Source organism: Hyaloscypha bicolor, assembly GCF_002865645.1.
Source record: "Hyaloscypha bicolor E unplaced genomic scaffold K444scaffold_117, whole genome shotgun sequence".
Taxonomy (NCBI): Eukaryota; Fungi; Ascomycota; class Leotiomycetes; order Helotiales; family Hyaloscyphaceae; genus Hyaloscypha; species Hyaloscypha bicolor.
The window spans coordinates 816,146-888,234 of NW_020194619.1; the positions used below are offsets into that span (position 1 = coordinate 816,146).

A 72,089-nucleotide genomic window follows, 5' to 3' on the forward strand; every position below is an offset into this window, starting at 1 on the left:
CTAACCGATTAATAGAAACCATTCCTATAGTTCCTATAGTTTCCAAAGCTCAATTACGATTATATTAGAAGCTATAGTAAAGATTGTCGTCCTAAAGGACCGCAGTTCCTGGGCAGACTGGTTTAATGCTCTCTATAGAGCAGCCGGTAATAAGGGCATCTGGGATAAGATTAACCTATTTAATAATAAAGCGATTAAAATAAATATGGCAGCTTTTCCCAGGCCTCCTCCTATAATTAACGAGCTTATACTAAAGGAAATAGAGGATTACTATATCAGATACCAAGTTAATATAGAAAATTGGGATAAAGATACTCGACCCATAGTTAAGAAAGGATTAAAACCAGTATCTCTATAGCCTATAACGTTCGGGGACATTAGAGATTACTATTCGGCGCTCTTACGGGACTATAAGATCAAGAAACTAGACTGGACGAACAAGCTAGTATGCTACTATATAATTAGGTAGTGGCTCTATTAAATAGTTAATATAGAAATCCTTACGAACTCTATTCTGGGACTTGAAAAAAGTAAGCAAAGCTCTATTCGTAAGGTTCTCAAGGTATTATTAATAAAATACGGTTCTATAAATATAGTACAAATTACTACTACTCGGAGAGCATATAGCTCGGTCCTACTATAAGCAAGTAAAGGAGGAGTAAGCCCAAAGCGCTAGTTTACTAATTAGGAGAAGGCGCTTAATAAAGCTAGAGCTCTCAAAATCGCCGAAATCAAAGGTACTCTAGTAGTAATTGAGTTCTTAATAGCCCTCTAGCAGAAACTCGTACTAACCTGAATAATAGAATAGCTCAGTAATCTATATAGCAAAGATAAACTGGAGCTTCTGATCCTTATACTCGAATAATACGGCCAGGTATTTAATCGGATTATTTTAGAAAATCAGAATACCAAGTACTTAGGAGCTCCTGTAATCTTTGCTATACTCGGGAATCGAACTAGTAAAGGATCGGACGGCAAACCCGATTCGGACAAGAACAAGTACTATAAGTGCCCGTATAAGGGTTCCAAAATCTATAAGTACAAGTGGGACCTACTTAGCTATACTACTATAGAAATTACGATTACTGGATTAAGTAAAACTTAAATAAAATTCAAGCCTAATAAGGAACAGATCGGAAAAATCCGGGAAAGGATCTTAACCGAGTATTAGAAGGATCTGAAACCTTAGCTAGAAGAGAAATACGGTATGAAAATTACTAGTAAACAAGCTATAGAGAAGCTAATACCCGGTACTAGTTCTAAAAAGGAGCCTAAAATATTAGGAATCCAATTTCCTAGGAACTTTAATACCGCTCTAGTAAATCCTATACTTATAATCCAGAGCCCAGATTAGGGGATCTATATAATATTTGATTTCTCAAGATATTTGCTTTTTCGGAGTACCTTATTAGATAACTGCGGTATTATATACCTGGTTAATAGTAAGAATCTAATTAATTCTAGTACTTTTATTAAGGCAAAAATTAATAATTATATAGAAGCAGAAATAACTAGTCTTCTAATTATTAGATATAGTACCCGTATAATTAAAAATATAGTTAATAGACCTGCGGGACCATATACTAAAGATCTAATTCTTTATAATATTATAGTTATTAAAGGATTCTATATAAATATTATTTCCGAAGCTTGCCTGGCAGAAAAGAAAGCTTAGTATTATGGATATAATCTTATAATTAGATTAGGAGATTATAAAGAAAATATAATATTAATATAATTAGACTATAGGTTTAATTTAGTTTTCCTTAAATATAAGCCGCTCTTTACTTATTCTAATATTCCGTTCGAAATTCCTACTAGTACTAGTAATATACTCATATTTCTAATACTCGAATATTTAATTAGAGCTTGGTATAAGAGATTAAGGAAGTATCTCAAGCCGAGAAGTAATTCAGAAGAAAAATAATATACGAGAGCAGGGCATTTAGCCTATAAAGCTCTATAAAAGCTTATTAATTACATATGTAATATGAAAATTAATAGACTAATAAGAATTATATACGAGTTTTATACTCAGATATATACTAGGCAAGTAATCTCATATAGGCTAACTAAAAGGAAATCTATTCGATTATTTTAGAGGATCTTATAAGACTTATTTAATTACCCAAATAGCTATAATAGTTTGAGCTAGATTCTAATAATTAAGGACGAATTTAGTAGAAAGCTCTTTGGATACCTTCTATAAAATAAAGGAAGTTTAGTAGTATTTAATATAATTAGGGATTTTAAATAGTAGGTATATAAGTAATATAACCTTTTAATTACTTATATTAAGTATAATCAGGAGAAAGTAGTTATTCTAATCTAAGAAATATTAGCCTATTAGATCTGGGTAAAGAAAGAAAGTATTAAAATCAAGCTTTCTCTTTCGTATATATATGAGCCAAATAGTAGTACTAAGTAAGTAGGGCAGGAGATTATAAATAAGGCTATTATAATATACTTAATAGCTAATTTGCCTAAAAAGCTATAGCCGGAAAGCTCTATAGCTATAATCTATTTATATAATCGGAGCTCCTTATATATAAACTATTAGAGAATACTAAATAAAATACTTAATTTATAGTTCTATAATTATTTCTATTAGTATAACCCAGAGCTCATAACTCGAATAATAGTTAATCTCAGGCCTAATTGGAATAGGATTTATATATATAATTCTAGGGCATATCTAATAATTAAGGACTATAAAGCAGAACGGAATAAGAAAGTATTTAAGATTATATTATACGGGTATATTAGATATTTAGTTAGATATATTATATCTAATATTTATAAAATCTGGGTTCCCATACTTAATAAAGTAATTATTATACGTAATATTATATTTAATAAGAATATTCTTTATAAAAAGGATTATAAATATACTAAAGGCCATAGTATAGAAATTATAAAGAATATAGTAGAATTACTTCTAGAGAATGAGATTTAGGATATTAAATTAATTTTTAAGAATAAGGAATTATAGTATAATAGCTTATTAGAGCAAATAGAAAATAAGCCTGAACTAGGGAATAATAAGCAAATAAACTAATAATTAGAAGAGCTTACAAGTATACTAATTAGTTATAACTCGGGAATAGGGAGCTCTATAGCCTTACTAGGAATAGAACTTATAATTCTATAAAGTACTTCAGAGCCAGAAAGTATACTAGAGCCTAGAAATAGTAGAAATAAAGGTACTAAGCTCTTAAGAAGGCTTAGTATTATAGAAAGAGATATAATAGAGTATACCGGAACTATTAGAGAAGTATACCAAACTAATAAAAGCGGAGAAGAATCTTCTTAGGACTAGTAATAAGGTTTACTAATAGCTTCTATAAGTAAAGCGGGAAGCTTACTTATAGAATAAGCGAATAGCTTAATAGAAATAAGAGAATCCTCTATAGAAAGAGTAAATAGCTTAGCTAAAATAGAAAATCAAATAGTAAAACTAAAGAAAAAATAGATAAAGAAGCCAATTATTAGAACTAGAGATAGGCTAATTCAAATACACTTATATAAGGGAAATAATTAGGACAGAGATCCAGGTAAAGCTAGTAGTAGTATAATTACTATAGTAAGTATACTACTATAAATAATAAGTAAATTAAATTAGATTAATTATTTAGAGTCTCTTTTAGGGTTTCTCTGGCCTAATTAGCTAGAGAATTATAAGAAGGAATTTAATTATAAGACTATATATACTATAATTACGGTAGTAGTTTAATTAAAAGTATATCTAGAGCAAAGTACTCCGGGTAGTATAATAATGAGAAAAATTCATATTAATAATTTTCTAAAGGCTTTAAAAATATAAAATAATCTAGAAAAGTATCTAGCTAGGGAATACTTTAAATTAGATACCAAACTAGAGATTAATAACTTTAAAGCTCGAAATTACTAGAGAATTATTTCTAGTAATAAAGTAAGTATATCTCTAATTCTTTTAAAATAGGTATTTATATATAAAATCGATTCTAATAGATATATTACTTAGTATTACTTAAGGCTAGTATTTTATAAAGATCTCTAAAAAGAGGTATTACTTCTGTTTATATATACCGCTATACTTATAATAAAGTCTTTTTAAGTAACTAGTATAATTATAACTTATTTCAATCTGGAAATAAAGTAATTTAATATTATAAATACGTTTATTAATATAGAAAGAGATTCTAATAGGCCTATAGTAATATATAAGCTACTAGATGGTTTTAAGGTACTAGGCTATATAATAGAGGTAGATTAAGCTCTATATAGGCTACGAGATTCTCCTACTCTATAGTATAAGTACTAGATAAATATTCTTAAAAGAATTAGACTCTCTGGACTTAATAAAAAGTCCTATATTTATATAGATATAGATTATAAGGTCTTTATTATTTTCTATATAAATGACTTTTAAGTACTTTACTATAAGAATAATAAAGTATATACTTAATTAATTATTACTCAGATTAAGATAGTTTATAAGCTTTATAATATACGGGATATAGAATAGTTCCTAGGAATTCGTATAATTAGAGATTAGAAGGCTAAAAAGCTCTGGCTAGCTTATAATACCTATATTAAGAAAATCGCCAAGAAGTTTAAGGTAGTAGATAGGAAGTGCCCTAGTACTTTATTACCTGGAATTGATTTTCGGAAGTATAGTAATTAAGCTTATTTATATTAAATTAAGGCATATTAGGAAAAGGTTAGATTACTACTTTATACTATAATTATAATTAGGCCAGATATAGCTTTTACTACTTTAGTACTTTTCTAGTTCTTAATAAACCCTGCTCTAGAGTACTTTATAGCTATAGATTAGGCTTTCCAATATCTGTTTAGAACCCGGTTTTTAGTAATTTAGTATAATAGAGAATATAGAGAAATATAGCTATAGATTATATCTAATACTTTATATATAAATAACCTAGATATATAATAATTAAGCTATAGGTATATAATCTCCTTATTTAGAGATTTAATATTATAGAAAGCCGCTTAATAGAGCTCTATAATTACCTCTTTAACTAAATTAGAAATATATAGAGTTATTTATATAGTAAAGGAGACTATAGCTCTCTAGAGGCTATTTAGAGATTTATATTTAGATCTTAGAGAGCTCTGGACTATATTCTATAATAATAAATAAACTATTTAACTAATTATTAGAGAGAATAAAAGAATTATTATAAAGCTCTATTATATTAATATCTAGAATATATGGCTATATTAAGAGTATAATAAAGGCGTATTTCAAGTTATATACCTTTAAATAAGTAATATACCTATAAATAAACTTATAAAAAATCTATCCCGATTTAAATTTGAGAACTTTAAAGCTTTATTAAATCTTTAGGATATTAGAATAAAGATCGAAATAATTAAATAATATAAAAGGAGGCTTTTATTTATGTCTTTTATTTATAAAATCTATTAAAATAATAAAGCTTAAGAGCTAATAGCAGGAGATCTAAAGGCATTCTATTATAGTATTAATAAGCTTATATAAAAGGCTCTTTATCTAATTAGATTACTTTTTATTCCTATTAATAGCCTCTTAAATCTTGGCAGAAGAGCTCTTATTACTATTCTCTTTATTAGATTTAGTAATCTCAAGTATAGTATGAATAAAGTACCTAAGAGCAGATAGATACTTTAAAATAGTCAGAATCTATAAAGGAGAATTAAGAAAAGAAAGCTTATAATATCTTTGGCAGTCGGAAGTTCTATAAGAAAGAGCTATATAATAGGGATATAAGAGATTGGAATAGCTAAATAAGAATAACCAGAAGTATACTTCTAGTAATAAGAACCTCGGCTAATAGTATTATAGTAAGAACTATTACTCTTGCCCTTTAAAGCGGATAAGACTATATTAAGTCAAAACGAGCTTTGGAATAATATAGAGAACTTATAATAACCTATATAAGGGATCTCTCTGAGACTAGTATAAGCAGGACAAGGAATATAAGGCTTTGGTATAGACTTTTTTATCTTTAGTAAAGAAGTACTAGGAGTATTAGAAGATAATATAGGGATCTGAACCTTAATACTCTATTAAAAGTAAGCTTTATATTAATAGTTAAGAGCTATACTTATAGCAGACTTGCGAGCTACTTAATACTATCTAAAGTTAGTAAAAAATGAAGCAAGAACGTATTTTAGGTTAAAAATACCTTGGATTTGCAAGCCGGAATTAACTTAATAGTAGTATAAGAAGAGGTAGAAGCCATATATATAATAATTAGAAGCTTGGAAGGGATCTCTAGAAGAGTATTAAAGAAAAGCGGTTTGATTTGAGGCTCTGGAGTTAGTAAAAAGGGGTCCTTTATATAGGGCTCCCCTGGAATTCGGTAATCTAGGAAAATAATATATACTAAGCCTATTCGGATCGGAATATTAATACGGCTCTACAAAACCTATATATTAAACGAATTTCGCTATTTCAAAGCTCTCTAATTAGGTAGAATAAGTAGAATACGGTATCGTGCCTTCCTGGAGAGTGTATTATAGTAAGAATTACTGAATTAGGGCTAGTATAATTACTCTGCTTAGTTAGGATCTATATACTTACTTCCTAAAGCTTTATACTTTACTCAAGCTCTTTTCTAGCTAGTTTAATAAACTCTTTTACTATCTAATACAACTTCCTACTCTATAATCTTTATATATATTAATATCTAATTCTCTATATATAGATATATATAGCTACTAAAAAAGCTATAGTACTAGCTTCTTTATCTAAATCTTTTCTGGATATTATTTAGGTAACTTAGAGAAATAATTCTTAATATTAGAATATTATAAAATAGAGACTTAGTAAGAAAGATATTAAGGGAAAAGAAATCTAGAAAAATAATTCGGGCCTATTTAGGTATTATTTAAGAATTATTATATCTAATAATCCCGCTTTATATTAAGAAATTATAAAGCTTTATTATAATAACCTAATAGCCAGATATTATAAAATAAAGAAAACTCTTAAGCTCTTTAGAAAATCCTAGTATTAGAAGAATATAGAAAGAGATATTTATAATTATTATTAAGAATATAATATTTACTAGAGAATTAAGATAAAGAGGCATTTGCTATATAGTTTACTTAGTAATTTATTATAGTCTAAGAAACCCTGGAATAAGATCTCTATAGATTTTATTATAAGTCTATTATTATATAAGAACCTAATAGGAAATCCCGATTTTAATATAATTCTTATAATTATTAACTAGTACTTTAAAATAGCAAAATATATTATATATTATAAAACTATTAACTTTCCGGAGTTTATTAAGATTATATAGAAATATATTTTCTTAATCTTTAGCTTCTCTAATAGAATTATTTCTAATTAAGAAATAGTATTTACTAGTTAGTTCTAGTTTACTTTCTACTTTTATTTAATATATAAATAGTATTTAAGTATAGTTTACTTTTCTTAGATAAATAATTAGATAAAAAAGTAAAATTAGGCCCTAAAATACTACCTAAAATATTATTATAATACCTAAAAAAATAACTAGTTTAAGAAGTTATTTTTTACGGAATTTGTATATAATAACTCAAAATATTAGGTTTTATAAAATATATCTTTCTATATATATTATAGATATTACTCTTAATTTCTATAAAATCCTAAGAATAGAATTATAAAAGAGATACTAGCTATATATAAAAGGCTAGAAATCCTTAAAATAAAGTAAAGAAAGCTTAAGAATTTATAATATTATATATAAAATAACCGGGAAACCTATTATAATAAGTACTAGTTAGCTAAATATTATTTTAAAAAAGTCTAAGTAATATTATTAATAAGAAATATTAAATTTAAGGCAAGAAAGCTTAAGCCAAAATTTATAGATCTATTTAGGATTCTTAAATATATTAGTAATTTAGTATATAAATTAGAATTACTAAGTATATATAATTATTTATATTTAACTTTTTATATTTTCTTTCTTAAAAAATATATAATAAAAAAGAATTAGAAGCTATATTTATATTTTTCCGGAAAACTTCCGGAATTAGTAAATAATAATAAAGAATAAGAATAGGAAATAGAAGCTATTATTAATTACTAATAAGATAATAGAAATAAGAAGTAATAATATTTAATTAAATAGAAAGCCTAGCCTAAAAATTATAATACCTAGTTATTTACTTTCTCTAATCTTAAAAATTTCAAGGAACTTCTAAAATCATATAACTAAAACCATAGTTTAGAATCCGAAATTACTTTTTAATAATTTCTTAAGATTAAAAAAAATTCTGGATTACTAAAGAAAAGGCTACTTAAAAGAAAAAGAGGACCTAGATAGCTAAAAAAAAGGCCCAGAATAATAATAGAAATACTTTTTCCCTGGATTTTTTATTTATAAAGGTTTTCTAGGGTTTTATTAAGGCTTATAAGAATTATATTTAAATTATTAGAAAAAGATTTAGGATTAAGAAAGATTTATTATAGGTAAACTAGCTATAAGTATCTTAAATAAATAAATTCTAATTCCTATAAATTCCTAATTCCTAAAGTAAGAATACTAAATACTAGTTCTATTTAGGACTTAATAAAGAATTAGCTAATACTTTCCGGAATTCGCTTATTTCTTAATAAGATATAGTTATATTATAATAATATTAGTATTAAGAATATTAAAAGAAGTAAGTAAGGAACTTATAATAGCTATATATACCTTATAAAAGGCCCGAATTTCTAAAGTCAGGTCCTAAATAGCTATAAGTATTATATTATTAGTATTTAAAGTACTAGTAATAAATTACTTAGTAATCTTAGTAATAAGCTTAGTAATAAAGTTAATGCCTTAAAAGTAAATATTATAGTATTTCTTTAAGAAATTAGTAAGTATCTAAATATATTAGAAGAAACTTATCTTTAGAATACTAACCTAAATAATATTATTATCTGCTTTATTAAGATAAGAAAAAGAATTCCAAAGCTTATTAGTATTTTTCTAGTCTTTAAAAACCTAATTAATAATATTATTCTTATTAATATAATATTATTTAGGATATATTTTAAGAAATTTCTTAAAGGCTATAATAATATCTTCCTAGAACTAGTAAGCCTCTAATAAGTAGTAAGAAATCTGAAATCATATTAGCTTTAATAGATATTAAAGCTAAAGAACTTACTAATATATAAGATTTAGAACCCTTATTATAATAGTTATAATTTTTCTTACTAGGTATTATAGTATATAAGATAAAGAAATTAATAAGCAAATACTTAAAATATTTCAAGTATTTACTAGTAATAGAAAAGAAGACTATAAGGTTATTTTTATATTTATTATTATATAGGCAAATAATAAAGCCAGAAAAAGATATTATAGAATTAATTAAAAATAATTAAAGAAGGCTTAAAAAAAAGTAAAAGAAAAGGCTAGAAAATAATAATAGAAAAAGTTATTATATATATAGTTATTAGAAAGAAAAAGAATATATAGTAATATAAAGAGGTTCTTTTATAAAAATAAAGAACTATCTAAATTAACTACTAGTTTTCGCGCTAGTCCTAATTAGAAACTAGTATAACTAATTAATATATGCTTCTAGGAGCCTATAAATAATTTCTAGGATCTCAGAAATATTTATATAGGTTTCTTATATAAATATTTGTTAAATTCTTTCTATATAGCTATTTAGATTATTCTAATACGAGATCTAATAAGTAGTATTAATTTCGTGAGGTAATGCCTTAGTACTTTAGATTAAGCTAATTAGAATACTTAGATTCTAAACAAAATTATAATTACTAGCTAGCCCCTATATCTGGGATATAATTACTCTTTCTTCTTACTTACTTAGCCCTAATTTAATTAGATGATTTTTATATCTATTATCTAGATTATATTAGTAAAACTATCTCTTAAGATACTAGAAGTTTATCTTAATTAAATAATTAATTAATTAAATATTTACTAGAATAAATTAATAGATCTTGGGAATAAGATCCTAGAAAAGAGATATAGTTATAATATATATAGGATTATATATAATTTAAGGGCATATAATAAACCTCGGATATTATAAGTATTAATTAGGGAAATTAGAGGCTCTCTAATTTCATAACTAACTATTATTTATATTATAAATATTAGACTTATAAATTACTAATTATATATATATTATTAGGGCCTCCTATTTAAAGAGGGCTTCTCTAGATCTTATAGAAGAGATAAAGATTAGTTCTATACTAAATTTAATACTATAGTTTTATAACTTACTAATTTATTCTATTATCTTATTACTTACTAATAAATACCTTATATTATATCTCTAACTAATCTATCCCGGGCTTTTTCCCAGAACTTAAGGAACTAGTTAGAGTAATATAACGGACTAAAAGACAAGTATCCTAAAAGCAAATAGTAAGATTAGAAAACTAATATTATAAGCTTAAATAAAGCCTAAAAAAAGCTATTAGGGTATTTAAATATAGCTAGTAATACGAGTAATTAGCTAATATGGCAGGTAACCTAGATAAGCTATAGAGATTTATTAAAATTATTAAAAAGAAAGAAATACGGGTCTTTTCTTATATCTCTAATTTTAATTTTACTAATAAAATAATTATAATAATACTAGAATAAAAGGCTAAAACCCTTAATACGAAATTTCACTTACTTCTAGTAAAAGCAAATATATTAGATATTAATATCTTTATAATAGGGCGGAAAACATATCTCTAGCCTATTTACTATTTATATATTACTAAATAAGAGATTATTTATATTATTAATAAGTTTAGGAATTATAAAATATTAGAACTAGACTTGGTTTCGAATAAAATTATCTATATTATACTTTCTATAATAGTAGATACTATACTATAAATCTTTAATATAAGCCTTAATACGAGATATTACCTAAAGTACTTCTATAAATTAATTATAATTACTCTTAAAAAACCGGGCAAAAAGCTAGTAAAATACTTGGAAATAAGAGAATATAAATCTATTATATTTCTTAATACTATTAGAAAAGTTATAGAATTAGTTATAGCTATAAGAATAAGTATTATACTAGAGACCTACTTTTTTTTACTAAATAATTATATTAGCAAATATAAGAAACTCTTATATAAAATAGTATTATATAATATAATTATAAATATTTATAAAGCCTAGTAAAGAAAGGAAGTTATAATACTTCTATTTCTTAATATATCCGAAGTATATAATATAGTATTATATACTTAACTTATTTATAATCTTAGTAAATATTATCTAAGAAATAAATAGGCTAAATAAATTAGTAGCTTTTTTAATAACTAAAGTATAATTCTTAAGCTCCCGGAATTTAGTACTAGTAAAATAAGTATATGTATTAGTATTTCCTAAGGTTTCTTTCTTAGTCCTATTCTTTATTCTTTCTATAATACTAACTTTCTCGAGATTATAGGGAATATTAGAATTAAATTAATAGAATAGATTAATAATATTAACTTTATAGCCCGAGGGCTTAATATAATAGTAATTATAGCTTTACTTAAGGTAGTATATAATAATTATTAAACCTGGGCTAGTACTTATAAATCCAAATTTGCCCCGAATAAGTTCTATATAGTTTATTTTTATTACTTATATACTAGGGTAATTATATAATAAGAAAATAAGTACTTTTTCTAACTCGGAGAAGTTATAGTAATACTAAAAGAAAATACTAAGATACTAGATATAATTCTTAATAATAAGCTAAATTTCTATACCTATATTACTATTATTATAGTAAAGGCAAGAAAGAACCTTATAATTATCTTTATTCTCGGGAAGTTAATATAGGATACAAGATTATAAAATACTTGTAATATTTATTAAGCTATAGTTCTCCTAATTATTATATATTATAGCTTAGTATAATATATTTCAGGAAAGAAGAAAGCTAAATAAACTCTTGCCTTAATTCAAACCCAAGTTATAAAGTATATTTCGGTAGTATATAAATAAGCAGGTATAGATATACTAAATATCGAGCTCTTACTTACCCTAATTTCTCTCAAACTAAGAAAATAAAACTATAAAGCTCTATTAAGAATTAATACTAGTAAATAAGAATATTAACTTATATAGGCCATCCCATATATAATATAAGGTATTAATATTACTAGTTATAGCCCGCTTGCCTAGTATAAGGTATTATTTAAGGCTATTTTTAAAACTAAGCTTATATTTATAGAAATAAAAAAAGGGTTCATAATCCTACTATAGGCCCAGATACTTAATATAATTACAGGCATTCTATTAATAGCTAAAGAAGCTACTAGGATTTATAATAAACTTATCTAGACCCCCGGATATATATATATCTATATAAATAAATTAGGTATTAATAATAGGATTAGTATTATTACTTATTATACTTAAATAAGAGAAATTAAGCAGGCCTTTATAGGAATAAACTATATATTAATAGTTTATATAAGAGAAGTATATAGTCTAGTTATAGTACTCTAGATAATAGTAGTCTTAGATAAACTATATCTCATATATATTTTTAGTAATAACTAGATAGTTATTAAGAATATCTTAAACCTATTAGCTAAAAAGGCCTAATATTTCCTAAGAGAAATATATAAGCTCTTCTAGTAAACTTTTTGCCTTATATAGATCTACTAGATACTAGCTTATATTAGTATTACAGGTAATAAAACCATTAATATTATAGTAAAAAAGGCTATGAGATAGCGGTCTAATAGTAATAGGAAACCGACTATACTATAATATAATAATTTAGTAATACTAATTATATCTATTCTAAATTAAATTAACTAATATATAATAAAGAAGTAAATAGAATAATAATATAAAGGCTAATATAGCTAGTAAGTTTATTATATTTATAAATAATTCCATAAAAAGAATATATAACTATATTATAACTAACCCTAATAGTAAAGCTTAATTATTATCTAGATAAGAACTAGAAAGATTAAACTTTACTAATTCCTATTTAAAATAGGTATTTTAGGAATTAACTTCTAGTACTATAACTAATATAACTATAGAAACCGGAACCAGAATATCTAAAATACCTTTTATATTTTATTTATTTATCTTGCCTTTATAAATCTTAGAAAATAGTTCAGGAATAGAATTAAGGACTTTACTATAGATCTCAAGAAAGTTCTAGGTAATAAGAAGCTAGCTACTTATACTACTAACTTTATAGTAAGTATAGAACTACTAAAGCCCTTTAGTTATATATAGGTAAAGCCCGAGAATAAAGAAGACTCTAAATAAGGGGCCTCCCTGAACTTAGGTTACTCTTATAGCTATACCCGAATACGGGTAATTATTGGGCCGAGATATATAGTATATAAGAATAAGTACTTTAACCTACTAAAAAAGTAGATAAGACAAACTATTATTTTAACTAGTATAATATATTACTTGGGATTACTATAGACGGGACTTTGGGGCAATTTCAGTTTCTATTCTCCTTATCTTTAGCTTATTTCTAGTATATATAGTAGCAGGTCCCAGGGGCCTTTCCTATATAGATAGTAGCGGAATACCTATATGCCCAGATATGGCATATACCGGGAGGGGACTTGGGGACGTGATATTTGCCCGCTCCCTGGCACCCCGCAAGGGGGCCACCAGGGTGTGGATAATCTCAGGAGGCCCTGGAGGACTTTGATACGGGGCTCCAGGGCCTGCTATGCGGGGATTTGGGGCATTTCTTCCACTTTACACACCTAGTTTGGGGACCTCGGGGCGCAATTATCAGGGTTTGGGACGCAGAACGGCTAATTCGAGGGCTTCAAGAGACTTTAGGGGGCTTCAGGGACTTCAGGGGGCTCCAGGAAGTGATCTCAGGCAACAAGGCACGAATTCAGGCAGCAGCAGGAACTGCAGCGTAGATTAGACCACTCCCGCATGGGCCTCAGGCCTGGAACGGTATATGACTAAATCAATCAATCAATCACTCCTCTGGCGGGCTGATCGTTTGGAGACTTGCTTCCAAGATGTCCCCGCAACAGCAGCGGCCTCATGCAAACTGGCAAGAAGCCAGAGCTGGGTTTCCAGTACAGGGGAAAGCGCCTCGCCGTTCAGATCAGATTGGGTCCGATAAAAGCCTGATGCTCAGGGTTGGCTCATTCTCATGGAGGTAGGTACTGTACTGGTATATCAAGTTCTATCATGTCTGTCTCAGCTGCAACGCTCCCTGTACCGGATGACTGCCCCTCGGGCTGTGAAGCCTAGTAGTTAACGCTCACACTGGGAGTTGTAATATTAGTCGCAAATTGAATTACTGCCTGCAATGCTCTTCACCCCAGCATACCTCCGGAGCCGAGCAGACGGCTCCCACCTGGGTCCCTCATAAGCAACGGCAATGGTGGATGGGTCACGGCAATGGATGGGCAAGGCAATGGATGGGCCATGTCTGGTAGTTCTACAATGAGGTCAGAGCATCTGACCTGCATCATGTGAGTTGCCGGTTTCGTCTGGACGGACTGGCCACGACGCGTAATTACAAACGCGATTCAGTGCAGTCAACGACAGCTCGAATCAGGGCCGATGTTGGGAGGCGCCAGCTCGAATACCGGTGCCCATTGCGGATGCGGATGCGGATGATTGTTGTTATCTCTCCCCTTGCCAGCTCGTACAGTATGGTTGTCGTCACAATGTGCAGAGTAGGGAGGTACGAAGGTACAGTATGGTACGGGAGTCGTTCGTCTCGGAGCTGCGGGCTGCAGGGGGAGCTCCCAGCCCCTCTCTCAGATAGTTGGGGGATGGGGGAGAGGATATTGTATTGAGAGAGCAGGTGTGCGCGGAACAATATATGTACAGCTTGCTCTCGGAAAGGAAGGCACATCCACGCTCTCTGCCCTGCGCTGCTCTGCTCGCTGCTGCTCTGACCGCTCGGCGCTGTGCTGCTCCGCTCCGTTCCGCCCCGCCCCGCCCCGCTGGTCAAAGGCCGTCCGAGGCCGTCCGAGGCTTCGCTACGCCAACCAGAGGCGCGGCGCCAACACCAATCAGCCCAACTGGCCTTCCCCTTCCGCCTGCCACCTTTATTCCCTCGCCAATCAAGCAAGCTCCCTCACCCATTTCAATTAATTGACGAACTGGATCGTCCCCCGTCGCCATCGCCATCGCCATCGCCGTCGCCATTCTGGCCCTCAACTGATCCCCTCCCATCCATCCTCCCATTCTCATCTTTTGTCCGTCTCTTAATCTTCGCCCTCCCCCACCCCCATCGAGCCAAGCAGCAGTACATCATCTCGACGTCAGACGCTCGCGTTTTGCGCTGCCAATCGCTATTTCAACGGCTTTGTGGCGCCCTGAAACCTACTCCCCGATATCGAATCTGATCGAATCCGAATCCTACCTTTTGGGGATATCTCCCGCCACGAGATCTGCAACAGTTCTTCAGCTGTAGCAATTGCCCGTCCGTTGTTCGACGACACCGAATCGCACTTCATACATTGTCGCAGCGTTTCGAGCTTCCTACCAACAATCAAACATGGGCACCTTCGTGTTCAAGTGGGAGCATGACGCATCAGAGGTCTACGTGACTGGCACATTTGACGACTGGACGAAGAGCGAGAAGCTGATTCAGACTGGCAATGTCTTCGAGAAGAATGTGACGCTACCGAGCGCGGCCGAGAAGATATACTACAAGGTGCGTAAGGACAAATTGAGTGCAACAATCGCGCAGAAGGGTCGAAATTTTTGCTCCAAACATCTCGACGTGTTGAGCTCCGCCGCCAAGTGGATAGGGAGGGTCTCAAAATACATTCCTGCGGGGGTGCGTCCCTCAGGAATGCGACAGAACTTTATCTGGAGACAGGATGCTGGACCCCTGGCATCGTATCTGCATTTGACCTATGACGCGGTTTGGCCAGCCTCGCCATGCTTTTGTTTCGGGCGGTGAAGCTTTTCAAGTTGGAAATCCGCCGCTTCCAGGTTACCTAGCAGGCAGTGGTCTTGATTGGGATGCCTGTGCTTGGACCACACCGCCCCTGTGTCGCCTATTCCCAACCCCGCCACCAGCTGTGAACAGCTGAGTTCTCTTAAACAAGATCCCCTCCCCTTTCAACGTTCACATCGTTCCATAAGACAATTGCCTCGGCGACCTTTTTACTGATAATTCCTTCCCTTTGCAGTTTGTTGTCGATGGTGAATGGGTTACCGATCCCACTGCCCCTCAAGAGAAAGACGCTTCAGGCAACCTAAACAACGTCCTCACCACAGACCGAATCGTCAAGCACACGCCCGAGTCAGCTGGTATCATGTCTGGAGTTGCTCCTACATCCACGACAGCTGAACTGGCGAAGAATGTTCCACTCGAAAAGACTGGCTCATCAGACCTGCCAGGCACTTTCCCCGAGACCCCAGCTGCTGTTGAAAAAGGCGACTTCTCCGTGGCCCCTCTCCCAGCTTTCGATGGGGCTATCAATCCCATAAAGCTTGCCCCTGGCGAGAAAGTCCCGGATCCAAGCTCGTTCACGAACAATACTGTCACCTCTGGAGTTCGCGATGACCCCGAGCTTGTTGCCGCTGCTGCCAAGGAGGAACAGCAGCCAGAACCAACCTTCAGCGTCGCACCACTTCCAGCCTTTCCGGGTGGCGTCAACCCGGTCAAGGTTGCACCTGGGGAAAAGATTCCCGAATCGAGCACGTTGACGGGCAATACTATTCATTCGGCGGTCACGACCGACAAAGAGTCCTACGAAAAGAGTGGTGGGTTGGGAAATGCTCCTGTTCTTCCTCCGGTCGTCACCCCTCAAAGTGAGCGGGATCAAAAAGGCACCGGCATTCTTGATCTTCCACCCATTTCGAAGAAGTTGATTCCGGAGTCAAGCTTACCAATTGGAGGTACAGGTGCAGAGACCTTCGATGCTGGTCCAACGATCCAATCTTCCGGCCCAGCAAGCACTACCGCCCAACTTGCCGCAGCTGTGCCTCTCGAATCATCTAAAGTACCAGAAGTTGTGAAGGAAAGCCAAGCAGAGGCAGGAGTAGGGCCAGAAGCCAGTGCCGTTCCGGAAGAGGTTAAGGAGAAGAGCGCCGTGGAGAAGGAGCTCTTGGGCCATGTTCCCGTCGCCCCAGCTACCTCCGAGGGAATTGCAGAACATCCCAACTCTGTCAGCGCCCCAGCAAAGGATACACCGGAAGTAGTAAAGGAATCAATCGCCGAATCAGGCCAGAGCCCTGAAGCTGCTGCGAACGAGGAAGCCGTGTTGGAGAAAAAAGCTGTGGAAAAGGAACTTCTCTCCGAGATCAAGCCCGAAACCTCTACTGGTGAACCTGCACCAAAGGGAACTTCTGCTGGGACCTCGGGAGGCTTGAATCCACCCGCATCCCCTGCAAAGCCTATCGAGTCACGTGAAGTGTCGCCTGGGACCGTACCAGGCGAAAGAACTCCGGCGGCAATGACCACCACGGATAAGACCACTCCAGCGAAAGATACAACAACCAGCCCTTCCACACCCTCCAAGGCTACACCTGGGAGCAGCAAGGCGGCAGATAGTCCTGCAAGTGTCTCGACAGCAGATAAGACGGACAAGAAGAAGAAGCGACTCAGCTTTTTCGGAAAACTCAAGGCCAAACTAAGCGACAAGAAGAATTAAGATTTTGTATGGCGCTGGCAGATCACGCCACGACCTTCTAGTGTTAGGGCAGCCGCACTCCCGAGTGTACGATATTGGCAAAGCGCTTTCCCCATCCTGGGTATAATGTGGACGACGAGGAGACGAGAGGGAAGATCCATGGGGGCCCGTCTTGATACCGAATCTTGCTACTTGCGTTTTCCGAGTCTCCCTGTTTCTTTTCAATACCATTTCTTCTCGCGTGCATTGTCATCATTGGGGGTTCCGTGGCTCGTCAGAAGAGTGAGAGTTGGTCGATAGTTTGGAAAAGTGTAGATAATATTTGGGAGCTAGTTTAGGCTAGTTTGCCAATGCATTTCAATAATTACTCTAGTAGATATGCACATACGCTTGCCAAGTGGTGTGGTCTTTCCATGCATGCGTGTATTCAACCGTTCTTTTATTTTGTAGTCGCTGAGGGACATGAGAAACTATTTACCATTTCTACAGAATCGCCTTTTCTCCTTCTAAGTTCTACCATGCAAGGGTATCATGATCATGCTATGCCCGCTGAATTGAACGAATGAATGCCCAACACTCCATCTTAATATCACACCTGACTATGCACAGAAAATACAGGTTGAAATGGGAGGCTTTGGTTGACAACAAGGGGAGCCAGTGAAACGAGCAATGCAAGAAACATTGAGCAAAAAACATGTATAATAGGAATCAAGAAACCCAACATTAAGGAAATTCATCCACCTCATGACTCATGAACACATCACTAGCTCCAAGCCCGGGAAGAAACGAACAGACGTGCCGACTGCATGCTAATACAAAAGCAAATTGCAAAATAAGGTACCGAACCAAGGCTCATGAACGAAAAGAAAGCAAGCAAAGAAAGGGAAATTTAGAACCACTTCGTTCGTCCACCGTCTTTTGTTCTTCCACCTTCTTTGATTTTAGTCAGAACCGTGACTGCATCAACGAGCAGGCCGCTCTTATTGCCCACACTTTCAAATTCAAGGCGCTGTCGAACTGCATCGATAACACCAGTAGTATCGCACTTGACAGCTGCTTTGCTGGTCAAAAGCTCTTCCGCGCTGAGGTTCAAAATATCATTGGCATATTTGACGGCTTTAAGATGGGAAGTGCCAGAACTCGTGGCTTCATCGATGTCCATTGCCCCGATTGCCGTGGAAGAATTGCTACGGGAAAGTGTGCCGTTGTTCGCGCCGCTGGAATTCTGGTATCGATGTCCAAAGGCCCAACAAATCAGCGCGGAAACGTACAAACTCCAGTAGTCTGATATGCAGTGCGGGGTGTTTGGGCGGTCATCAGGAGATGATGTCCAGGGCTGGGTCAACGATTCAGAGAGGATTCGGCAGGCGTGGCGTGTGGCCTGCGCAGCGGCAAGAGAAGTGGACCATATCTTGAGGCGAGATTGAGCAGCGTGGAAGGCCGATGGTGGCGTGATCTTCCAGGCAAAAACCCAAGTATCCCCTGCTATCGCTAGCAAGTCATGTAGAGGGGTGTGATATAAAGCAAGGTATGTGTGTGCCTGTGGAGAATTCGGGAAAAGTGTCATAAAATTGTCGATCGTAGGGTGCATCTGTGGAAGGAGGTCGTTTGGATAGGTCGGATCCTCGCGAGGGGGGAGACTCGAGGTGAACCAACAGATCAGGAGCGATTGGGTAAATGAGGACGTGCTGAAGATATCTTGAGTGGACAGGTCTTGCTCCACCAAGCGCAGCGGCTGAGTTTGGTGGTTTGGTCGCTGGACTAGCCACTCTGAGGCACTCCCGGCATTCCAAACGTGGTCCTGGGCAGGCAGGCAAACTAGAAATCTCGATTCGTCGGTGGGGGTTTTGAATCGGGATTGCTGGTGGTACATGGCTTGGTGTACATCGAACATGAAGCACGCACTTAGCAAGCGTCGCCTCGCCTCCTTCTCGAGCCATTGTGACCAATTGCTATTTTCATCAAGGTTCGGTTGGCCTTCTGCTTGCGCTTGTGCACCGAACCGATCGATTAATGCATTGGCTGAAGTTGCCTCGCTAGGGGTCTGAATCGTTTGGGTAGTGCCGTGGTCAAAATCATTCAAAAGCTGCCTCCTGTTAGCTTACACACTGATTCGGACAAGGTTGTCAGCGGCAACTGACTCTGGAATAAAGCTCTTCAAAATGTCTAGATAATCGAACAACAACTTTTCGTCCTCTGAAACGGGTGTAAAATTCGGTCAGAAGTATTGCTTGCATGGTATGAGTGCTCCAGTTGAGACACTATCGGAAGGTCAGTCAGCCAGCTTCTCCCGCGTGATAAATCTGATAGAGGTGCTCGTTCCACCGCTGTTTGGCACAGGGATGAAGGGAAGACCTAGTTTCTCGGAAACAAATATGAAGCTGTGATGGGGCCACTTTACCCATCTCCATGCCCGAAAAGGTCACATCGGACAGGCAGTGCAACGAGCGTGCATGAGGAGCACACTTACTAGTTCTATGCCTTTCCTGCAGGCTTCGTTGAATTCGGAACCCTGCGTTCGGGCTTCGAGGGAATCATGATATTGCGTGCCAATAGCTGCCATGGCTATTGTAAGTAGGTTATCTTGTGTGCGGTCGAATGTGGGGCGATGAATGATTGGAAAAAGTGGATGAAAATATTGCCAGTAGCTAGAAAGATAGAGATCGAATTGCGGTTGTGCTCCGTACAAAGCCATCGTTGTAGTGTCAATGTTAAAGAACTCTAACAGTATTTCTTTCGGTCTTCTGGCCGCGCTTGCCAACCCCGAATCGGATATTCTTGAGGCAGATGCTGGAAAATGTTGAGCCAATGGCTTGATATACGTCGAGAGGGCTGGAGTACCCACTGATTCCATATAAATGCCGCCAAACGGGCCGCCGGGTACATCCAGGAGCTGGCGCCCTCTGGATGGAGGTGTCATTCGGGGCGACATGTAGGGCGTGTCATATTGGTCCAGCATGGAGTCGAAAGGTGTCGCTCGTAGGTCCTGAGGCGTGACGCTGGCAGGAGTAGCCGACCAGAGCGCTGCTGTTACTGGCCAGTCTGAGATTGAAGCTGACCGACCCCGTTGAGTCCATTGAGGAAGATTTCTCGGTCCGTCCGATTGAGTCGAGTAAGTGCTGTCAGACGCCGATGAACACCAGGGGGAGTTGTCTTGCGTGTAACTGAGACCTGGCGTATAGGTCTCTTCGGGGATTCTCAAAAGTGGCAACTGAGGCGTGGTAGGATAGCCTGTAAACTGAGCATTTCCTCCTTCATCATACACCTCGTTAAATTGGGACTGGGCCGCACGAGTATAGTTGTTTTGATTAGCCATTTGGTCATAGTTTCCAGATGGCCTGGACCCTGAGCCTGGTGACGTTGGCTGATAGGCATTTGTTTCGGGTAATTGAGCTTGGCTTGCAGATCTTTTGTTTGAGGATCCCGGTCCTGGAGAGAAGTTTACTGCCTGGAAACTTGTTGTGATGGTGCTGAACGATGAGGCAGTCATTGAACTCTCACCACTCCCACTCGTTCTGGGAGTCAAGGAGTCGGTTGGTGAGGTCTGGTTCGCAGCTCTACCCGCCTGGGACGGTGTTTCTACCTTGAGAGAGGGAGTCCGGCTCTCGGATGCGCTTGATGATGCTCTGCTGCGGGGATCCCCTGATTTGTAGGCTTTCTCGCCTTGGGTCTCACTACATTTGATCAGCGTTCGGGCCAAGTTTTTCGAGTGGAGCTGAAGATAAAGACAGCGCCAGGCTAGATCATGGTTTGCTGTGCAGATTCAGGTCTTTTGAAGACTAGAAATTGTAGCACTTTAGAATATCAAGTGAAATTGGGCACGGTACGCACGAATTACTGGGGACACGCTAGAGAGACTTACTGGCGATGCAAGTGTCGAGCTAAGAGATCTGGCCGGTGGAAAGCTCTCTCGCAATCCTCGAATGTACATGGGTAGGCAGGTTTCTGGTGACTGAGTTGGTGACGCCTGATCTTATGTCAGCACAATATAACTGTAAACTCGCAGGGACCATTTACCTTAAATGCTCTGCTCTCGTGAAGGTCTGTAACTTGATTAGCACATACAGGTCGAACAGAGATGGGAGCGCACCTTGACTGGGCGGCATAGCTCGCACGTGTGAACGGGTACACCCTTCTTTGCTCTGCTAATGCGCCCTGTCACAGGCGTGTACTTCACAGGCATATCTGCTGCTGGCTCAGATCCTCTTGATGATTGTGGAGGACTCCCCGACATGCTGGCTTGATTGGAGCCTCCTGGCTGATACCCTGAGAAGTCCATACCTTCCCCGGTGGTGCTACTACGCCGGCGAGAGATGTTTTGGCGTGCGGCTGTGGGCTGAGCAGCGGGCTTCGAGACTCGGTTTGATCTGCGCCGCCTGAGAGGGGTCTTGCCCTTGAAGCTGTTGTTCTTGTCGTCGTCGTCGTCGTCGTCGATGGGCGGCGATGACGTCTCAGATGATGGTACGATGGCAGCACGGGAGGCTTGTTGCTGGGCGGCTTCCTTCGACCTTCTATAGGCCTGGGACTCGAACGGCTCCACGTCGACATCCATGATATCTTTGAGGCTCGACATGATTGATGATGCTTGAATTGGAAACGAGATCTGAGAAATCCTTACAGCCTTGCACAGCCTGGCTGGAATAGAATAGATCTGCCAGGGGCCAAAATCTCAGCGCAGGAACGGCTCTTTTGTTGACAAGGCCGAGGCTTAGAAAGGGTGTCTGCGTCTGGAATAGACGCGACGGCTCAAGGCTAGGGCGTAGCTTTTTTTACTGCTGATGAGAGAGAGAGGGAGCTTCACCTCTCGCAGTCTCGAAGCGTTGGGTATGGGTACACAACCAAGACAGAGCCTACCGCGGGGGGGCATTGCTGAGCATGGCGATTATGTTTAGAATGGAGAAGGAGAATTGAATGGATGAAGTGAGGAAGACGGGTGGAGGTGGAGGTGTGAAAGGCTCGGTCCGGCGACTGCACCGCACTGCACTGCACAGCTCCCCTCTTCCCTTGTCGCGCGATCCTTGGGGGGGGGGGGGGGGGGCAGCCCCTGGCAGCCACCAAACATGGGACGCTCTGGCGTCCCGGGCGGCCATCATCCACCCATCCAGACATCCAAGCCAGTCCGGAAGAGGGTCGAGGACATCAACGGAGGCCAGAAATAGCCAATTGGTGGGCGCGTCGTCGAGTTAAGCGCCCGTTAGTGCGGCAGCAAACGCAGCCGGCGGATGGACGACGTTCGAGGCTGGGGAGGAGGAGAGCGGCGGCAGGGAGGAGGCGAGAGGCTTCCCGGCCTCCTTGAGGTTTCTTCCAGATTAAGCATCGTGGAGGGGGTTGGCGATGGGAGCTACTGCACGAGCAGGGACGGGGGGGCAGCGTTCTGTTGTGGCATCAGAGCTTCACGTCGCGACAGGGGCAAGCAAGCGCAGATGATCGATGCCAAGCGGAGTTGAGCGGCCAGCTGGATGGAGGAGCACTACTCCCCAAGAATACTTCGCACTCCTGGATCGAGCTGCCTCGAGGTATGGATGCACAATAATAGCCGTCGGGAGAGATCAGCCATAGACCAGAGCACCGGACTCGGCGCAAAGTGCAGCAGCCCAGCAGCAGCCCAGCAGCAGCCCAGCAGCGCGGTTGGCAGCTCCCAGGACCAGGAGCAATCTGCTGGGTCGCCTGGGTTAATCATACAGCTGCATGTCCAGTCCAGGCGCCAAGGGGCACACAGCATCTGTCAGACGCAGCGCCTCGCCTGTCCAGCTCTATATTTAAACTACTTGCAGACGCTTGCAGACGCGTGCGCCTCTATCCATGCCTGGACGACGCGCTTTTCCACGACACTACCGCCCCGCCGTCGCTCACGGACAGTGCGGGCAGGTGAACATTTGCGCCGGCGCCAGATCTATGTGTGGTAAACAGTAGAGCATTGACGTGGCGTGGTTAGAGTGTGGAAAACAGGGAGGAAGTTGGCGAGAGTACGGAATAGAAGCAGTTCAGGAGATGACGACTCGCTCTTCAATGCAGACTACTGCATGCTCCGTCAAGTTGGAAATTCCACGGATCTTGTGCAGAGTTTCTGAATCTGGAGGGTTGCGGAGATCCTCAAATAGGCACAGGGAGCGGTTCTTTTCCCCAGCCCCCATTCCCCAGACCCAAACAGAAAGCCCCTGCATTTCCAGCACTTGACGTTGCAACGCCGTTGGCGCGATACAACCCGAGATCTCTCTGCTCTCTCTCTCCCTCTGCCGGGCCCATATCTTCATCTCCTCTCAAGAGACCTCAGTGGTAGGCACCCCAGCAGAATCATATCTTTTGTTCAAGCCAAGATCGGTCAATGATCTGCGCAGAAGATTGCGCAGGGGAACCGTCGTTTGCGTTTCTGATTGGCGAATGGTACGATGGCAAGTACACGGACTACACAGAGGAAGTGCTTGTCCCTATCTTGTGCATGCCGCCTGTCTGCCTGTCTGTCTGGATGTCTGTCTGTCTCTAAGGAAATAACAACCGTCCGATTTCTTTGCCCAATTTCAAAGGCGTGCTGGCTTCAAGCATTACTGGTCCATGTCACCGTTCCTTACGTTCGCAGGGAGCCAAGAGCCAGCCGATTTTGGCTTCCTTTCGTTGTCGAAAGTGCCAAAATTTGACCTTCGATCTGTCCGTTCCGTAACTCCGTTCATCAGCCTCTGATATTGTTGTTATCCTCTCCTACTCCTCTACTGTTTGCTTCGAAACAGAGTTCGAAAGGCTGAGCTCTGATGCGACGCTGACTGGAAAAGCATTCCAATCTGCGGGGCATCCAAAAGTTTTCTTGCCTGCACGGAAACCCCGTTGTTTTGCATACCCCCATGGAAACGTCTTTCCCGTCCAAACATCTGCGACTGTTTCTCACGCTGCCCTCCCTACCCTCCCTGCCCGCTTTGATCTCGTCAACTAACTTCCACTCGAGCACAGCTGCGGCCCAGCATTGGATTCTGAGACGGGGAGAGAACCCGTCTGCAGGGACCTGTATTGTTCCTGATCGCAGCGTCGTGAAGCACAGAGAGGGGAGGGTTGGGTTGGGTTGTTGGATGTGGCGTTCGTGGCTGGTGCCCACCCGCTGCGCCCGTGTCTCAAAATAGAGCCCGCTTGCGCTCCTGCGTGTATGCAACTTGCCTCCAATCCAGTCACTGTCGGAATGAATGCAGATACTTCCGTGATTGACTCGAAATAGAAGATAAAAAGCTTCTAGAAACCTTTTTGGGGGTCTCCCATCGTGTGCAGCACTGCAGGGCAGGTTTTGGGATTCAACAGCCCTGGTGGAGTATTTTGAGGTTCGAGTTGCACTATTGTTTATGCACTGGCGATCTCTCGGGTTTACTGCACGTCAGAATTCATCCCCATTTGTGCAGGCTGTCGTCGTTGTGCAGGTGTATCAAGCAAGAATAGAAATCTTTCTGATCTCACATCCAGGAATTGTCACTTGCTGACGTGGGCCTCCAAATGACTGCTTTCTTCAAGTTTCTCTCGTGCTTCTCAACCGAGTGTCGGTGCCAAAGATATCAATGTCCTCCTAAGAATATCGATTTGACCTGACCGAAGAGATCACTTCCAAGGTTATTTGTAGATGGGCCGCAACTTGGCACTGGTTCAAGTTTTGGCGCCATTGCCTTTGCAAGACGCAAATAGTACCGCCACGGCGACAACGTCTCCTCCATGCCCATTATTACTGAAATTTCTTCCTCATTGCACTGAAACGTGTAGGTACTATTGTTCTCAATCCTCGCAAGAGGCGAGAGGTACATGACTTGAGAGAGACTGAGCGCGTGCCGCAGCATAGCCAGAACCTGACCACCAACGGTACGTACTATATGAAGACTCTCGGCGTCTTATCGAGAACTCCTTAGAAGGCTGCTAGAGTAGTCCCGCGTGGGAGTATTAGCAGGAAAATCGGCGTCCACTCTAGTCCCGAGGCCACGGTACTCTTCGAGGTAAGGTGGAGAGGGACCTGGAGACCTGGCTGGTACTTAGTAGTAGGTACTTTCGTACCTTCCCGCATTCCCCGCGCGTGAATTCGCCTAATAAAGCGGGTAGGTGGGGTTGCGAGTTAAGAGACATCCACCCTCGGCTGGGCACTTCATCTTCAAATGCTCATCAGCTCCGGAACTTGGCTCTCACGAACGACGCGAGCCCGCAACCTTCTCAGAGTCCTGTCCTTTCGGAGTCCCCCCGGCCAATTGTATTCAGAGACACCGGCAGCCGCGATTTCATTCTCGTGTCCAGTTCGAACGATTCTGCCTGGTCCCATTCGCTCACATCGGAAGATGGCTCCTCAACTAGATGGCTACTTCAAGCAAGTGGATTCTCTCTCCGACCATTTTATCGAGCGGCTTCGAAAAGCGGTAGCAATTCCGTCCATCTCTGCTGATGAAGAACGACGACCTGATGTTGTCCGCATGGGAGAATTCCTCGCGGCTGAGCTCTCAGCTCTAGGTGCAGGGGTCCAGCAGCGACCGCTGGGAAAGCAGCCTGGGAAAGAACACCTCGAACTCCCCCCTGTCGTCATTGCTCGCTATGGAAATGATAGGAAGAAGCGCACCATTTTGGTATACGGCCACTACGATGTACAGCCGGCTGGGAAAGAGGACGGCTGGGCCACCGAGCCTTTCGAACTTACGATTGACGACAAAGGACGAATGTTCGGCAGAGGCAGTACAGACGACAAGGGGCCTGTCTTGGGTTGGTTGAATGCAATTGAGGCACATCAGAAGGCTGGCGTCGACTTTCCGGTCAACTTGCTCATGTGCTTCGAGGGCATGGAGGAATATGGATCAGAGGGCTTGGACGACTTCATAAACGCAGAGGCGAAGAAGTTCTTTGCCGACGCAGACGCCGTATGCATATCTGACAATTATTGGCTTGGAACGGAGAAGCCTTGCCTGACATACGGGCTTCGCGGTTGCAGTTACTACTCAGTGGAGATTTCAGGACCTGGCCAGGACCTTCACAGTGGTGTTTTCGGCGGTACAGCTCAAGAACCTATGACGGACCTGATGCGTATCCTGGCAAGTCTGGTTGACACAGACGGCAAAATTCAAATCCCAGGTCTGGCTGAACTTGTCGCTCCCCTGACGGAGGAAGAGAAGTCATTGTACGGCAACATTGCCTTCACAATGGACAATCTCTACGAATCTCTTGGTAGTCAGACCTCCATCCACCCGGACAAAGAGCGCACTCTGATGGCCAGATGGAGATATCCCTCCCTCTCAGTACATGGCGTCGAGGGAGCCTTTTCGCAACCCGGTGCTAAGACCGTCATCCCAGCCAAGGTCATCGGAAAGTTCTCAATCCGTACAGTACCAAACATGGAATCTGAGGATGTCGACCGTCTTGTATTCAAGTACATTGACGAGCAGTTCAAAAAGCTCGGGAGTAAGAACACTTGCAAGTGCACTTTGCAGAACGCTGGCAAATGGTGGGTTGCAAGTCCCAAGCACTGGAACTTCACAGCAGCGAGCAAGGCAGTAGAGAAGGTGTGGGGCGTGAAGCCTGATTTAACCAGGGAAGGTGGCAGGTCAGTTTTGCTTCACTACTCAGCACGTCAAACTTACTAATTGTTGTGACAGTATTCCGGTGACTCTAACATTTGAGCAAGCGACAGGAAAGAATGTACTTCTTCTTCCCATGGGCAGCTCGACAGACGCGGCGCATTCGATCAATGAAAAGCTTGACAAAAAGAACTACATTGAGGGGATTAAGTTACTAGGAGCTTACTTGCACTATGTTGCGGAGGAGCCAATGGTTAACTGAGAGTAGCTCATTAATCATCCCGATGAGCCATTTTGTGTATGCAACGCATTGTAGCAGATCATTGCTCCGCTCCACTTTTGGTCTTCAAAGTCTATCTATGGATGGTGCTCTGGACGCCAACAACCCCCGGATTGTAATTTTCTACGCCCTCCGCCAAATTACGTCCGCTTGAAAAAGTAGACATAAGCGAATTTCTTCATTTCCTCAACGTCTAATGCCTTGACAACCTTCTCGTCATTGTAAAGAACCCATGCTGGAGCATCCTCCCCAGAGACTGATTTTCTAATGAATGCAACATAGTGTCTGGCAATGTTTTAGCTGGAGAACAAAAGCAGTAAACAAGTTGTATAGCATACCCAGCGTGAATGCTCGCGCCTTTGTGGCAGATGATAGATTGGAGCTGGAAGCTTGCCGGCAGCTCACGGTTTCCTGGAACTTCCTTGACAGCACCTGTGACAGGGCCTGCAGATTCTTCTTCTTCAAATTCTCCTTGATCGTCAGGATGGCTGAAAAGCCATTCGACGGCACGTTCCACGTCCCCACCAGTCTCCTTCAGGGCCTTGCGGGCCTGTGGTGGGCCGAATCCCATGGCACCAAGCATCTCGATCTTCTCTGGATCAGCTGTGCTTGTCGAAACTTGACCACCAAAATCGAGGGGTGCATCGATATCGGGATCTTCCATGTGCGCAAAAAGCCATTCCATTGCTGTGTTTGCATCCGCATTTCCAGTGGCGTGGAGAGCTTTCTCGCAACGGTTTCGCGGAAATCCCATCCCTTCGAGCTGTTGCGCAACTTCTTCGTTGGCCAAAAATGACGTTTTGCTCTCCACAGCGTCCTCGGGTAGAAGTTCTTCGGATGGCTGATAACCTGGCGACTTATATGCATCAAGAAGAAAAGGTTCGTCACCAACAACGACGGGAACATTGACCTTAGTAGGTACCCAATTGACAATCACAAAGCGCCGAGCGTTCACCACTAGCACGTCCGGGAAGGTTTGGAAAAGAGATCGCTTCGAGAACCCATCCTTACTGCCACAAGCCGAACACGTTAGTTCCACGATTTCCTGGGAAGTAAAGCTGTCCAGGCACTCTTTCAAGGTCACTGCTTCGTACTCATCAACCTTGGGGGTGGCACCAGCCTCTTCAGCTTCAGTTGCTGGCTGAGTGATCTTTCTGAGCGGGACTGGAATGGAAATGTTATCCTGTTCATCACTCCGATATCGAACCCGCTTGCAACTAAGACATTGCAAACGCTGCTCCATGACGAAACGGAAAGAACGGACTGGGTCCTGGAGAGGAGCCTTATGTTGAGAGCGGGTAATCAGTTTGAAAACATGGAGGAGAAGCTCAAAGGCATCTTGCTGCCGCATTGTCGAAAACTCTTCATGCCCTTTTCCGATCAGTACCTTGAGCATTGCTGGGGCAAGTCCTCTCTGGTAGGCAACCTCGGGCGAGTTTTCGGGGAAGCGAACGTCTGGGTCTGGATGAGAGTACCGGCCTGAAAGTAAGCCATCGCCCAGTTTGCGCAACTGGGTCTCTAGGTCCTGAGCAGGATCTTCAATGACGGGTAGTTCGGCCTGGGGGAGGTAATATCGGTCCTTGAACTGAGACAAATCGAATAGACACTGCAAGCTACTGGCCAAATAGCAGCTGTTCCCCAGGTTCTTGAGACCAGTGAAACCCCCTCCAAACAGCTTTTGAAGTTCATGGCCGTCTTCGTCAGTCATGGAGAACTCATATCGCATGTTCTCGTCCACCTGCATCTCGGTCAAGCTTTTCTCCGTCTTCTGGCGTTCCGCGAGGATGATTCCCCAGTGAGCCAGATGTTTGCCAAGATCATTGTCTATGCGTTCTTCATCACACGTATAGCAATAGACATCTGCCGTCCCCTCGGGCGTGATGGATCCCAGCTTGACAGCGACGGCGTGCCCGGTGGTGTTCTTGTGTTCCAGCCCATGGGAATGTCCGCGAAGCCCTCCGAACTGAGCACGGCCACAGCCAAGGTTACCACATTGCAGACATAGCCAAAGGTTTTCCTGCAAGTCACAAAGAGAACAGTGTCCAAGGTCCTGCGACTGGATCTGCCTTGGAGCTTCTTGCTGAAGAGTGAGAATGTGTTCACAAGAGGTGTAGACTTGCTCCCACGCCTTTACTTCCTCTTGCCTAGAGAACGTGTTTGCTTTCATCACTCCCTCTACTGCCGCGCCCAGCTTGCCCGTTAATTTGTCCACATTGTCAAGGTTGCATTCGTAGCATCTGACAGTTGTCTCGTAGTTGTATCTGTCCGCCTCCGTCTCCGCCGAGATTGCGATCTTTGTCATCTTCTGAGGTGGTTCATCGCGTACAACTACTCGGCGAGTTCGTCGGATATTCAAGACTAGGGGGTGGTTCTTGAGGGCGTAGTGGAGGTGAGAGTGCTTCCTGTCACCAGTACAACCGCCGTTGAAGCAGTAAAGGCAGACATCCAAACCGGCAGAATCATCCTATGGGCCTGAGTCAGCGTCTGCATCTTAGTTTTCCGAGTAAGCGATCACGAAACGGAAGTATTGAGATGGCACAGCAGTGTATGGGACCTACTATCGAGTCGAAGCACTGCGTGCAATCCTCTCTGTACACTGAGTGTGTCGGGCCAGGTGGATGCAGCTCTGTAAATCTTGTCAGCATTGGATACGAAAATAAGATACTTGGTCATGGCGGGGAATTTTTGCACAGCTGTTGGATCTACCAGGCTTTGGCTCTTGACATAGGTCGTTTGCCAGCAGGAGGGGCAGCCTGGTACTGGTTGGTCTGACACTTGTGCTCTTTATAGAAGATGTGCGGGGAAGATAAACTGGTAATTGAAGACTTACCAGCTGCGTTCACATGCTTGCAAGCCATCCTTGAGTGTTCGGCCGTTGGGGAGCGTGGTAATTGCGTGAAGGACGAAGTATTAAGGCTCGAGGGAGATTGATGCGCGCGGTCACGTGGGCGGGGGTTGTTTTATTCCATTCGGTCAATTCGCCACTAGCTTCTCCGATCTGATCAGTGCCGTGAATTATCAGATCGGGTTCTACCGTCATCCTCTTCTCCTCATCTTCACATCAACAACTCGGAATTGAATCATCCACAAAGCCAATACCTACAGCTCTCCCAATCACCGCCTCAATTCCTACGATCGTAATACGCATTTGGACCATCGCCATGTTTCGAAGCGCCTCCATAGCTGGCCGCGTTGCCGGAAGAGCGTTATCGGCGTCGACCCGAGTTGCCACAAGACCTGTATCCGCACGCATCACATCACCCCTCGCTATTGCGAGCCGGCGGCAGTATCATGAGAAGGTCCTCGATCACTATTCCCGGCCTCGCAATGTAGGCAGCATGTCAAAGACGGATACGGATGTGGGAACTGGTCTCGTCGGTGCTCCAGCATGTGGCGATGTGATGAAATTGCAAATTAGGGTTGATCCATCCAACAACACTATCTCAGATGTCAAGTTCAAGACCTTTGGTTGCGGCTCAGCTATTGCCTCTTCATCATATTTGACCGAACTCGTGCGCGGAATGACGTTGGAGGAAGCTGGCCGAGTACGGAATACGGAAATCGCAAAGGAACTTTGCTTACCACCTGTCAAACGTAAGCTTGTAAACCCACATTGAAGTAATACGTTACTGACGCCTCCAGTGCACTGCTCTATGCTTGCGGAGGATGCTATCAAATCAGCCATCTCCAACTATTACACCAAAAATCCGAATGCACGAACCACTGACTTGGGTGGAATTGGCACAAGCATGCCAAAGATTGACGTTGAGACCGTGATGGAGCCATCATCATCTCAGACTGCCGCAGCTTGAGTTCGAATTTCTGTGTGGCGAGAGGCGTTGGGTTTCGATTTCCACATACGTGGGTTACAGTGGTTGTGGAGACGACTTGCAATAGCAGACGTCCTTTGGGTATATAGCGGATGATGAATGGTACAAAAGGGGCAGGCAACGTGAATCTGGAGGAAGATTGCACGAGTTCTAAGATTGGTTGCACGACAAAGTGTACAAAATAACAAGCAGCAAGAAGCCGATTGGGAAATACAATACCCGATGAAGCATAACATTGATGGATATGTTCCGTTTTATCTTCCTGTTCCAGTTTGCAGCATTCTAACCATGATCATCATTCTCTGTAGGACCGCGACGACTCAACACCTCCTCGTGGTGCGGTCTGGTAACCTGTAGCAGTCGGTCCACCGATTGTTTATCTCTTTGGAGAAGTACAGGGCTAGGATTGAGTCCCCCGATCTGACGACAGCGAATCTCCTCCTCACCGTCGCCACCGCTCCGACTCGAATCGACTCCTCCCCTCGACTCGAGACTCGTGTCTCCTCTATTGTTCAATGTCGACATACAAGATTCGCCCGCCCGTCTCTAATCGACTGAGACTTCATAAGAAATCGGCACCTTATTCCGCTCGCCAACGAAGGAAGTCCGACCCTTTGCGCGCTGATAACGCGTACCCTTAATCGGGGTTAAGGAGATATTGGGGATACATCTAACGGGCATTTTTGCACTTGGGTTTATTTGTATTATCAAGAGGCTTAGGCTATAGAGGCATATTGAGGCTTGGAGGTTATATGAGGATTGTTTGCGGACGATAAGAAGACTTTGGTGAAATGGTTTTCGTCCCTCTTCCTTCAAGCGTCAGTGTCTACGGCCGGAGTCCGTCCCTGAACGTTAAACTAACTCATCCTGGAGGAGCGATAACCGGATCGAGATCCAGAAGGGGAGTTTTCGGGCTTTCTCCCGAGGCGGATGGCCTGGAGGTCCAAAAGGTGGTCATGCTAGGCTAGTCTGGGGCTGTGGACAAGACTTTCTTGGTTTAGACTGTCCCTTTCGTGTATATCTCCCCAGGCTAAATAATGATAATCAACCTAAAGCTCGATCATCATTCTCTGTAGAAATTATACCTCCAATCTGCGTCGACCCTTCCGTTTATAGACTAGCGCCTTTTCCCTGATAAGCTCTTCTTATCGCAGTCCAATTTTTTAATCGAAACTTTTGACAGGTTTTTGATCCAAAGACCACCAACGACCACGTCGCAGTCTCCCCATTCACCACACAGCAGCAACAGTTACCAAAGTGGGCACAGGCCCAGTTCAGCATGCCAAAACTGAAGATTGAGGACGCGGGTCTAGCTAGCGGAGAGCAAGCCTTGCGAGAAACCAGCCCAGCGTCGAGAAAGAGTCGAAAGGAAAGCAAAAAGACTATGGAAGAGCAGCTTGTAGAAATCACCCAAAGCCCTGTCGAAGACGGTGAGGTCGGGTCAAGGGCTGCCCGCAAGGAGCGGAAACGTCTGAAGAAATTGAAGAAGCTGCAAGACGAGACTGTTATGGATTCCGAGAGCTCCAAAAATGGCTCAGGCCAGGTCGATGCTACCACTGCGAAGGCTGCCAGAAAGGCAGAAAAGGCCAGATTAAAGGCTTCGAAGAGATCGGACAAAGAAGGACATACCAATGGAGATACTACTTTGCAGACCCGTCCTCTATCCACAGCGATGAAAGCGACTTCACTGCCATATACCCAGGATCCTGGCCTGTCTGCCATCCCACAAGCGGATATCGATCAGTTTCTGGCAGATAACTTCATTTCCATAACGGATCCTTTACCTTCATCTTCGGCGTTACGCCCTTTGACCGAATTCTCGTACTTGCCAGTCACTGATCCTGCACAACGAGCTCCATTCAAAACATTCAAAGCCCCTACTCCAATACAGGCTGCGGCTTGGCCATTTCTTTTTGCGGGCAGGGATGTAATTGGTGTTGCTGAGACTGGCTCGGGGAAAACCATGGCCTTTGCGGTTCCTTGTGTACGCGGCATCCTGTCACTGCCAGAGAGTCAGAGAAATAATGGGCCAAGGGCTGTCATCGTTTCACCAACTCGTGAGCTGGCCATGCAGAGCTATGAGCAGATCATGCAATTAGCAAAAGTCTCTGGGTTGAGAGCTGTCTGTGTTTATGGTGGCGTCCCCAAAGATGAGCAGCGAAAATCCCTGAAGACAGCAGATATTGTGGTTGCAACTCCAGGTCGCTTGAATGATCTCATCAATGAGGGCTGTGCGGATCTAAGTAAAGCAAAATACGTCGTTCTCGATGAAGCTGATAGAATGCTTGACAAAGGATTTGAAGAGGAGATCCGCAAGATCATTAACACCACTCCGGCTATTGGGGAAAGACAAACGCTCATGTTTACAGCAACATGGCCCGAGTCCGTTCGCTCACTGGCTTCCACTTTCATGTCTGACCCTGTCAAAATTAGCATTGGAGACAACCCCTCTGGCGATCTACGGGCGAATGCTCGCATTATGCAACAAGTGGAGGTCGTTGATCCGAGAAATAAGGAATACCGCCTTCTGCAGCTTCTCAAGCAGTACCAGAGCGGAAGTCAGAAGGATGACCGAATTCTGGTCTTCGCCCTGTATAAGAAGGAGGCGACGAGGATTGAGGGGTTCATCAGATCAAAAGGGTTCCGTGTTGCGGGTATTCATGGCGATCTTAGCCAGGAACAGAGAACTCGAAGCCTGGATGCCTTCAAGCAGGGCAACACGCCAATACTTGTGGCAACAGATGTTGCAGCCAGAGGTCTAGACATCCCGTCTGTGAAGCTGGTAATTAACTGCAGTGAGTCATTCCCCTTTCCAGAAGACGGTTTCTAGAGCCCCAGGGGATTTTGGAACAATAACTGACCTGCCGGTAAAAGCTTTTCCTCTCACAACAGAAGACTACGTCCATCGAATTGGCAGAACAGGAAGAGCTGGGAAGGAGGGTCTGGCAATTACTCTATTTACTGAGCATGACAAGGCTCAGTCTGGAGCGTAGGTACCCAAGAGGCCTTTTGCAACCGGCGCTAATCACGTTTGTAGGTTGATCAACGTCCTTAAAGCTGCAAATCAGCCGGTCCCGGATGAACTATTGAAATTTGGCACTACAGTCAAGCGGAAGGAGCATGAAGCGTATGGTGCATTCGCTAGGGACGTGGATAGAACAGTAACAGCTAAAAAGATCAGATTTGAATAGATTTCTTTTATAGACGATGGCGCGGCGCTGACCCCCTAGTGAAAAGCGGTGCCATTGTTGATGACCACTAAAGAATTATAATCTCCATTTAGTTCTTTTGCTATTTGGAACCTGCAGTTGCCTACTGGGAGAAGTACTTTTTGGATCACACTTGAGATCAAGCTGATGAACGATTGCACGGGGGGGGTACATATTGGTAGAGGCCATGTAGATTATATAGTTAAAGTGGGAAGAGAAGTGATCGTTTCACTGGTTGACAGATTGGAATTGCGCAGAATTCATTCTCTCATTTTCAAGAATAAATACTATCTTCTTTTGGATCTTGTATGGCTTGAGAAGACAACTTCGTCATGAGAAGTATGTCTGATAAACCAAATAACCCAGGAATACGCGCCCTGTTATGCGACCCTTTATCAATTTACGCATCCAGAAGTAAGTTTTGAGAAATGAAAGAGAAGTGCCGCGCTCATCCACCTTACAAAGTGCAGCTTGAGAAGAAAAGATAAAGGGAAAATAAGCCTAGTGTTGCTCTAGATAGAGAATTCCGTGAATGAGCGCCTTCATCGTGAAGACACAAAGATGTCACAAGCTTCCTGTGATGTGTGCCACCACCATATCAACGGCAGGGAAATCGTCTGCAGATCCACCACAGTTCCACTCCTCCCAAGCTCAGAAGTACTTTTCTTAACGAGCTTCCTCGGACCAGCCCTCGGCTTATCGCAACTTTCTACTTTCGTGCAGACATTCTGCGTCTCTTCTCCATGGCTGCAACGACATCCTTTGGGAATTTATTGCAACGTATATGAATTGCTCTTCCTGAAGTGGATCTCATGCTTCCCTTGGATGCGTTTGTACCTCCGTAAAGCAGATGGTCCCATGAAAGGAAGGGGGAAAAGCGAGGAATGAGGGGATTCCCGGGTGGCACTGCGCTGGGAAGAATGGGTTGGGGGGAGAGGGGGGGCTGGTAAAAACTGTTATATTTGCGAAATTTCCCTGCCAGCTGATGCACTCCAAGAGTCACACGGGGCTTTTGCTAAAGATGCGGACATGACCAAAATAGCGAAGAAAATCAAGTTCGACTAAACCTCCACCACAATTCATTGCCTTGGGCGTCTAAACGTGCGGAAGCATTCAAGGAGGAATGCCCGCTCACTGAAAGAGCTGCTTTTGTTAGCAAAGATTACGGTTAGATTTAGACGATGAAAACTCACAGAACAATCACAAACACAACTGCTACCACTCCACTTTTCAAAAAGTCCACAATTCCATCATTAAATGTAGACTGCAATTGCACCAGCACTGCATATGTTACGACTCCAGCTGCCATGGTCATTGGGCGGGGTATTAGTAACCTGGTCTCGAGGCTAGCACCATAACGTTTCAGATAGGCTTGTATGAAAGCCGCGCACCACGTTATTCGAAGGAGCATGTTAAGTCCATTGGCCCATACAAGACCCTCAGCTCCAAGATCCAGAACTTGCAGAGATGTAAATGCTGCGCTGGCAAAAGCAACGGAGAATCCAATCATCCAGATCGTCTGGCGATTGAGTTCCGATTCGGTTGCCACGGAGGATGCGAAAGCTTCCGTTAACCCATTAATTGCCAGTAGCGGAATATAGTAGCAGTAGGTTGCCAAAACAGACCCAGCTCCAGAAGATGTCCATTTCGATCCGGCAGTCGCCTTGACGAGGAGCGGGGCCACAGTAGGCCCGACAGCAACGATACAGACGGACAAGAGGACGTATACTCGCAGAAGCCTAAGAAGTTGATCCCGCGCGTTCAGAACCACTTCCTTGGAAGGAGTTCCATTGACTACCGAGAGGGCTTTGCCAAAATGATTGCGGCTCACTTCTTCCACCGGCTGAAGAAGCAGCCTTGCGATTAGACCACCATAATTGCTTACCAGAGCATACGTGCCTTGCGCTTGAAGAGAAGCAAGGGAAGTGATGATGAGGGTATCGCCTTGCGTCAAAAAGTGCTTCATGATTGACTGAACGAAGAATGTTCCACTCAGTGACAAGAGTGGCCACGAAAAGTAGGAGAATATGTACCATGTAGAATTACTAGAATGGATCAATTATGATGGCCAGGAAGCAGAAAGAACGTTCCTACCTGCAAATAGGGGCGGCCATCAGAGAGAAACCATTGGCGGAACTGATGCCCCAGACTTTCCAGTAGTAGACGATCGACAGTGATAAGGCGTATATACCCTGGCCAAGGGCAAAGGGGAGGACCCCTATATCCATGCTAACTTGCGAAGCCCAGAGAGCAGAGCCGCAAGTCATGAGACATCTCAGCGCTGTGGCAGTCGATTCTGCTACTGCGCGTACTTCGAATCTTGCCTTTTGTTGGGCAATTACGTAGCAGGGCTCAGCTAGTAATTCCCAGATAGCTGCAAGGCCATATATGGACAAGCTTTCACGAAAGTAGAGGCTCTCTAGTACGGTGGGATCCTGGGAAGGGGTGGTGTGGAGATACAACCATGCAAATCCGAAGGCAAAGGCGACACCGAGGCCCATTGAGATGTAAGCAAGATTCACAATTGCTTGGCTCCGTCCTGCAGCTGTCCTCTCATCCACGTGACCCTTTGGGACTTTCTCTGTCTCCTTGGAGACAGCATCTATCGTGTCGGCTTGGCGTTGGATGGCAACTCGCAGGCTCTCTCTGGCGAAGAAGAGGACTGTGATGGAGTAGAGTTCGAGTTGCGTAGATATTCCGAGGAGTTCGGGTGAGAGGAAGCGGATAAAGACTTGGTTGACAATGAAGGTCAGGATCCGCGAGCACAATTGGAGGCTTATGAGCAAGGCTGCACCAACAGCCGATCTGGAGAGGACGGGTAGCTTGGTTGCGATCCCAGAGGGCGCGGGCACTCTCTCGGAGTTCACGGGCATTTGTACCTGTATCTGGTCTATTGAGTGGAACTCGGCAGTAGCGCCCAGAAGGGTTCAAGGAGTGGTGGAGGAGTGCTTATTAAAAGCAAGATTTTGACTTGTCAAGGCGATGCTTTTGTTTACGCGTGGTTGGGGGGGTGGTGTGGCGAATTGTTCACGTGATTGTGAAACCCACTATTAAGGTACATGACTTGTGTTGAACATGGTCATGTGACATGCCGCATGCACATGACCACGTGTAAGGCCAACTAGCCTGTGCAGACATGTATACTACTATTGTGGTACGGCAAGCCGTACTCTACCAAAATTGCTTTGTTTTGACAAGTTTTGAGGTTTTGGTCACATGACAAAGGCTGGGGCCTTTTGCACGTGACTTGCGGAATCACATAAGAAAGCTGGTTTTTCTGTAGTTCTAGATAATAATCCCTCTTTCATATTCAGTCAATTGAGCTTTTGCACATTATATACTATTTATACTTCTATGTTTATGCCTTTATTCCTGTTATTTTGCTATCAAGTCACGTTTTGCGCTCTGGTATACTTTATGTGGGTTTTTGTCTTGTCGCAGTTTCCCTCCTACATATTTTATGGTAAGCGACGCAGGAAGATCGAAATTTCGTAGTCAAGGTAATGCTCTCATGAAGTTCTGAGGGATTTCTATAAGGCGGATTATTAGCTTAGCAAGTTTGGGGGGAAAAGGGCTATTGTAATACCTTGAGCCTATGTAACAGGGGTCACCAAAAGGGTCACCAAAAGGGTCACCAAAAGGGTCACCAAAAGGTTGCGAGTCAGGGAGCAATTCCAGTGGTATTGACTGACTGAAACTTGAAGAAGGAAGTGAGTCGTGGGAGGTGCGAAGCCTTAAGGGCTTGCGCACGGACCACCCGTGTACGTGCTCGCTAGAATACTTGGGCACTCTCTAACACTGCCCCCCCCTTTTTGTGATCCTTCCCCGAGATTCCCGGGTCCTGACACAAAATAATAAAAGAAAGGTTATTATTCCCCCTCCTCCCCTCCCCCCCTCCTTCTCTCTCCACCTCCCTTCCCTCCTTCCCCTAATCATATTTTAATAAGTAATATTTGGATCATATTAATTTATAAATTTAGATATTATCTTTTTAGTATACTAAGATTTCCCGTCATAATACTAATATCGTCTAATATCTCAGCAATGATTTGAAATTCTTTACTGAATTTTGGTAATATAAAGATTAAGAATTATAATATAAGTTGGAAATATTATTAAGATTATCTTATATCATGATCGACATGTGACTATTTTCTTGTATTAATTATACAAATATTCTCTTTGAATTTGAGAATAATACTCATACTAGTCTTGTAAATTAAAGTCAAGATCTTGTTTTCTTTTAGATGAATAATCCAGATATATATCGATATTATATTATTTATTATTTATAATTATTTATTTTGCATTTTCATTTGATTTTATGAATGATCATTATAATTTATATTCTTCTTGATACGGTATCATCTATAATTATTATTATTTTCTTTCATTCTTCTTTATTATTTAGTCTTTTTATCTATTTTTAAATCGAAATAATACTTTATATCGAGACAATCTTTTCTTGAGCGTTTAAGAATTTTAGTTAAGGCTTATTAAGGCCCTAAGACTAGATTTTATTATATATATAAGATCCAAGTTATATAATGAAAAGGATGTTGAAATTCATTAATCTTTTTTATTTTTATTGAAATTTTTAGAAATTAAAATTTACTTTAAAAAAGAATCCCTTTCAAAATTTAGAAAATTATCTTATAATATAAGACCAGAATCAAATTAATCGTTCTTATCTAATTCCATTAATAAAAGCAAAATAAAATAATCCCCAATACCTTAGCATGGCTGAACCCCCCCCCCCCTCAAAAAAAAAAAAAAAAAAAAAAAAATTTAATAAATAATATTTTAATAAATAATATTTTAATAAATAATATTTTAATAAATAATATTTTATAATAAATAATATTTTAATAAATAATATTTTTAATAAATAATATTTTAATAAATAATATTTTAATAAATAATATTTTAATAAATAATATTTTAATAAATAATATTTTAATAAATAATATTTTAATAAATAATATTTTAATAAATAATATTTTTAATAATAATATTTTAATAAATAATATTTTTAATAATAATATTTTAATAAATAATATTTTATAAATAATATGATATATTATTATAAATTTAGATATTATCTTTTTATAATAAATAATTTTATAATAAATAATTTTATAATAAATAATTTTATAATAAATAATTTTATAATAAATAATTTTATAATAAATAATTTTATAATTTTATAACTTTGACTTTTATATAATATACTAACTATACTAATATTTTCTTATTAGTTTATTAATAAAATATTTTATTTATTATAATTAGCTAATACTAATAATAAGTAATTACTAAATACTTAGTTTCTTTCTAATTAGATATTCTTATTACTATACTAATATTATTTCTTCTATATAAACTCGAATTTTATATTTAGTTAAATAAGAAAAACTTTTAAATGAACTATTTCTTTTTTTCTTTTATTTAATAAGAATTCAAATTTAAGTTTTTCCGAATTCTTTCTAGTTTTTATTATTATCTTATATTTTATTTTGTTATATATATCCCGAATAAATACTTTATAAGAAATATTTATATTTATAATAATTCTTTTTATTTTAACTAGTTTTTTTATAAGTTTTATAGTTATATTTTAATTACTAATAAAAATTATTTATAAAAATTATTTTTTATTTAGATTTATATATTATTAGACTAATTATAGGAAACTATTATTTCTATAATATAAATATTTAATATTTTATTAGATTAATTATATTATATTTCTTAATATAAGTTTTCTATAGGTATTATTATATTATTAGAACTATTATTTCGAGTTTTTATAATACTAAAATATTAGATTAATTTCTAGTTCTAGTATTTTACTATTTTCTTCTATTTATAATTATTCTTATTATTATATTTAATTATTAATATTTCTTTCTTTACTAATTATATTTCTAGTTAGTTCTTTCTTTTTCTAGAAAAGTCCCGGATTTCTATTCGAGAATAACTTCTTTTTTTTATTCTTTATAACTTTTTCGGTTTTTTTAAATAAGATTTTATTTAGTTATTTTTATTTCTTTTTTATTTCTTTTAATTCTTTCTGGCCTGCTTTTATTAGCTTTCTTATAAAGCTTAATACTTTATTCTAATATAGCTTTTAAATTATAAATTATAATAGCTCGGATTTCTTAACTTTTTTCTTTAAAAAAAATTACTATTAGATAATTTAGTATTTTTATAAGAGTTTCTAATACTAATATTATTTATTTAGAATAAGTTTTTAGGCTTTTAAATATTTTTAGAAAAGTTTATAACTTTATTTCTTCTAGTTTCTTTAGAATTTATAGCTTTAATACTTTTATAAATATTACTAGCTTTTTAATTTTTTCTAAAATAGTTTTTATAACTACTTTTAGTTATTTTAGTAATAATAGATTTTTATTCTTTTTTTAATCTTAGTTTTATTTTTATTTTTCTTATTTTTAGTATTTATTATTTTGTTTTCTAAGTTATTTCTCTTTAACTAGCTTCTAAATTATATCTAGCTAATATAATATTTAGTTAAATACTAGTTATAAATTTAATAAATAATTATTATATTTATTTTTAGGAAATTTATATCTAAATTTTTATTATTACTAAACTTGTTTTCTTTTATTAAATATACTAAAAATCTATAATTATTTTTATTATTAAAGTTTAGGCTTTAAAAATTAATTCTTTTATTAATAGCTTTTAGGGCTTTAATATTTATTTTTCTAGTTTCTTTATTCTTAAGATTTATATTAGATTCTGGTTTTCTAAAAGTATTAAAAATATATATAATAGTTATAAAATTATTAAATTAGGTAAATAGCTAGTTTTTTAATATTACTTTATAAGAAAATTCTTATATTTTATTAAATTAGGTAAATAGCTAGTTTTTTAATATTACTTTATAAGAAAATTCTTATATTTTATTTTATATATAAAATAACTCATTTTATTATATTATTTTACTTATTTCTAAAAGGTTTCTAGATATTAGTTTAGTTTTTATTATTAATATTAGATATTTTAATTAATTAATTTCTAATTTTTCTTAATTCATTTTATTAAATTTAAAAGTTCTTATAAAGTTTTTAATTAATTTCTAATTTTATAACTTTTTAGGTTTTTTATTTAGAATAATAATTTTTATATTATTATAATTAGTTTTTTTAATAAAAATAAATATTTATATTTTATTAAAACTTGCATTTTTTTAATAAATATAAATATATATAATAGATATATATAATAATATATAATAGATATATATAATAATATATAATAGATATATATAATAATATATAATAGATATATATAATAATATATAATAGAATATATAGTAATAATATATAATAGATATTATATAATGTAATATATAAATAAATATTAGATATTATAAATCTAGTTTCCTATTTTAAATAAAGCTTATAATTGAAATTATATAAGGTAATCGGAATTATATAAGTAATCGGAATTATATAAGTAATTGGAATTATATAAGTATCGGAATTATATAAGTAATCGGAATTATATAAGTAATTGGAATTATATAAGTAATCGGAATTATATAAGTAATCGGAATTATATAAGTAATTGGAATTATATAAATTATATAGAATTATATTTCCTAGTTAAATAAAGTATTTTATAAGCTTAGCTAAATACTAGAAAATATATAAAGAAATACTTCTAGTTTTAGAAAAAGATATTAATTAGTTTTTTATTAGAATTAATTATTAGAATTAGTTATATTTATAAGTATTATTTTATAGTTTATTTATTTTAACTATTTATATATTATTTTATTATTATATATTTTATATTCTAATTAATTTAATCTTTAGAAAGTAGTTTATTATAAAGTAATTAAATTATTAATAAATAAAAGTATTAATAGCTAGAGTATTAACTAAAAGAAATATCTTTATTATTACTAGAATAATTTAGTTAGATATCTAGAAAAGGATTTAGTTAAGTACTTTTTATATTACCTAATTAGGAAAAAGAAATAGAATTCAAATATTTCTAGAATTAGCTAGTAGGATAATAATAATAAAGAAATTAGTAATAGCTTATTATTATATTACTAAATTAGAAGTAAAGATATAATAAAAAGAGAATTTAGAGAAACTAAAAGCTTAAATCTATTATTTTAAAAATATTCGAATATCTAATATAGAATTTATTATATTTCCGGTAATATCTTTAATTTAAAGAATTCTAAAAATCCGAGAACTACTTATTTACTAGAGAAAGAATATTAAAGAAGTCCAGGATTTCTTTTACTAGGTAAAGTTAAAGTAATATAAAGATAATAGAATTATCTAGGCTATTAATATAATAAAGATTATATTTTCTATTTTCTATTTTAAGAATATTACTAGAAATATCTAGAAATATAAAAGTTAATTAGTAAATATTAATATTATAGATTAAAAAACCTTTATTAAATTTATAAAGAATTCTATTTTAGATCTAGAAAACTATAATAATAATACTTTTACTAAAATTAAAAATATTAAATAATAGCTAGGCTAGAATATCTAAAGCTTTATATCTTATTTAGATAGCCTATTAATAACTTAGGATATATAAGTTTATTATAAAAACGAAATAACTTATTTAGTAACTTAAAGCAAGAAATTTAAAATGAGATTAATTATTAAAAGAATACTTTATAAGAAAAGAAAAAGTTTATTTCTATAGTTATAAGAATTAAGATTAATTTAAACTTATTTATTTAATAGAAATATAATAATAACCTAATAGAATAGTAAAAGAAAAAAAATAAGAAAAAAGAGAAAAAAAATAATAAAAGAAAATAGAAAAGAAATATATTTCTATTATAAGATTTATAAAACCGGAATAATAAAAATATAATAATAGAATCTAATATAATACCTATATTAAAATCTATAAAACCGGATATAATTTGTTTTATTTACTAAAAAAATTATTATTATATTATTATTTACCTAAGTTAAAAGAAATTAACTTATTATAATTATAATAAATCTAGCTATAAATTATATAAATACCTAGAACTAAAGAAACCGGGAAATAAATATATTTTATAATAGTTATATTTATTTATATTATAGAAAATAAAGCTTCTAAAATAATAATAATAATTAAGGTTATTATTAAAATAAGGAAAGATAAGTAAAGAATTAGAATATTAGTTAATTCGAATATAGAAGCTAATTATATAAAGAAAAAACTAGTTTTAGATATAAGTATTTTATTAATATTAAAAATAACTCTCTTATTTTTATTAGAGAAAAAAAGAATCTATTTATATAGAAATTATATTTTTAGAGTTATTATTAAGAATATACTAGAAAACTAAAAAAGACTAATATATACTTTATATTATATAATTTTAATCTAAATTATATTAATATAATATTTGGATTCTTATAGCTTTACTAAATTAATTCCTTAATTTTCTTTAGAAAAATAATATAGAAATACTAGATTTAATTATAAAAGATTAAAGTTTCAAATATTAGAAAATTTACTAAAATAATAAAATATAAAATATATATTTTTCTATTAATTACTTATTCTATAATAAATAGCTAAAGAATTATTATTATTACTATAAATAAAATAGTTATATTTCTTAAAAAATATTAGAATCTTTTTTAAATATTTTCTATAAAGGCTATAAATATATTACCTAACTATTATATAATAGAATATTATATAGATCTAAAACCAAAGTCTTAATTATTATATAATCTTATATATATCTTATTAAAAAAAGAGCTTAAAGTCTTTTAGAAATATCTTAATATTAATTTAAAGAAAAAATAAATTTAATATTTTACTAATTTAGCTAATACTCGAATTATATTTATTTTAAAGAAAAAAGACAGCCTATATTTATATATTAATTACTAGAATTTAAATAGAATTATTATTAAAAACTAAATACTATTATTACTTATTAGTAAAATAATAAATAGGCTTTATAAAACTAAAATATATATAAAGTTAAACTTAAAAAATACTTATTATTAGTTATAAATACAGGAAAGTAATAAATAGAAAATAATATTTTAAATATATTATAGATATTTTAAATATTATATTATATTTTTTAGATATATTAATATTTTAATAATATTTCAGATATATATTAATTATATATTAGTAAGTTTTATAAATATTATTTATATAGTTTATTTAAATAATATTTGAATTTATTTAGAAGATCTAGAATAATATAGAATAATAATTTAATATATATTTAAATAATTATAATAATACTAGCTTTTTATAAATTTAATAAAATATGAATTTAATATAAAAAAAATAGAATTCTTGGAATTTGTAATTAGCTTAGATAATATAGAAATAGAAGCTAGCCGGGTTATAGCTATTAAAAAATAGCTAGTTCTAAAAAAGAATATTCGAGAAATTCAAGTATTTCTAGAATTTATTAATTTTTATTAGAAGTTTATTTATAGATATTTTAGGATTTATAATTATAAATATAATTTTCTAGTTCTTTAATAAGAGAATAAAAGCCAGATAATATTCTATTATTTTTTATTTAAAGAAAATAACTATAATTAAAAATAGATATAAGATATATAATTCTAAATTCTTAGTTATTATTCCAGTATTTTATATTTAATAGTATTATCTAATATATATTTAATATATTATTATTATTAAAATAAATTATAATAACTTAAAATACTTAATAACTAAGAGAAAACTAAATAGTTAATAAATAAGATAAGTAAAAAAGCTAGCTATCTTTAACTTTATTTTAAAATACTAGCCGGAATATAATAATTCTATTAATAGATTATTAAAAAGGCTAGATTTTATAATAGATATAAATAAAGATATTTTATTACTTATTATAAAAAGAAAACTATAATAAGACAAAAACTCATATAAAGTATACCAGAGTACAAAACGTAATTTAATAGTAAAATAATAAATTAAAAGTATAAATAGTAAAACATAAATAGTATATAGTATATAAAAGCTTAATTAATTAAATACTTATAAAGAATTATTCTCTAAGTCTATAGAAAAACCAGCTTTCTTATATAATTTCTATAAGTTATATATAAAAGGCCGCGGCCTTTACTATATAACCTAAACCTTAAAACTGCTAAAATAATATGATTTTTAATGAGTACGGCCTGCCGTATTATATTATATTTTATAATAAGCTATAGAATATAAAATAAAAAGTCTTATAAGTAATAATAATAAGATATTATACTATTTCTATAATATTATAATTTGAAGCCTAGAAAAGAGAAAATAAATACTTTTTAATTAGTAAAATACTAAGGAATTCCGAAAAGGAAATTTATTTTAGTAATAAAATAATATTAGAAATACTATTACTTGAGCTTATTACTAATATAGCTAGTTATAAATAATATATATTACGAATTCTAGCTATATAAATAGCTAAATCCAAAATAGTATATAAAGAAAATAAATAAATATTACTTAAATTACTATTATAATACTAAAGGCTTAATTTATTAATATAATACTAGTAATATAAATGGTTTTTAAAAGAAACCTCTATTAGAGCTATTAAAACTTAAGAACTTAATATATTTAAATTATTAAAATATTAAAATACTATTTATATACTAAATAAATCGGCTTTTAAAAAAATTACTATAAGCTAATTATAATAATTCTATAAATAAGTATTTTAATACTAGTAAAATACTAGAAATCTTCTAGAAATCTTCTAGAAAAAATACTTCTAATAAAATATAAAAAAGAATATAAAAAACTATATTAGAACTTGCTTTATATATTAATAAATTAAAATAAAAAAATATTTATTATATAATATATTTAGTTTATTTTTTATTTTTTCTAAGCTATAATAAAAAATTATTATAGACTTTATTATAGAACTATTTCCTTTTAGGTTTTATAATAAGATATATAATTTTATACTTATTATTATTAATAAATATATAAAAATAATATAATATATTCTAATTATTAAAGAAATCTCGACTCTTGAATTAGTAAAGCTATTTATATATTATATTATTAAAGACTTTAATATATTTATAAATATAACCTCTAATAAAGAATCTGTTTTTATAAATAAATTCTAGTTAAATCTATATTTCTATTTAAAGGTTTAATAATAGATAAATAAAAAATCTAAACTAAACTCTAGAATAATATTTGAGATATTATACTAGCTACTAATAAAATAACTAGATAATAAAGCTTATTCTTATAGAATTTGTATATAATAACTTTATATATTTAATAATAGAAATTTCTTTATTTTATATATTATATAAATTTTATTCTAGTATTAAATTATATATTAAAAATAATATTTTAGAAAAAAGAATACTAGTAATATAAAAAAATATATAAAGAATTCAAATAGAATAGGAAATATTAGAAAAATAATAATAAGAAGTAATAAATATATAAAAAAAATACTATAATAAAAAGTATATTAATAAGAAGTTTAATATATATAATAAAGTTATATTTTATATAAAGAATATTTAATAGCTATAATCTAGTATAAAACTAATAAATAAATATCTCGGCTTCTTTAAAGTTCTAGAAATTATAGAAATATATAAATAGATATATTATTTAGAATTATTACTATTATATTAGATATATAATATTTTCTATATTTCCTTTTTAGAACTATAATATCTATAAGCTAGTATTATAGTAAAATCAGAACTAGTCGAGATTAAAAATAAAGAGAAATTCGAGATAGAATTTATTATAGTTTATAAAAAAATAGAAAAAAAAGTATTTTATTTATTAGAAAAGCTATTTATTAGTAAATAATATATAGGAACTATTAAGTAATTCAGAGAATATAATTTAAGAATTATAAAAATACTTAAAAAAAAAGTAATATTATAATATTATTAGCTAAATAGAAATATAAAAAATAAATACTTTTATTAGAAAACTATTAAAAACCATATATTTATTCTTAAAAAAGCTATATAAAAATTATTAAGAACTTTAAAAACTCTAATTTCTATATTTTATAAATATCCTATTTTTATAAATACTTTTTATTATTCTTATTATTATTCTTATTAGAATTCTTTCGAGAAATAAATAATAAATTAGCTTATAAAGCTATTAGCTATTAGTAAGAAATAAGCTTATTTAATATTAAAGAATATTAATTATATTATTAAAAATACTTTATATTTATATTAAGCTAGTAAAAATTATTTAATTTATTTCTTAGATTATTAGAGGAATTTACTAGCCTCAAATAATAGTTTTAATATAAGAAATATATATAATTTAGTATAGAAAAAGAAGAATAATAGTCTTTTTTCTTTTAAATAAAGATTAAAGAAAATACTTATATATATTAATAATTTAAAAAAGGTAGTTTAATTATATTATATATATTTAAGAAATCTTAAATAGTATTAGAATAGAGAATAAAAGAAGAAATTTATAGCTTATAAGATTATATTTCTTATTCTTAAAGTAATAATAATTATATATTAAGTAATTATTACTTTTAATATAAGTAAAATTAGGAAACTTAGTAATATTCTTAGAATATCGAAAATAATAAAGGCAAATTAAAGATATAAAAGTATTAGCCAAATAGGTAATAATAGACTAATAAGTATTAAGAGAAGTATTTATCTTAATAAATAAAGAAATAGAAAAGAGAATTAGAAAAGAACTTAAATAAAGCTTAAAGAAGTTTAAAAGAGTTTAAAGAAGCTTAAAAAAAGCTTAAAGAAGGCTTAAAAAAGAAAGGCAAGAGATAAGAAGAAGCTAGATATAATATTATAATTAAGGAAAAGAAAAATTAGTTAGTAGGAAAAGAGAGGTCTTTTTATAATATTTTCTTTCTAAGTAGTAATTATTATAATTCCCAGATATCCGGTATCTGAAATGCCTTACTAGATACCAGATACCTCCTAGGCACACGTAATGCGGCCGCCTTACTAGGGAAATATACTTGAAATATACTAGAGATATTTAGAAGGCTAAGCCCCTTTGGGACTAGTATACTATAAGATATATATACTTTCTTATAGCCTCCTATATTCTAGTTTTCCCTTTCTTAGCTTTGAATTATCTTTATAAGAGACCTTCTATCTTGCTTTCCAAGCCCTAAATACTATACCTGTAATAGTATTTAAAGCTTACTTCCTTTAATTCTATAGAGGATTTCAAATAAACTAATTCAGAACTATTAGTAATATAGGTACTACTAAGATAATAGAACCTCAGGAATATAAGTAATAGACTTTAGAATAATAAAAGCAAAAAGCTTTAGAATCTTTAAAGAAATTAGGTATTTATACTTTTATAAATATATACTAGTAGTATATTAGAAATTCCTCCGAAAACCCGAAAATTAAAGAACCTCGAATAAAGGCTACTCTTTAACTAAGTTCTAGAGTAATAGGTATATATAGGCTAGTAATCTAACTACTATCCTTAAGCCCTATCCTATAACCTTATAGGCCCTATATATATACCGGTAACGAGATTATTAGAGAGGATATAGTAAAGGAAAAGTGTAATAGGTCAATTTCCTAGGATATCACGTGACTAGGAACTATATTGACTTCCGCCAAGGCTTCCGGTAAAGCTTCTACTAGTTCAGGTCATCTCGTTAGTAGCCTTTCCTAAACCAAACGTCTTATTAGTATTCCTGGAAAATTTATAGACAAGTTTATAAAAATAGAACCCTTTGCTTTTATTATAAAGCTCCTAAAGACTAATAACTATATTATTACCGGAAAGTTATATAAATAGGCTAAGGAACTTAATACCTTATTTTTAGATATTAATATTATTATAAAGAATTACTAGGAGAATATTTAAAGAACTATTTAATATAAGAATACTTATAATTATAATAAAGCTATTCTCGAGAATATTAAGCTTTATAATACTAAGCTCGAGAATAAAATCAAATACTATATAGCTATAGTAAATTAGCTTATAGTAGCTCTAACTACTTCTGCTTTATTTACTCTAGCTACTCTAGCTACTCCGAATTTCTCTTAAAAGAATTCCGAACTATCTCTTACTTATTCCTGTCTAGAATTCCTTATATCTTATACTTTTTTTAGAAATACTAGAATTACTAAGCTCCCAGATTTAACTCTCTTTACTAGAGATTATATTATCTTTAATAACTAGCTAGTTTAGATTAAGAATAAGCTATAAGGAAATACTAATTTATATTTCTTAGAAAATCTCAAGATTATTTATATTTCTAGTAAATTTACTAGTAATATTCTTACCCTAACTAATTCTTATATAAATAAAAATAATTTAAATTAGTACTATTAGTTCTTAGAGTTTTACTCTTATTTAAAAAAGCTATATTCTAATTCTAATAAGATATAAAATACTTATTATAACTTTAGTAAGCTTTAAATATACTCTAGTTAAGTATTTCAGGAATTCTATATTCTTTTCTTATAACTATTTATAAAAAGTAATATTAGTTTTTAAGATATTAAATATAAACTAAATAAGAAGCTCTTACTAAAGCTCTAGAAATTAGTATATATATACTATAATAATTCTTTTATTAATACTACTTGCTTTACTTAGTATTATATTACTAATAATTAGTAAATTAAGGCTATATATAAGAAAACTAAAAAATATAAAAAGGCAGGAGCTATTCTAGCCAAGTTTATTTCTAGTACTATATTTCTATATATTTCTAAGAAATACATTTCTAAAAAGAAGCCCAAGAAGCCTATATTAACTACTTTTATTAAGTATATACTTTCTTATAAATATAAGTAATATCTTATAAAAACTAAGGATCTCTTAATTATTAAGTACTTTAATTATAATGAGTTTGGCTACTATACTAGATATTATCTGGTTTTATATAATAAGGAAACCAAAGTAGCTTTTTCTAGAATTAAGCTAGGCTTAGTTTCTATTTTACTAGAGTATATTATTCTAATAAAGTATTTAGAGAATTTGAGCTCTAATTCTGGTATAAAACCGAGAAATAAGTATTCCTAAAGAAAGTCTTTACTTTAAGGGCTTATAATATAAATTTAGTAAAGATTAATTTAATTTATCTAATAAAAGAAAAGACTCTTATAATACCCTATATTATTAGTATAAATAAATTAGGAATTAAGTCTTTTTCCCTTATTAATACTAGAGCTAATAATTATACTTTTATTAATATAAAGCTTATTTAGCTTATAAAGTAATTCTTAGAAATAAAATTATAATCTTTTTTCTTATCTTATACTATATATGATTTTAATAAAAAACTAGCTAAGTTTACTAAGAAATATATAGAAGTTTTATTTCTAATTAATAAATAAAATATTAATATATTTATAATTATTCTAAATCTTAGAGATTATAATATTATTCTTAATAGAAAATAAGTAATATATATTAATATTCTAGTTAATTATAAAAGATATAGGCTTATATAGCTAAAAAAAAAAATAAGCCTAAATCTATATAATTTAGTTATATTATTAGTACTTTATAGTAATAGCTAGAGAAATAACCTAATAAGAAGTATTAAAAGAATACTAATTAATAAGATTTTATTATAAGCTATTTCTAGAAATCTTCTATTCTAAAATAATTTTCTTTCTTTTAAATTAATTAGAGGGAATTATAGAAAATTATAGAAAAGAAGCTTTTATAGCCTAAGTAAGATATAATATCTAAATAAAAGCTAAAGAAGTAAGAAGAAGTTCTTAATAAGAAACAAATATTAGATCTAGCTATTTTTATTTCTATAATATTTAATTATATAGCTAAGAAAGAAAATATTATTATTAGTTAAATCTCTATTTATAAGATTAATAAGAAGCTTAAAGCTTAGAAAAAAGAAGCTATTTCTGGTCCAGAGAATTAATAACCGGAAGAAATAGAGCTTTAGTAGCTATAAAGAATATTATTTCCGGAACTTAAAAAATATATTTTTGTTTTCTCTAAAAAGAATCTAATATCTTTCTTTTCTATAAATTATATAATTATAAGATTTAGATTAAAGGCCTAAAAAGAACCGAGAATATTAGATATTAACTTCTCTAGTAATAGTTTACTTAAGAGCTTCTAGAAATTAAGTATTTCTTAGAAAATAATTTAGCTAAAGGCTTTATTAAAGCTAGTTAGGCTCTTTTTACTTTACTAGTTCTTTTTATAAAAAAAGCAAACAGAGATTTATACTTTTATATTAATTTCTATTATCTAAATAATATTATTTAAAAGAATTAATATCTTTTTTTACTTATTAATAAGACTTTAAGTTAATTATCTAAGATTAAGATCTATACTAAATTAGATATTTACTAAGCTTTCTATTATATAGTTATAGATTTGAACTCTCAGGAGCTAATAATATTTCATATCCGCTATAGAATATATAAATATAATATTTTCTAGAAAGGCCTTATAAATGGCCCGGCTATATATTAATATTATATAAATAATATATTCTTTAAATATCTAGATAACTTTTATATAATATATCTTAATAATATTCTCATTTACTTAGAAAACCTAATAAAGTACAAATAGTATATATAAAAAGTACTAGACTATTTATACCTTATTAGCCTCTAAGTAAATATTAAGAAATCGGAATTTAAAGTTATATATATAAAATACTTAAGCTTTATTATTTCTATATCTAATATTAAAATAAATCCTAATAAAATCAAAATAATATATAACTAGTAATTCCCAAAAATAATTAAGAATATATAGTCTTTTCTTAGCTTCTATAACTTTTATAAATGCTTTATTAAAAAATATAAATAAATTACTAGATTTTTTACCTTATTTATAAAAAAGAAGATTTCCTTTAAATAATTCAAATAATATTAAGAAACTTTTACTTACCTAAAGAAAGCTATAATTTTTACTCTAGTTCTATAATACTATAATTTAGATCTGCCTATAATAGTAGAGACAGATATATTTAAAGAAGTAGTTACTAGCCTACTTTTTTAATAAGACCCAGAAATAGGCCTTTAGTATCCTATAGCTTATTTTTCTAAAATTATATTTCTAGTAAAGCTTAATTATAATATATATAATAAAAAATACTTGCTATAATATAAGTATTAAAGAAATAGAGAGCTAAGCTAAAGGGCCTTTAAAATACTTTCTTTAAGATTTATTCTAATTACTATATCTTAGAATACTTTATAATTACTAAGAAGCTCTTTTTTTAATAAGCTAGATAAGCTAAGCTCTTATTCTACTATTATTTTAAGCTTATATATTATTCTGGAAAATTAAATAAGTAAGTAAATACTTTATTATAAAAATAAGATAAAATAAATACTTAGGGCCAGATTAAGAAAAAGCTATAAACCCAAGTACTTTTCTCTAAAAATAAGATTAATCCGGAAATTATCTATAACTTATAGCTTATAGTAATATTTTACAAAGTTAGTTTACTTAATCCGGAATTTGGTCCTAAAAACCAAATATATATTAAGGACTTTCTAGAAGAGAATATTTTTATTAGAGATATAATTCCCTTAGAAAAAGGTATTTTCTTAGAAGCTTTATTAGTAAACTCTATTATAATAGCCCTTATAAAAGTATTATTAGAAGCTCCTACTAAGTATAATAGTTTATAACTTATAAATAAGATCCTATAAAATAATTATATATTACCGGATCTAGAGAAGCTATATATAATAGCCTAAGCTAAAAGTAATATTTAAATATTATAAAACGGCCTCTTTTTATACTATAGAAAACTTTATATTATAGAGAATAAAATAACTCCCGGATTATTTTTATAAACTATTCTAATTCATAAAATATATAATAAATTTCTTTCTAGATATCCTAAATATATAAAGCTCTATTAGCTATTAAAAAAGTAATATTACTAACTATTTATAAGTAAGAATATTAATTAATACTATAATAATTACTATACTTATAAGAGATTATATATATCTAGAAATAAGAAGCCTAGTTTATTTTATTTCCTTCTAGTTCCTAATTATTCCTAGTAATATATTACTATAAACTTTAAAAGCTATCTAGAAAATAAATCGGGCTATAATATAGTTATTATATTTATAAATTACTTATCTAAATACCTAATTATAATTCTAGTATAAGATATAATTATAGCTAAATAGCTAATACCTCTATTTTTATTTTATATAATATATTAAGTAAGTATTCCAGAAATAATTATATTAGATTAGGAACCCTAATTTATATCCGATTTTTAGAGCGAATTTTATATGAGAATTAGTATAAAGCTTAAGCTTTCTATAACTAATTATTCCTAAATAAATAGAGATTATTAATTAATACTTTAATTAGAGATTATACTCATATATTAATTATTATAATTAATTATTAATAAGCCTTTCTTTAGTATAAAACTATTAGCTAGTTCCTATTTATAACTAAAAAGAACTATAAGCCTTATATCTCTCTAGGCTAGAACTCTCTTATTAAAGCTAACTTATTTAAGAAAAAGCTAAATAGGAATAAAGCTAAAGTATTAGTAAATTAATTACATGAATTATAATAACTTACCTAAAGCCATATAAAATAAATATAGGAATAATATATAGTATAAGCTAATAAATACTACTATTTAATTAATTTCAAAGTCGGAAATAAAATATAGGTTACTATAAAATACTAGAAATCTAATTATTTGAGCCAGAAGCTAGAGAACTAAATAAAGAACTTATTTGAGATTCTAGAATAGTATAACTACTTATTTCTTCTAAAACTACTAGAAACTATAAAGATATATCTAGTTTTCTATATAAAGAAGCTATAAAAAAACTTCTAGAATTCTTTATTAAGTTAAGTAAACCCGGAACTGCTCCTATTAATATTAGAGAATAGTAAATAAAAGTATAATATTAAACGGGTTATTATAGTTAAACTAGTAAGAAATAGGCTAAAGTATAGAATTTAGTAAGTTAGTTAGGATAAAGATCTAGTATAATATTTAGCTTTAGTACTAAATAATAGCTTCCTAGTTTTATAGAGTTTCTATAATAATAATATTAATATACTAGAACTTTTATAAAACCTATAATATTAGCTAGATTATATAAAAAATAATACTTGCCTAAAATTATATAAAAATAATAATAAACTCTTCTAGGTTATATAGTAAAGATACTAGCCTTTTATATATAATATCTATATTCGAGATACTAGTTTTATTTTAAGAGAAAGTATAATATGAAATTAGATAAATTAATAGCTTTTATAAAGCTCGGGAACAAGCTTATTATAAAGAGAGAAATAATATTATAATTTCCAGATATCTGGTATCTGAGATATTTTACTAGATACTAGATATCTTCTAGATATATGTAATATGGCTATCTTATTAGGGAAATATACTTGAAATATACTAGAGATATTTAGAAAGCTAAGCCTCTTTGGGACTAGTATATTATAGGATATATATACTTTCTTATAGCTTCCTATATTCTAGTTTTCTTTTCTTTAGCTTTGAATTATCTTTATAAGAGACTTTCTATCTTGCTTTCTAAGCCCTAAATACTATACTTATAATAGTAATTATAAATTCGAAACTAGCTTTATACTAGAAATATCTAGAAAATCCTAAAAAAGAAATTTATAAATAAATTAAAAGATTAAATTAATTTTTCCAAGCTTTTAGACTTATAAAATAATAATTTATTTATAAATAAAAACTAAATTAGGATTTATAAACTAATTAGAAAACTAGAAAAGCTTTATATCTAATAATATATATTATATTCGTATTACTTTTATAAAAGGAAATTACTAGAAGTAATTTATAAATTAACTAAATAGAATTAATAAATTATATTTTTAATTCTATTATCTAATATAATTATAAAATAATTATAAAAAGTTTTAGGAAAAAACTAGTAATTAGAAAAGTTTTAGGAAGTTATTTATAAAGCTATTTATAGTTTCTTTAGGCCTTTTAGGAATAAGGGCCTAGAAAGAAAATTAATATAATAAATATATATAATAATATATAAATAGATATTAGATATTATAGATCTAGTTTCTTATTTTAAATAAAACTTATAATTATAATTATATAAATAATCGGAATTATATAAATTATATAAAATTATATTTCCTAGTTAAATAAAGTATTTTATAGGCTTAATTAAATACTAGGAAATATATAGAGAAATATTTCTAGCTTTAGAAAAAAGTATTAATTAGTTTTTTATTAGAATTAATTCTTAGAATTAGTTATATTTATAAGTATTATTTTATAGCTTATTTATTTTAATTATTTATATATTATTCTATTATTATATATCTTATAAATAAGCTTATAAAAGCTAAACTTATAATCTTAAAATATCTTTTTATATAAGCTTTTTATAAGAACTAAAGAATTTATTATAAATAATTATAAATAATTTCTATTTTAAAATTAAAATAATAAATTTTAAAGTTTAATATTTTAAATTACTTATTTAAAATAGTTTTAATTTTATTAATATTAGATTTAAAAGCTTTAATAAATAAGAAATTATTTATATAAATTATAATAATTATATTATTTTAGTAAAAAATAAAAGATTTAATATTAAAAGATTTAAAATTAAATAAAATAAATTTTTTTTAAATATATTATATTAAATATATAAGAATTATTTTAAATTATAAAATACTTTCTTTAGTTTTATTATTCTAGAAATTATATAGCTTATAAAAAGCTTAATTTAGATATTATATTATAATAAGCTATATTTTATTAAAATTACTTTATTTTAATAATTTTAAAATTTAGATTATATAATAAAAGCTATAGTTTTTTATATATAATTTATAGGAATTATATAAGAAAACTAGTTTTTCTATAATTCTAAATAAGAATTCTTTCTTTATTTTTAAATTAATTTAAGCTTTTATATATTATATATTACTTATATTTTATTATTAAATTACGTTTTATATTCTAATATATTTTATATAAGTTTTTATTTTATTATAATTTCTCTTTTATATATTTTATAATTAAGATAATATTTTTATAAAGTTCTAAAAGATTTCTATAAAGTGAATTATTAGCTTAATAAGTTTAGAAAAAAAAGAAACTATTATAATACCTTAAGTCTAAAGCTAAAATATTAAGAATATACGAGTATTAATTTTAATATTTTATATTAATTTCTAATATATTTAATAATTTAAATATGAATTAGTTATAAGATATAATTACTAATATAATATATAAAAGTAATAAGAATAAAAGCTAATTATAAAAAGAAAAGAAGTAAAAGAAATAGAATAAGAAATATTATATTAAAATAATATAAATTAGATTTTAGTTAGAAATAGACTTTAATATATAGAAATAAAGTTATATTATTAATTTATATATTTTTTTTAATTATAATAAAAACTAGAATAAAGCTTATTTCTAAATTAGATAAAAATACCTAAAATAAGATAAATTTTAAATTTTAAATAAAATAATAAATAGAAGCTATAATTAAAAATTAAAAAGAAATTAGAAATAAGAAATTATATAAATAATTTAAAGAAATTTCTAGAGAAAAGAAAAAAAATTAAAAAAATTAAAAAAATTATTTTTAGTAATATTATTAAATATATCTAGTTTATTAAAATTAAGAAAAAATATTATAAGTATTAAGCTAATAAAATAAAATATAAAATATAAATAATAAAAATAAAACTAAAAAAGCTATTATTTCATTATTATTAATATTAAAACTTAAACCTAAATTATATTTATTATTATTAACTAGTTTCTTTTAAATTCTAGTTCTTAAACTAAAAGATATATTTAAATAAAAAGTTAGCTTTTTAGAAATCTTATTAATAAAAGTTTTAAGTATAGAAACTTTATAATTAATTATAAAAGAAATTATTGAGATTAATATAACTAAAAATAAATATATACTAGTATTAAATTTAAATTTATTATTTATAAAAGCTTCTAAAATATTATAGTTTTAGGAAAGTAATATTTTTATATTCTTAAAATAATATATAAATATATATAAGAACTATTATATTTTTAATAATATTAAAAGAAAAAGAATTATTTATTATATTTCTCTTATTTATAAGAATTAAATTAAGGCTATACTAAAGTATTATACTAATAATTCAGGAAATTATTAGGAAATCAAGTTCTTTAAGGCCTTATTAAAGAAATTTCGAGAATATAATTAGGAAATATTTAAAATTAGTCGTGATTTTCTTAGTTAAATTATTATATAAGCCCAGAATAAAAAGATCTTTTTTAAGTCTTATATTAATATATTTAATAAAGTATTAAAAAATTACTAAAAAGAATTTTTTTATTTATTTTAATATAAAATTATATTTTTTAAAATATAAACTTTAAGCTAATAAATGTTTTTATTTATAAATATAATAAAATAATATTTTATTAATATAAAAAAAGAAATACTATTTTAATATTATTAATAATTTAAATATATTTAGATTCAAATAAAAATACTTAAATATAATAATTTATAATATAATTTCTAAATTAGAAAATAATTATTTTTTACTAATTTCTTTTTATTATATTTTCTAAAACTATTATAAATATAAGTAAAAAAAGAACTTAGCTTATAACTAATTATATAAAGTTTATTAAAAGTAATAAACCTAAAGGAAATAATATTAATTAGCTAATAAAAAGCCTAAAGAAATTATTTATTACTATTATAACTTAAAAGAATCTATAGAAATAATTTAATATTATAATTATTATAATTCGAAAAAATATTTATAATTTATTTATATAAATATTATAGGTATAATATTTAGTACTTAGAAAGTAAAATAGAAAGTTTTTTATAAAAATAATTTAAAGCTAAAAAAAGGAAAGCTAGAATATAAGAGGCTATAAGAAAGTATATATATCCTATAATATACTAGTTCTAAAAAGGCCTAGTTTTCTAAATATCTCTAGTATATTTCAAATATACTTCTCTAGTAAAGCGGCTATATTATATAAATCTAGAAAGTATCTAATATCTAATTAGATATTTCAGATACTAGATATCTAGAAATTATAATATTATTTCTTTTTTTAGAATAAGCTCATTTCCGAGCTTTATAAAAGCTAATAATTTATCTAATTTTATATTATTTTCTATTTCAAAATAAACTAGTATTTTGAATATAAATATTATATATAAAAGGCTAATATCTTTATTATATAATTTAAGAGAATTTATTATTATTTCTATATAATTCTAGATAAATATTATTTTTTATATAATCTAGCTAATATTATAGGTTTTATAGGAATTCTAGTATATTATTATTATTATTATAAAAGCTCTATAAAACCAAGAAGCTATTACTTAATACTAAAGCTAAATACTAAACTGAATTCTTATTTTAACTAATCTACTAAATTCTATATTTTAGCTTATTTCTTATTAGCTTAATTATAATAACTCGTTTAATACTATATTTTTATTTATTATTTTCTAATATTAATAGAAGTAGTTCTGAATTTATTTAATCTAGTAAAGAATTCTATAAGTTTTTTTATAACTTCTTTATATAAAAAACTAGATATATTTTTATAATTTCTGGTAGTTTTAGAAGAAATAAATAGCTATACTATTCTAAAATCTCAAATAGGCCCTTTATTTAATTCTCTAGCTTCTAATTTAGATAATCGGATTTCTATTTATTTATTTATTTATTTAAAAATAATTAGTTATTAAAAGCTTAAGCTTTATATTAATTCTTATATAGAATTTATTTTAAAAATTAGATATAAATTAGAATTCCTAATCTAATATAATTATTTCTAAAATATCTATTTAGTATATTATATAAAGTAAAAATAAAAGTACTAGCTATTTAATTATAATTATATTTTATATAGGAATTATAATTAGATACTTAGATAAGTAATTTATAAATATAGTAATTATATTATAGCCTAATTTGTTTTCTAAATAGCTTTTAAAATCTATAATAATATTTTATTAGAAATAATTAGAAACTAGAAAGAAATAAAATAAACTAGACTTTTTATTTCTAGATATATATAATTTCTTATAAATATAATAATTATTATTGTATTAATTAATATTCTTATTTATAAATAACTAGTAATATTACTTTTTTAATAACTAATAAAGTTTTATATATCTAGAATATCTAGAAAGAAGTTTATTATATATTTTATAAAAGTAGTCTAGAAGTTATTTCATTCTTTATAATATAGAGTTTTTTATAATATAAAAGAAAGCCGTTTTATAATATCTAGATATTACTTTTAGCTTAGGATATTATATATAGCTTTTCTAAATTAAGTAAAATATAATTATTTTATAGGATCTTATTTATAAGTTATAAACTATTATATTTAATAATAGCTTTTAATAGTACTTTTATAAAAGTAATTATAATAAAGCTTTTAAGAAAATATCTTTTTCTAGAGAAATTATATCTTTAATAAAAATATTCTTTTCTAAAAAGTTTTTAATATATATTTGATTTTTAGAACCGAATTCCGGATTAAATAAACTAACTTTATAAAATATTACTATAAGCTATAAGTTATAAATAATCTCTAGATTAATCTTATTTTTAAGAAAAAGTACTTGAATTTATAATTTCTTTTTAATCTAGCCCTAAGTATTTATTTTATCTTATTTTTATAATAAAATATTTATTTATTTAATTTTCTAGAATAATATATAAGCTTAAAATAATAATAAAATAAAAGCTTAACTTATTTAGCTTATTAAAAAGAGAGCTTTTTAGTAATTATAAAATATTCTAAGATATAATAATTAGAATAAATCTTAAAAGAAGTATTTTAAAAGCTTTTTAGTTTAGTTTTTTATTTTTCTAATATTTGTATTATAATAAGTATTTCCTTATTATATATATTATAATTAAGTTTTATTAGAAATATAATTTTAGAAAAATAAGTTATAAAATACTAAAGGCCTATTTCTGGGGTTTATTAAAAAAGTAAACTAGTAATTATTTCTTTAGATATAATTATTTTTATTATTATAAGCAGATCTAAATTATAATATTATAGAACTAGAATAGAAATTATAGCTTTTTTTTAAATAACTAAAAGCTTTTTAATATTATTTAAACTATTTAAAAGAAATATTCTTTTTTATAAATAAGATAAAAGATCTAATAATTCGTTTATACTTTCTAATAAAATATTTATAGAAATTATAGAAGTCGAGAAAGAACTATATACTTTTAATTATTTTTAGAAATTACTAGTTATATATTATTTTAACTTTATTAGAATCTATTTTAATACTAAATATAAAAATAATAAAATTCAAATATATTATATAAAAGTTATTTAGATATTTAAAGAATATATTATTTATATAGTATTAATATATAGCTAGGCTATTTATAAAGCCTTTCTAGAAAATATTATATTTATATATTTTATAATAGATATGAAATATTATTAGCTTCTAAGAATCCGGGTCTATAGCTATATAATAGAAAGCTTAGTAAATATCTAATTTAATATAGATTTTAGCTTTAGATAATTAATTTAAAGTTTTATTAATAAGTAAAAGAAGATATTAATTCTTTTAGATAATATTATTTAGATAATAGAAATTAATATAAAAATATAAATCTTTATTTACTTTCTTTATAAAAAGAACTAGTAAAATAAAATAAATCTAACTAGTTTTAATAAAGTCTTTAGCTAGATTATTTTTTAAGAAATATTTAATTTCTAGAAGTTCTTAAATAAATCATTACCGGAAAGATTAATACTTAATACTTTTAATTTTCTTTAGGTCTTTAATCTAAATCTTATAATTATATAATTTATAGAAAGAAAGAATATTAAATTTCTTTTTAAAGAAAATAAAAATATATTTCTTAAATTCTAAAAATAATATCTTATAAAGCTACTAAAGTTTTATTTCTTCTAGTTATTAATTCTCTGAACTAGAAATAGCTTCTCTTTTCCGAGCTTTAAGCTCTTTATTAATCTTATAAATAGAGATTTAATTAATAAATTTTTTTTCTTAGCTATATAATTAAATACTATAGAAATAAGAATAGCTAGATCTAATATTTATTTCTTATTAAGAACCTCTTTCTATTTCTTTAGCTTTTACTTAGGTATTATATCTTAATTAAGCTATAAAAGCTTTTTTTTCTATAGTTTTATATAATTTTCTTTAATTAGTTTAAAAAAATAAAAACTATTTAAAAATAAAAGATTTCTAAAAATAGCTTATAATAGAATCTTATTAATTAGTATCTTTTTAATACTTTTTATTAGATTACTTCTCTAGCTATTATTAATGTCATAGAGTGCCCAAGCATCCCAGCGAGTACATGCGTGCGCGTGGTCCGTGCGCAAGCCCATAAGGCTTCGCACCTCCCACGACTCACTTGCTTCTTCAAGTTTCAGTCACAATACTACTTTGGATTGCTCCCTGACTTGCTGCCCTTTTGGTAACCACTATTATAATTAAAAAATACTAATAATATAATTGAATTATATAAATTTAGGCTTATTTTTTTTTTAGCTATATAAACCTATATTTTCTATAATTAACTAGAATATTAATATATATAACTTATTTTCTATTAAGAATAATATTATAATTTCTAAAATTCAGAATAATTATAAATATATTAATATTTTATTTATTAATTAGAAGTAAAACTTTTATATATTTCTTAATAAACTTAGCTAACTTTTTATTAAAACTATATATAATATAGAATAAGAAAAGAAGTTATAGTTCTATTTTTAAGAATTACTTTATAAGCCAAATAAGCTTTATATTAATAAAAGTATAATTATTAGTTCTAGTATTAATAAAAGAAAAAAACTTAATTTCTAATTTATTTATATTAATAATATAAGATATTATAAGAATATTTTCTTTTATTAAATAAGTTAAATTAATTTCTATTAAATTTATATTATAAGCCCCTAAAATAGAGACTTTCTTTAAGAGTACTTATTTTCCGGTTCTATACTAGAATTAGAGTTCGAATTCTTTAAATATTTTACTAGATTAGTAATTAAGTATTCTAGTAAAATAGAAACTAAACCTGGCTTAATTCTAAAAAGAATTATTTTAGTTTCCTTATTATATCTAGTTAGATAGTACTTAATATAGTAGCCGAACTTATTATAATTATAGTATTTAATAATTAAAAAATCTTTAGTTTTTATAAAATATTACTTATATTTATAAAAGAATATATATTTAATAAAAGTAATTAATATAAGCTTTTTAGGTTTCTTTTTAGAAATATATTTCTTAAAAATATAAGAAAATATAATAAAAATAAAGAATTTTATTTTTATAAACTTATTTATAAATTCTCTAGAAATATTAATAGAATATTTAATTTAGAAAGAGCTATTAATAGAATAACCTAAACTAGTAAAAGTTTTACTAGAAGCTTTAGTAAAAATTAATATAGTTTCTAGTTATATAATATTCTAGAAAATTAATTTATTATATTCTTTCTAGTAATCTTATTACTAATATATATATAGGACCTATAAGGTTATAAGATAGGGCTTAAGAATAATAGTTAGGTTACTAGCCTATAAATATTTATTATTCTAGAACTTAATTAAAAAGTAGTTTTTATTTAAGGTTTTTTTATTTTCGGGTTTTTAGAAGAATTTTTAATATATTATTAATATATATTTATAAAGATATAAATACCTGATTTCTTTAAGAATTCTAAAGCTTTTTGCTTTTATTATTCTAAAGTCTATTACTTATATTTCTAAGGTTCTATTATTTTAGTAATATTTATATTTCTAATAATTCTAAATTAGTTTATTTAAATTTTTTTATAGAATTAAAGGAAATAAGCTTTAAATACTATTATAAATATAGTATTTAGGGTTTAGAAAATAAGATAAAAGATTTTTTTATAAAAATAATTCAAAGCTAAAAAAGGAAAAGCTAGAATATAAAAGACTATAAAAGAATATATATATTTTATAATATACTAGTCTTAAAGAAACTAGCTTTCTAAATATCTTTAATATAATTCAAATATATTTTCTTAGTAAAATAGCTATATTATATATATTTAAAAAATATCTAGATATTTAAATATTTAATAAATTATAATATTATTTATTTTTTTAAAATAAACTTATTTCTAAGCTTTATAAAAGCCATTAATTTATTTAATTTTATATTATTCTTTTTCCTAAAATAAACCAATATTTCAAATATAAATATTATATATAAAAGATAAATATTTCTAATATATAACTTTAGAAGAATTTATTATTATTTTTATATAATTTCGAATAAATATAATTTTTTATATAATTTAGCTAGTATTATAGGTTTTATAGAAGTTCTAATATATTAATATTATTATTATAGAAGCTTTATAAAACCAGGAAGCTATTATTTAATACTAAAATTAAATACTATATTAAATTCTTATTCTAATTAATTTACTAGATTTTATACTTTAGCTTATTTTTTATTAGTTTAATTATAATAACTCATTTAATATTATATTTTCATTTATTATTTTCTAGTACTAATAAAAGCAATTCCGGATTTATTTAATCTAATAAAAGATCTTAAGAATTCTTTTATAACTTCTTTATATAAAAAACTAGATATATTTTTATAGTTTCTAATAGCTTTAAAAGAAAGAAATAATTATATTATTCTAGAATCTCAAATAAGTTCTTTATTTAGTTTTCTAATTTCCGACTTAAATAATTAGATTTCTAATATTTTATAATAATTTATATTTTATTTCTAACTTTGAAATTAATTAGATAATAGTATTTATTAGTTTATATTATATATTATTTCTATATTTATTTTATATAACCTTAAATGAATTATTATAATTCATATAATTAATTTATTAATACTTTAGCTTTATTTCTATTTAGCTTCTTTTTAGATAAACTAGCTTTAATAAAAGAATTCTAGTTTAGAAAAATATAAGACTTATAGCCCTTTTTAGTTATAAATAAGAATTAGCTAATAGTTTTATACTAAAAAAAGGCTTATTAATAATTAATTATAGTAACTTATTTATTTTAATTATTCTAATAATAATTAATATATAAATATAATTTCTAATTAAAATACTAATTAATAATTTCTGTTTATTTATTTATTTAAAAATAATTAGCTATTAAGAACTTAAATTTAATATTAATTCTTATATAGAATTTGCTTTAAAAATCGGGTATAAATTAGAATTCTTAATTTAATATAATTATTTCTAGAATACTTATTTAGTATATTATATAAAATAAAAATAGAAATATTAGCTATTTAGTTATAATTATATCTTATATAAGAATTATAATTAGATACTTAAATAAGTAATCTATAAATATAGTAATTATATTATAGCCCGATTTACTTTCTAAATAGCTTTTAAAATCTATAATAATATATTATTAGAAGTAATTAGTATTATATAATAAAATAGTATATAAGTAAGGCTTTATTTTACTTAGCTAGTTTTAGATAATAAACTTAATAAATTATTCTTTACTATATATATAATATTTAATAATAATAGTAATACCTTATTAATTATTTATTATAGGCTTTATACTAGCTTATAATATAATTTAGATTAATCTCTTATTTATTAATACTATAATTATATTATCTAAATATATTTTAATACCAAGCTAGTTTCTAGTAAATATTATTAAGCTTATATACTAGCTTTAGAATATTATTAATAAGAACCTTAAACTCGTAGAGTTTATTAGCCTAGAAACTCAAATAGTAATTAAGGTAATCTTATATAATTATCTAGAAAAAGAATATACTTTCGAGTTATAATCTAGTTATTCTAATAAACTCTAATTATTTCTCGAATTCGATCTCTTTTTAATAAAATAGCTTAATAGCAAGTATATCTTTAATATAGCCCTATAATAATTAATTACTTAATATATTCTCCGGTTTTTTTACTTCTTTTACTTTTATACTTATACTTTACTCACCTTTAGAACTCACTTAATATATCTTAGTTCTTTGGCCCTAGGCTCTAGAACCTATTATAAGTAGAGCTAGAATAGGCTAAATAACCCCCCCTGACCCCCCGGGCTCTAGCCCCTCTCCTATTAACTTTCAAGAACTCGGAGAGCTTCTAGAAGGCCCTAGCAAATAGCTAGACCTACCTACTAGCTCCCTACTAGCTCGGTTTAGCCAGAGAGCTTAATTCGCATTTGATTTAGTTATAAATCCTATTTCTTTAGACGAATTCGCAGTTCCTTTTCCTTAGCCTAATTTGGCTAGTGCGGCTTAACTAAGCCGCCTCTAGAACGGGCTAAAGCGTAGCCCTAGCTCGAGTAATATTAATAATAATATTAATAAGAAATACTAAAATCACGGAAACTACTACTAATATTAGAATTAAGCTTTAAATAAAGCTAAATTACTAATTTTTTTTTTTTTTTTTCCTTTTAACGTGCTTTATTAGTTTAGAACTATGTAGTACGGCTAGCTAGCTAGCGTGTGTCTCAGTAGCTAATATACAGGCCCAAAATCCAATATAGGTATAATAAATAGTTGGGGACATACCTAGGAATAAAACTTAAGGAAATAAAGAAAAATGAGTATAAATCGCAAATCTCTCCTATTCCCTATTTCCCTTTCCCCTATTCCCCCTCCCCTATTTCTACCCTATTTCCTCCCCTATTTCCTCCCCTATTTCCTCCCCTATTTCTACCCCTATTTCCACTTCTTCCACTTCCACGCTTCGGTCCATATGCCATTTTCTTGTATATATACTAGTCTCTTTTAAGAATACTAGTATATTCGGTATACCAATCTCCGTATGTAATAGAACTCGTAGGTTAAAAGCACTAGCCTCCAAGCTACCCTTAAATAGACTAAATAGTCTAATTCGTTCCTCCTTATATAGCTCGCAATATAAAAGGAGATGCTTTGTATTCTCAGTCTTCCCATATTTGCATTTATTATTAGACGCTATTTTTAGCCTATATAAATAGGACTTTATATATCCGTAGCCTAGCTTTAATTGGAAGAAGGCACTAGCTAGTAGCCTTAAAGTTCCTAAAGATAGCTATATTTTCTTAGATACTTTCTACGGATATATATTGCTATATGATTCTAGCTAGGTCTTTGGTTTAGTATAAGATTCTAAAAGTAGTCTATACTCTTGTTTCTTAACTTTATTAATTTAGACCCCTAGGAAAGCAAAGGAGGTTTTTACTAATTCGGGGTTACCTGATATAGGGGAAGTAGTACCTATTTTAGCTAGTATATCTGCTTCTTCGTTCCCAATTATATCTATATGGCCTGGGACCCAGATTAGTTCTATACTAGCTCCTTTAGCTATAAGGGCTTTAGTGGCTAGTATAGCTCTAATCTGTTGACTTTGTCCCGGCTTATTAGAAGGAGTTTTTAATCTTAGTAAACCAGCTTAGTTATCTGTATAGATATTATAAAGCTCCCCTCTCTTTACTTTACTACTAGCATATTTAATAGCTCTAGTAATGCCTTCTAGTTCTCTATTATAGACTATAGCACTAGTACCTATATTCTGGCTTTCTCTATGTTTAGCTATGACTGGTATATAGGGAGTTTCGTAACTATAGACTACGAGTCCTAGGCCTATTCCGATTCCTTTTTGAGTTTGAGATCTATCTATATATATAGATAATATAGAGCTATTATTATATAAAGTCTTTAAATAGAGATTATGTAATATAGCAGTCTCTTCCTTAGGCTATCTTAATATAGTGATTTTATACGGTACTTCTCTGTTCCAGGGAGCAAAGTAAAAGTGTCTTATAGTCTCTAAGTTCTTAGGGACTATAAGTTCCTTAATAGAATCGACTATAATTTCAATTTGGGACATTTTAGCCATATGATCTCGAACTAGATCTGTATTTAGACTATAAATAGAGTCTATATCAGAGTCTACTAATTCTAATTACTTAGATCTTTGGAAGGACTTCTCAAACTCTAGTCTAATAGGATAATTTAGACTTAATTTAAGGATACGGAGGGCATATCGGCGACGACTATGGTTTAGCCTTATAATAGGTGGAAGTAAAGCTAATTCGGCCTCTATAGGAATAATAGGAGCCGTTTTAAATACTCCTAAAGTTTTCCTTAAAGCTAGGTTCTGAATAGCTTGTAAAGGCCTAATTTGAGCTTTATTTTCGGTCTTCCACCATAGTAAGGAACCATAGTCTATTATACTAGTAATACAGGCTAAATATAGCTATCTAATTACAAATAGGGATAAACCACGTAATATATTCGTAAGTCTTTAAACCCTATAAAAGGCTTGTTTTGCTTTAGAAGTCCTATAAGCTATATGTTTCTTAAATCTGAGATTCTTGTTGAAATATATTCCTATTCACTTAACTACTTTACTAGGGGAAACTAGTTCCCTATTAGGTAGTTTTAAGCTAGGTTTGTTCTTGGAATTATTAAAGTGAATGAGCTCAGTCTTATCTATATTAAAGCTAATAGTATTTTTATTCCCTAGATTAACTATATCCTTTACTTCCCGCTCTAAAGTCTTAATATTCTTTTTAAGGCTATTAGAAGCAGTAGTAAGGGTTATATTATCTAAATAGGACTTAAAACTAATGTTTACTGATTTAAATAGATCTCGGATATAGATCAGGAATAGTATAGGTAATATAGGACTCCCTTGTGAAATACTAGTAAGTATAGACTTAAATGCTTCTATACTATTATTAAAAGCTAGTCTTAATACTCGGTTATCTAGGAATGACGATACCTAGAGAATAAGGCTAGTAGGTAGTAATAAACTAATCATGATCTATAATAGCCTATTCTTGGATACGTAATTAAAGGCACCTTTAATATCTAGGAAGAGAGTAGTAGTTTTTAGCTTATAGGACTTATTAGTCTCTACTTTATTCTGTAGTAATAAAGCAGTATTAATAGCTGACTTATATAGCCTATCTCCCATTTAGAAAGGGTGTAATAGGTTACTAGTCTCGGCTAAATAACTAAGTCTCTTAGCTAATATTCTCTCAGAAACCTTTCCTAAGTAATTAAGTAAGGAAATAACTCGATATGCTTTAGGTAGGAAATAGTTTGGTTTTCCTGATTTCTTTAGAATAAAGCTAGTAGCTTGTTTCCAGACTTTAGGGTAGTACCCCTTATTAATAAATAAGGAATATAGCCTATAAAAAATGTCTGGAGCAGCTCTATAAGCGTGAACTATAATCTCTTGAGTAACTAAGTCTGGTCCTGGGGTTTTCTCCTTTATCTTAGAGGTATATGCTTGTTCTAGCTCTATTTTGGATAGAATAGGCCAGTTCCACTTTAAACTAGGCCTATAGTTTATTAGGCTAATAGGCTCAGTATTAGGGGATAGTGGGAAAAGCTCAGCTCTAAAGATATTATACTTCTCTTGGAAAGTCGACTTTAAATCACTATTACTACTATTACTACTATTTCCACTATTACTACTTAAGATACTAGGGATTGGTTCATATAAGGTATCTTTAGTGTATTTCATAGCTTTAAAAATCGACTGGGAGTCTTTATTCTTTAAGAACTTATTCCAATATACTAGCTTAGTACCTTTAATAGTAATAAAGTAGGTATTCTTTATATTTTGGAGTTCTTGTTTATAGAGAGTATACCCTGAGGCTTTAGACTTACGGCTATAGTATAGTATTAATTTACGTAAAGTCTTTAAGTCCTTATTCTACTAGGATTTAGAATATGGACTAATAGTAGATTTTGGAATACTATTACTAGCCGTATCCACTATTCTATTAGTAAAGTCTTTAGCTAATAGGTCTAGTTCATGGTTTCCAGGTATACTAGTAAGTGAAAAGGGCATATTATTAAGGCTACTAATAAGATAGCTTGTAAATTTAGCCCAGTCCGCTTTCCTAGTATTAAATCTGACTGGATTAGAACTAGAGCTATAAGTCGACTTACTAATAGTAAATAGTACCCCAAAGTAATCAGAACCTAAGTCTGGTAACACTTGCCAGTCTTTAATCTTAGTTACTATTCCACTAGTAGCAAAACTTAAGTCTAATACGGAAGGAGTAAACATATTAGATCTATAGAAGGTACCTTCCCCTGGTTTATTTAATAGCCTTAGAGAATAGCTCTCTATATAGCTAATTAAATAGATTACATAACTGCTTTAAGGCCTTAGGGGATCCCACCAAGGATAATGTATATTAAAATCGCCTAGTAATAAAGAGCTATTAAAGAGAGTAGTAGGTAAAATGTCCTCTCTTAATATAGTTAATATACTATTAGGGTCTTCTGGGTAAATTATATTATAGAAATTAATTAGCTGCATTTTTAGTATACCTAGACTTAAGTCTATAATTAGGCAATCTGGATTACTTAGTGAGTTTTGAGCTAGGCTAGCCTGTAATTCACGGGCTATGTAAATTAAGGTTCTAGGTCTCAAGGTACCGTAATTCGGGAGTATTTAATAATAGCTCGAGTATATAATAGAATGATATTTCCGATTATTACTATCCCTTACTATTACCCATGGTTTCTGGATTACTAGGACTTTAATATCTAATTCTATAGCTGTTTGCAAGACGTTTTCAGTAGTAGTTCCATTATGATTTATATTAAATTATAGTACTTTTACGTAGTTACTCATTAATAGTAATAGTAGGAATCGAAGTAGTGGCTTGCTTTATAGCTAAGTAGACTTCACATAGCTTAGAACTAGCTAAATATATAGTACTTAAGCAATTGGAGTATTTGGTAATTATGTAGGGGCATTTTTTATTCTTCTTTTTATAGATAGAGCAAAAATGGTTCTTAGTCACATAACTTTCCCTATATAGTAAATATATAGGTTCTCTTTTGTAAATAGAATCTAAGTGCCCGTACCCTGCATACCTAGTATACTATATAGTACTAGAGATAGTATGATATTTTACTACCTTAGCAGAGATTCCGGCTATAAGAAGTCTATTTTTAATAGCTCTATTAGCTTGGATCTCGGTAGGGAATGCCACTACTACTAAACCGGCTCGCTGGAGGCCTGAGTCTCTCTTTTCCTTAGAAGTGGCCCAATAAGGCTGGCTAATAGGCTCTAGTCCTTTATTAAAGGTCTTGATTTCTTCTAGAACTAAGTCTATTCCTTCGGGTATATTGAATTCACGAATAGGTATACCGTAGATAATAACTTTATACCATGGTTCCCCTTTTTGTATGCTTTTAACTAAGGGAAGCACCTCCTTTATAATCTTAATATTTGAAACCAGAAAATCAGAGTTAAACTCCGGGGTGGTATTTACTATAATATTACCCCTTGAGGAAAGAGAGACCATAGAGATTACTAGTCCCTTGATTCCCTTAGAGCGGAAAGCAGTATTAAGCGAATTGCGAGTAGAAATAGCTGAAAAGGAAGTAGCCTGCTCTATATAAGCTAGTAGGAAGATATATTTCCTAGAGAGGGCTGTGTTTTTAGTATTACGTATACTATATAGACTAGTATTACGAGTACTAGTATTAGTGCCACGAGTACTACCGCTACTAGTAAGTATACTAGTACTATTCCCTCCCTGATTTTTGGACTTAGTATATGATACTAAAGTCTAGTCTAATACTGAGTTTGTGGGTTCTTGACTAGCTATACTAGCCCAAGTAGGCTTAGCTTATATAGCTTATATAGGCTTTGTAGGGGCAGTTTTTGCTTGTATTCTTGCTTGAATTTCGATCCGTTTAGTGGCATTTTCGAGGTTTGCTACTTGAGAGACTAGTAGAGTACTAGTATAGCGGATACGGCCGAATTCAGTATATTCCCTGAAGATTTCTACTAGATCTAGTAGTCGAGATTATTAATTATAGGAAGTAGTAATACTAATAGCCTTGACTATTAGTTCCCGGGCTTGGCGAATTAGTAATTTAGCTTCGTTCAAAGCTTGGTTCTAATATTAGTAGTGGTTTCCGTGGTTTTGGTATTCCTTATTAATATTGCTATTAATATTGCTCGAGCTAGGGCCACGCTTTAGCCCGTTTAGTGTGCGGCTCTGTCAATTCGCACTAGCCTGATTAAGCTAAGAAAAAGGGGCTGCGAGTTCGTTTGAGGATATGGGGTTCGTGGTTAAATCGAAGGCGAACTGGGAACCTGGGGGAAATCGAGGTAATGGGGGGCTAGTAGGTAGCTCTAGCTCCGAGCTAGGGCTCTCAGGGAGCTCTCCGAGGTCCTGGGGGTCGATATTAGGGGGGCTGGAGCCCGGGGGGTCAGGGGGGGCTATTTAGCCGGCTCTAGTTCTACTTATAGTAGGTTCTAGAGCCTGGGGCTAAAGGGAGTAAGTGTATGGAGTGAGTTCTGTAGGTAGGTGAAGTGTGTAACTAAAAGTAAGGGGGGTAAAAAACCGGAAAAAAAAGTTTGAGTATAGCTATTTATTTTTCCTAAAACTATTAGAAACCATAAAGATATTTCTAGTTTTCTATATAAAGAAGCTATAAAAAGACTCCCAGAATTCTTTACTAGGTTAAATAAACCCGGAACTACTTTTATTAATACTAGAGAATAGTAAATAAGAATATAGTATTAAACGGGTTATTATAGTTAAGCTAGTAAGAAATAGGCTAAAGTATAGAATCCAGTAGGTTAGTTAGGATAAAGATCTAGTATAATATTTAGCTTTAGTACTAAGTA

The 72,089-nt window shown here is 31.7% G+C and overlaps 9 protein-coding genes across 9 annotated transcripts; 6 read left to right on the forward strand and 3 right to left on the reverse strand.

Moving 5' to 3' along the window:
• Positions 1 to 13,981: 13,981 nt before the first annotated feature.
• Positions 13,982 to 14,742, forward strand: K444DRAFT_632140 (uncharacterized protein; the record flags this gene model as incomplete). The annotated part of the gene is made up of 3 exons (XM_024883448.1): positions 13,982 to 14,124; positions 14,294 to 14,443; positions 14,505 to 14,742. 3 exons carry the CDS (start codon positions 13,982 to 13,984, stop codon positions 14,740 to 14,742), a joined length of 531 nt encoding a protein of 176 aa, XP_024733889.1.
• Positions 14,743 to 15,480: 738 nt separating this feature from the next.
• On the forward strand, positions 15,481 to 17,290 carry K444DRAFT_504724 (carbohydrate-binding module family 48 protein; the record flags this gene model as incomplete). Its single annotated transcript, XM_024873385.1, has 2 exons — positions 15,481 to 15,639; positions 16,124 to 17,290. Coding segments are annotated over 2 exons (1,326 nt in total), but the record flags the coding sequence as incomplete, so codon positions are not given.
• Positions 17,291 to 18,458: 1,168 nt separating this feature from the next.
• Positions 18,459 to 22,581, reverse strand: K444DRAFT_665446 (uncharacterized protein; the record flags this gene model as incomplete). Its single annotated transcript, XM_024887069.1, has 6 exons — positions 21,660 to 22,581; positions 21,587 to 21,612; positions 21,432 to 21,536; positions 20,040 to 21,243; positions 19,711 to 19,830; positions 18,459 to 19,655 (listed from the first exon to the last, which is right to left on the reverse strand). The coding sequence occupies exons 1-6, from the start codon at positions 22,140 to 22,142 to the stop codon at positions 18,459 to 18,461; spliced, it is 3,135 nt and encodes a 1,044-aa protein (XP_024733891.1). The 5' UTR covers positions 22,143 to 22,581.
• A 1,239-nt stretch (positions 22,582 to 23,820) lies between these two features.
• K444DRAFT_42154 (uncharacterized protein) lies at positions 23,821 to 24,283 on the forward strand. The gene has a single exon (XM_024872709.1). The coding sequence runs from the start codon at positions 23,959 to 23,961 to the stop codon at positions 24,202 to 24,204; it is 246 nt and encodes an 81-aa protein (XP_024733892.1). The 5' UTR covers positions 23,821 to 23,958; the 3' UTR covers positions 24,205 to 24,283.
• A 1,577-nt stretch (positions 24,284 to 25,860) lies between these two features.
• On the forward strand, positions 25,861 to 27,346 carry K444DRAFT_644696 (CNDP dipeptidase; the record flags this gene model as incomplete). Its single annotated transcript, XM_024884994.1, has 2 exons — positions 25,861 to 27,110; positions 27,163 to 27,346. The coding sequence occupies 2 exons, from the start codon at positions 25,861 to 25,863 to the stop codon at positions 27,344 to 27,346; spliced, it is 1,434 nt and encodes a 477-aa protein (XP_024733893.1).
• A 158-nt stretch (positions 27,347 to 27,504) lies between these two features.
• On the reverse strand, positions 27,505 to 30,222 carry K444DRAFT_644697 (ubiquitin carboxyl-terminal hydrolase-like protein; the record flags this gene model as incomplete). The annotated part of the gene is made up of 4 exons (XM_024884995.1): positions 27,505 to 27,649; positions 27,703 to 29,828; positions 29,923 to 29,990; positions 30,195 to 30,222. The coding sequence occupies 4 exons, from the start codon at positions 30,220 to 30,222 to the stop codon at positions 27,505 to 27,507; spliced, it is 2,367 nt and encodes a 788-aa protein (XP_024733894.1).
• Positions 30,223 to 30,525: 303 nt separating this feature from the next.
• Positions 30,526 to 31,176, forward strand: K444DRAFT_534664 (FeS cluster assembly scaffold IscU; the record flags this gene model as incomplete). The annotated part of the gene is made up of 2 exons (XM_024875227.1): positions 30,526 to 30,958; positions 31,007 to 31,176. The coding sequence occupies 2 exons, from the start codon at positions 30,526 to 30,528 to the stop codon at positions 31,174 to 31,176; spliced, it is 603 nt and encodes a 200-aa protein (XP_024733895.1).
• A 948-nt stretch (positions 31,177 to 32,124) lies between these two features.
• K444DRAFT_42206 (ATP-dependent RNA helicase dbp3) lies at positions 32,125 to 34,468 on the forward strand. The gene is made up of 3 exons (XM_024872714.1): positions 32,125 to 33,989; positions 34,069 to 34,183; positions 34,232 to 34,468. Exons 1-3 carry the CDS (start codon positions 32,474 to 32,476, stop codon positions 34,383 to 34,385), a joined length of 1,785 nt encoding a protein of 594 aa, XP_024733896.1. The 5' UTR covers positions 32,125 to 32,473; the 3' UTR covers positions 34,386 to 34,468.
• Positions 34,469 to 35,343: 875 nt separating this feature from the next.
• Positions 35,344 to 37,401, reverse strand: K444DRAFT_565811 (Rft-1-domain-containing protein). The gene is made up of 3 exons (XM_024877113.1): positions 36,498 to 37,401; positions 35,597 to 36,448; positions 35,344 to 35,546 (listed from the first exon to the last, which is right to left on the reverse strand). Exons 1-3 carry the CDS (start codon positions 37,274 to 37,276, stop codon positions 35,483 to 35,485), a joined length of 1,695 nt encoding a protein of 564 aa, XP_024733897.1. The 5' UTR covers positions 37,277 to 37,401; the 3' UTR covers positions 35,344 to 35,482.
• Between the last annotated feature and the right edge of the window lie 34,688 nt (positions 37,402 to 72,089).

Bases quoted from the DNA above. Each gene is read 5' to 3' on its own strand.
- K444DRAFT_565811 (XM_024877113.1), bottom strand. From the start codon at position 37,276: ATGCCCGTGAACTCCGAGAGAGTGCCCGCGCCCTCTGGGATCGCAACC. The intron at 36,449-36,497 runs GTAGGAACGTTC...GATCCATTCTAG, and splicing joins ATGGCCGCCCCTATTTGCAG to TAATTCTACATGGTACATAT. The intron at 35,547-35,596 runs GTGAGTTTTCAT...TAACAAAAGCAG, and splicing joins GTTGTGTTTGTGATTGTTCT to CTCTTTCAGTGAGCGGGCAT.
- K444DRAFT_42206 (XM_024872714.1), top strand. From the start codon at position 32,474: ATGCCAAAACTGAAGATTGAGGACGCGGGTCTAGCTAGCGGAGAGCAA. The intron at 33,990-34,068 runs GTGAGTCATTCC...TGCCGGTAAAAG, and splicing joins GAAGCTGGTAATTAACTGCA to CTTTTCCTCTCACAACAGAA. The intron at 34,184-34,231 runs GTAGGTACCCAA...TCACGTTTGTAG, and splicing joins GACAAGGCTCAGTCTGGAGC to GTTGATCAACGTCCTTAAAG.
- K444DRAFT_42154 (XM_024872709.1), top strand. From the start codon at position 23,959: ATGGCAAGTACACGGACTACACAGAGGAAGTGCTTGTCCCTATCTTGT.